Genomic DNA, 72,089 nt, shown 5'->3' with positions numbered 1-72,089 from the left:
TCTGTTGGGCCTGGAGGTCTGCATGTGGGGCAGGGCTGTGTGGTCTGCTTCTTTACTCCCTCCACCTCCACCTTATCTTTCGCTGACTACCGGCTGTTTCTTATGCCTCCAGGGTAGGATGCAGGAGGGTGGGGAGTGCCAGAGGAGAGGCAAAGCTTAGCTGGCTGGCACTGCTGCAGTTTGGTGTCTTGGGCCCTCTGGGGACAGAGGCCCAAATGCACACTCAACACTTTCTCTCCTGCAGTGGTTTGTGAGAATGCCCAAAGGGCCCTCTCTCGCTGCCTCGTTCTCTGGCTTTGAGTTCAAGACCTTCCAGTTACGAAGTAACTGGATGACTGCTTATGAGCTGTGCTTAGCTACCTCCTCTGATGGAGCTCCTCCCACAGCCTCTTCTACAAAGGTTTCTTTGCTCTGTCAAGCAGACTCCCTTCATAGGGTCCACGCAAGACGTCTCAAGATGGTTACCTTCCAGAATGACCATTTAACCCATAGAACACTCCTCACCTGGCTCCAGATGGAGTCTGAAGGTGTGGGCCCTCTCTTCACTTTGCTTAAGAGGGAGCCCTAGCCCAGCCTCTCATTAGATGTTGACAGGTGAGAGTCAGGCACCTGTATCCCTCCCCACAAATCCAGGAAATTCTAGTCCATTTTTCCCTGAGAAACTCCACTCAGGACCCATGCCATTGCGGGGTCCAGGAGTTCCTCCAACTTAGTTGGCACCAGCTGTCGGGGGGTGGGATTCAGTGGGGAGAGAGTAGTGGTGGTGAGATGTCATAATCCCTCCTGCAAGACACCCCAGTCTCTATAAGTGGTTCTTTTGTGTGCTATGGACTAAATGTGTCTTCCCCAAATTCATCATGTTGAAGCCCTAATCCTCATTGTGACGGCATTAGGAGGTGGGGCCCCTGGAAGGTGATTAAGTCATTAAGGTGGGGTCCTTGTGATGGGATTAATGCCTGAATAAGAAGAGACACAAATGAGTTTGGTTCCTGTCTCTTTGTCTGCCACATAACTAGGAGGAGAGCTCTCACCAGGAACTGAATTGCCTGGCACCTTAATCTAGGACTTCCCAGCCTCCAGAACTGTGAGAAATAAATATGTGCTATTTAAGCCACCCAGTCTACAGTATTTTTGTTATAGCAGCCAGAACTGACTTAGACAGCTTGAGAAAGAGAGAGAAGCACTCTTCCCGCTCTCCCATGGGGAGGTAGGACAAACATGCAAAGACGTCCTTATTAATCTCCTTACACCTCCTGTAGAGAAGCTGAAAGAATGTGGGGTAGATGAGTTTTGAGTCACTTCTCAGTGACTCATGCACAGATACTTTAACACTTCTCTTTAGGACTTGAGAAATGACACACTGTGATAACCCTCTCGAAATGGAGAGAGTTAAAGGGCATTTGGTGGAAGCAATCCCAAAATGATGGGGTACATGATTTATAAAGAGCAAGAACTATAAATGCATAAAAAAACTTTTCCTAACCCTTAGCGTATGATGTTCAAAATGGAAAAATACTAATATTCATCTCTTGTTAACCATGAATCACCTTCAAATAGTCCATGTTGTACACTAATATGTGGAAATACCTTCACTAGGCTTAGGATATATTTACCCACCTTCCTTCCCTCTGAAACCTCTACCCCTGCCAAACACAGGGACACAGAAGCACAAACACACAGACACATATTCACAGACACTCCATATGGAAAAACAAGTCCTCAGTCTTTATGCTTCCTATTTGTTCTCTGGTCCTTTTTCTATAATGTATAATCCATTTACGTCTTCCAATGCAGTATCTCAAGCTACAGATCTTTCTAGCCTCCTAAACCCTGGCAGGATTTGTGTGTCTTTTGTCTTAGGTTTTCCTTTTCATTTGCTAATCAGAAAAAAAAAGAAAATTCCCGCTAGTGTTTTTGCTGAAAGAAAAGACATTTGTGTGTGATACCTCTTGGGTACCAAATGTACACACCTGAACAGTAAATGGCCTTTGGAAATTTACTGTGTTAATCCACAGGAGTGCCTCTAATGACCAGAATTTAAGGCACTATGGTGGCTGGTGGAAGAGATACTTTTGGTGCTTAGGACCTTCTTTGTTCTCTCCAATTCATACCACATAGACAAGTTTACAAAGAATTTCTTCTAGAGGTTTTATGCCACCTATTGAATTGGTTTTGGGGGCTTGGGCAAAAATGAGGTATAAAAAGTTTTATTTTGTACTCTGTTACAATAGTGGATGTTGTCCAGACTTTTGCACATTAAAAAAATATGCTGTTTATACTTTTTGCAAGTAGAATTATTTATCAATAAGTTCTAAGTGGTTTTTAAAAATAAAATTAGAGTTTTGTGGAGACAAGAGCTTCTTTTTACACAAGTTTAATATTAAAGCTTTTCATTCTTTCTTTCCTCTTCATTAGTCTTTAAGTAGTCATTATGATGTCAGCTATGCAAACCATGAAATGTACAAGACACCTCCCACCCACTTCCAGCCTGAGGTATCTATTATCTCAGTAAAGATTGTTACAGCAGAAATGCAAAGAGACAAATTTTGGCTTTTGATGGTCACAATAGGCTCTTGTGCCATCTGTTTCCTTTTAGCCCTTTCATTGGCTAACTTCTACTCATCCTTTGTCATTTGGCTGAGGTCTGATGTCTCCAGAATTCCTTCTCTAGTTTCTGGTAAGTTCTCCTCCTTTTTTGCCTTCATAATATCAGCACATATTTCTATCTCAGTACTTAGCACACACTTTGAAATAACTCATGTTTCTCAGTCTTTAGAGTGTTCCTGGCTAGAACCTTCTCTTTTTCATCCTTGTACCCCTCTCCCTGCAGTGTCTATTTATTTCACTGCCTATTACAGAATAGGTGCTCAATAAATGTTTATTGGGGAGAGGAAAATAGGTAGGATCGGGATGTATTCCTAATCACATATTGCAATCAACAAATCTACGACTCACCAGGAGCTGGTAAACTCTTTGGTAAAGGGCCAGGTAGTAAATATTTTATTCTTTGCAGGCCATGCAGTCTCTTTCACAACTACTGGACTCTGCGATTGTAACAGGAAAGTATTTACAGACAATACATAAATGATTGGGCATGGTTGTGTTCCAATGTAACTTTATTTATAAAAACAGGTGGCACAAAGATTTGGCCTTAGGGATCTCAAGTTTGCCAGCTCCTGCACTAAACTAAGAGTGGTTTACTGACTTGACTTAATTCCACACCAAGAGTTTATTTGTATATGGCTGTTCTTCCCCAGAACTGAAAGTATTTTTACAGATTTAAATGATAGTATATTCTGGTGGAATATTAATTTTATCAATAGTTTGCTAGTGGTCTAGCAGATTTGATGTTCAATCAAAGATGTGTAATTTACAACAAAGAGGTAGCTTCCCCTCGAAGAGAGAGCAGTTTAAGTCCCACTAACTCTAATGTGCTTGTGAGTAGGAGGATACAATGAATATCAGCTGTTCAAAAAAATAGTACATTCTTAAGAACAATTTGTTCCCCTAGGGTCTCCCAGGTCATCAAGAGATTGGACTCTTTAATGGACAAGAATTATGTACTTAATAAAATTTTAACACTGGCTCTGTTTATCAAAGGAAATTCTCATTATTCACAGATTTATATTTCTCTGAGTCCTCCTGTTCTCCCACCATTTCCTGACATTAATGACATCTTTTGTTAGGTCGGCCTCTTCCCAGGGCTCCATTTGGTCCAAGCTGGATCTTTGCTTACGTGTCTCTTCCCACCAGGTCAAGATGCAAAGGTGACAGGAGGACAGACTCCCAAGATCTCTCAGGTCCCATCCAGTCCTCAGAGTTATAAGCTTCTTTCTCCTTTCCAAATGCTTCTTTTCCATCCCAGCCCAGCTCTGGTCTTGGCACATTTCCTAAGTTTAAATTAGCTGTTCCTTTTCTGATCTCCAATTTCCTCTGTAGGCTGCAACACAAATGAAGAGGTTATTTTGAATATTAACCTGATATCTGTGTATTTCCCTTTCCCTCTGTCTTTTACCTTCACTTCAACCCAGGGGCACTCCCAGACTCTAATCAAACACCCACGCAAGCAGTTTCATATGCTTGCTTGTAAACACCGTATAAGTCTGGGACTGAGACCTTGAGGAGAACATGGTAAAAGGGCAATTGGTACATGAGAGGAAGGTCTGGAGGCCGCAGAATCATCAGAGTGGAACCAGGGAGTAGAAGGAAGGACCAGGACGTGCAGGGTGTCAATGCCACACTCTTCTTGAGATCAACTCGCCCTCAGTAATCTGTTGTCCCTGGACAATCCACCATCCAAAAGTTCTGGATTTGTCCGCTGAACAGAGGTGGAGTACTTGCAGGGGAGGGGAATTTTTTTTTTCTGTGCTACTCTCCTCGGTTTTCTGGCTGGAGCTCTGTAAATTGGACAAACAAAAGACAGATTAACAAGGGAACAGCAAACAGATTTATTTGCATGTGTTTCACACTTACACATGGGAATACTCAGAGATGAGTAACTCAAAAGGTTGGTAGAATTTGGGCTTATATAGCACCTTAGCAAAGGAACATTAACTACATTTTTAGAAACATGACAAGACAAAGGAGAAGGACTTTGAGCTTCTAGGGCCGTAAATTGTAGGAAGGCAAATATATGGGGAACTAATGGTAGATAAAGGCTAATTAGTAAAGTTTGTTATGTGGATCTCTCTGGTGCCTTCTCCAGGCTGATAAGAACCTAACTTATCTCTGGTGATTAACTTTTGTCCTTCCTGGTAGAGAAGGGAGAGGGGTACCTTTGTAAATTTATGTCCTGCTTTTAGGCAAATAGGAGGATTACAGAGAACTTTTCTTATACCTGCTTCTTCTCAACTGCCTTCAGCTCAAAATAATCCTTATGCCAGAAGTGGCATATTTTGGGGTGGCGTATTCTGCCACCCTACAGTCACCTTGTCAGAGCAGGAAGAGTGAAAGAAAAACATGGTGTTCTGGCCTAGATTCACAACTGACCACAACAGTTGTGAATTTCTCTGTGAGCTGGAACTACTGTGGACCCACTACCATGATAACACACACTTGTTTTTAATTATTTTTCTGTTAATAAATTTCTTCATCTCAAAATGGGTAGAATAAGACCAACCTTGCAGAGTTATTGTGGGGATAAAATAAGAGAATGTGTGTAATGCTTGTAAAATGTTTATGGTTTACCAAAATAAAGAATTATTACCATATGATCCAGCAATCCCACTCCTGGGTATATATCCAGAAAATACAAAAACTCTAATTTGAAAAGGTATATGCATCCCAATGTTCAGAGCAACACTATTTGCAATAGCCAAGACATGGAAGCAACCTAAATGTCCATCAACAGATGAATGGGTAAAGAAAATGTAGTATATATATATACAATGGATTATTACTCAACCATAAAAAGAATGAAATAATGCCACTTACAACAACCGGGATAGACCTAGAGATTATCATACTAGTCAGACAGAGAAAGACAAATATTATATTATATCACTTATATGTGGTATCTAGAAAAAAAGTGATACAAATGAACTTATTTACAAAACAGAGAGACTCACAGATATAGAAAACAAACTTATGGTTACCAAAGGGGAAAGCGGGGGGAGGGGGAGGGGGAGGGATAAATTAGGAGGTTGGGATTAACATACACACACTACTATATATAAAATAGATAATCAACAAGGACCTACTGTATAACATAGGAAGCTATACTCAATATTTTGATAAGGGAAAAGAATTGGAAAAAATATATATATGCATAACTGAATCACTGTGCTGTATATCTGAAACTAACAAGATATTGTAAATTAACTATAATTAAAAATATAAAAAAAGTGAAAAAAAAGAATTATTATTACATTAGAAGCTCCCTGAAAGTAAAGCTTTATTCTTCACTTACACAGCATGATGACTCATATGACAGAATATCACCACTATATGAAGTTCCTTGGAAGTCTTCCTGAAACTACATCATATTGATGAGCCTTTGCAGTTACAAAATTCCTTCTACCTTGAATGTTCTTATTCTTCTTTCAAGGTGCAACTCAAACGTCTTCTGTAATGCCTTTGTCTACACCCCTCTGCCCCAGCCTCCATAGTGTTCTCTTCGTACCTCTCTTATATACATCACATTGTGTAATGATTATTTATGTTCATGTCTCATTCTCTTGTTAGTTTGTGAGAACTTGGAGGAGAGAAACACAGAGCTCATGTTTTATTTCTCTCTGTACCCCCGATATCTGGAAAGTTTGAAAGCATAAGTGCTCCATGTGTGTTAAAGCTGGGAGCAGTCCTGCAGCTTCTGGGGCTCTGCTGGTGCTTGCAGGGCAATCCAAGTTTGGAACTCTGGTTAGTGTATATGAATGTTCCTTGGGCCTGTAAATTCAGGTTGGAACTAAAGATATATGGTCTACTGTAAAAAATCCTCTGAGTAGTCTCCATTTTTTCATTCTTATCTCCCTTCAAGCATTCTCCAATTACTGCCGAGAACATTCTAAAAGAAATCTATTCATTACTTTCTTGATTAAAACTTTTCGAAGTCTTCCCTTTGCTAAGGGGTAAAGTTAAACTTTTTAGGATGCCATCCAAGACCCTGCATAACTTGATCCTGTCCACCTCTCAGGGGTTATCTCTTGATGCATCTTCTCCATTTTCCCCCATCTGCTCCCCCACCAGTACACACAATCACCCCACATCTCTCCACTCCCCACCCACCTACCCACTTTAGAGGTGCTGAGTTCCAAGTAATTATATAAAGGGACCATGCTGCATTAACCTCTGCTTTTTGTCTTTTTTCCTCATTATCCTCTTCTCTCATTGTTTCTATCCCTTCTTTTATCTCCTTGGTTATTTAAAACATACTTATTTTAAAGTCTTGCTCAGATCTATTATATCTAGTCTTTGTGATGTGAATTTTCCATTTGTTACGTTTACTGACTCTGTCTTGTGATGATGGATTGATTCCTAGTGTGTCTCTGTGTGATATTTTATTTTTAATTAATTAATTAATTAATTTGTTTTTGGTTGCGTTGGGTTTTTGTTGCTGCGCACGGGCTTTCTCTAGTTGTAACGAGCAGGGCTACTCTTCCTTGCAGTGTGCAGGCTTCTCACTGCAGTGGCTTCTCTTGTTGTGGAGCATGGGCTCTAGGTGCGCGGGCTTTGGTAGTTGTGGCACACAGGCTCAGTAGTTGTGGCTTGAGGGCTCTAGAGCGCAGGCTCAGTAGTTGTGGCGCACGGGCTTATTTGCTCCGCGGCATGTGGGATCTTCCTGGACCAGGGCTTGAACCTGTGTCGCCTGCATTGGTAGGCAGATTCTTAACCACTGCGCCGCCAGGGAAGTCCCTGTATGATATGTTTTATTTTTATTTTATTTTGAGATCACCTTCAGTAGGGGTTGATTTTTCCCCCATTGGAGTAGTGCTTTAGGCAGTGGAAGTACCAACTTGACTAGTTTTCTAGTGGTTTCTTGGGTCCTACACCAGCTTTATGCTAATGTCTTAGCTTGGGATTTTGATACCATGGGGAAAATATAAATTGGACCCTCACATACATGTGTAGCTTGGGTTTGGGGTTTTCAAATTTTTCCCCACTCTGACTTTCAGGCAGATGGCAAACGTACTTGCTACTTCTCTAGGCTTGTGGGTAGAGTATTTCTCGTTGCCTTTTCATAGATGGCCCTGGCTAAGTGCAGAGATCTCAGTTCAGCTCTCCACCTCACATGGGCTGTATCCTTTTCTTTTTCTTGCCTGGATATTAAAACGCAGCCTCCATTCCTCAGGAGGGCTGACAACCCCTTGGGAGGCTGCTAAGTCAGCTTGATTGACTTCTTTGCATTTGATTTCCCTCTCATGTCTTGAACCTACAGGTTTGTTCCCTTTTCCTTCTTTCAAGCTGGGCTATGTTTTTTTTTTAAGGCTACTGTATTGAGCATGTAGAAGAACCTGTTCTCAAACTGACCCAGACCCCAGGGAAACTTTGCTCATCTTCCAGTACTCAGCTCAACGGACCCTTCTTCAATGGAGTTTTCCTAACCCTTCTCCCGGGTAGAATTCTTCTTTCCCTCACTCATACCTCCGCTGTGCACTGTTCATTCTTCTATCATAAGACCTGTGACATTGATGTGCTTAGTAGCATACATGCCTTGCTCTTGTTCCCTGAAGATTATATTTTATTTGCCTTTGTGTCCTCAGGGTCCTACACTCTACAGGGTTCATAATAGATGTTCGATACACGCCAGATGAATAAATGAGTGAACACATAAAGTGAGTGAATAAATGAGGAATAATAGAATTTAATAATTCACCTCTCTTTGCCTTTATGCCAGGTTACCATAGTAGGCTACATCTATAAAGACATTAAGCAAATTAAATTTAAACAAAGTATTTTATCCTGATGAGAAGTGAAAGGTGAGATGTGCAATAAAAATATAGCAACCATCACAGGTAATGCTCACCATGCACCAGGCACATTAAATTAACACATTTAATTTTTACAACAGTCTTTTGAGGTGGATACTTTTACAGACAAGGAAACTGAGTCACCAAAAGATTAACTTGACCAAGCTCATAAATAACTTGACCAAGCTCATAAATGGCAGAGCTTGGATTTGAGCTCAAGTAGTTTGGCTCAGAAGCCATGCTTGTAACCATAGTATTAGACAGATTGTCAGTACTAGTGAGGGAGACATATTAAAGTTTTTGGACCCATGATTTTTTTTTTTGAAAGTGATTATTTGTAAGTCCAGAGTAAGTGGTTGTTTTCTAATGACTGTTCAGGATCTTAAAACCCTGACATGTGGGAAGTTTACAAACTCATCCAGTAAATCATTTCTACATTTAACTGATGGGTCTAAACATCCTTCCAGAATTGAATCTAGATCTCAGATGTTGCTGTTTAAATACCTGTGTTCTTTTTTATTTCCTTCTTTATTCATAATTGAAAAAAAAAAAAAAAAAAAAAAGAACAAATACAGCAACTTCTCCTTGTCTTCCTGGAACAAAAATTTGTTGAGGCGTGATTAGAAATTATTTAGTAGTTCATCCTTTTTCTTTGGAATCCAGAAAGCACCTACCAATATTTTGGATATATTAATACAAATTCACCATAGCCCTTACTCACTCCTCTCCTCATCACTGACTAAGATGTAAAAATCAAGACATCCTGCAGCAAAGCAACGGGCTTCATTGGCCCAGCCATTCTGACTCTCATATTGCCTTCGGGTGGTTACCACAATGCTACACTTGTGGATGCAGACACCGGTGATTCTTACATTGCTAATACAATCTCATATCTTATCTAAACTCCTTTAATGGAATTTTGTGGAGAAGTGATAAACTCCTCTGAGTCAGAGCATGGGTGAAAGAATATCAAACCAAAAGACTCATTGACTCTAAGCAAAATGGGCAAACAGTTTTAGAGTGGCAGGAGTTTCTTACTTAGGATTATTAAGGAATACGCTAAAGAAAGATAAGCAACTTGAACGGTTACTAAATATACCAGGCATGCATGGGGCTGAGATAGGTGGGGTTATGTGCAGCTGAACAAACACAATGACTATTTCTGTAGGGACCCTGAGTGTTTGGCACTTTGGGTTTGATGATGTACCTTACTATTTAAGGAGTGCAGGAGAATTATCCTATCTGAAGTCCGGAATAGATTTTTCTCTTCAAGAGTCAATTGTTTTTAAGTATTTGAATGATCTTTGAGTAAATATATCTATCATAAAAATTTACAATTCACAATACACATTGCCACCAAGACGACAAAGCCTAAGAACCATGATGAGATCAGAAGAAAATAGACATAATTGGGACAGTATGGGGAACTTCATTTTTCTTCTTCTACGATAAACTGGTTCTATCATAGTGAGGGCGATTTTCAGAAAATGGATGGTTATTGAGATGAGATTACTTGTGAGGGATTAGGGGGATTATTCAGGTTAAAAAGCTTTTCTTTTTTTCTTTTTAGGCCTGAACCATTATATTTGGATTAATGTTGAAATACATGGTAGAAGTTATTAAAAGCATTAACATTTAAATAGTCAGCATTTAATTAACGATTGGCAACCTTGCTCAAGTTGCTCTAGCCATGCATGGAATTGTAGTAAGATTTTTCAAGTATTAAAAAAAGAAATTATCCTGAAAGACAGTATCTGGTAAAGGGTTCAGGCAGTTTGAGTTCATGTTTGAACAAGTATCAGGCAAAAGATTTATCGTTTTGGAAATTAATCTCCCTTGTAAAAGATATCTGAGTTGTTTATGAGTTACTGGCACTTTCTTATGAAGCTCCAGTTGCTGTTTTTCTCAGAGAACTGGGAAGTCCCTTTTGATTTTAGTTGTGTTCTATGAACAGGACTCTACCTTCAGAGAATGGGCTTTTTTTTTTTTTTCCTAACTAAAGGACAAAAACTAGAGCAGAAATGGTGACTGGACACAATGGTCTTGATGAAAGGATTTTCTCCCCTCAGTGGTCTTCACGCCCTAAATTCCATTTGTTATAATTCTTTAGTTTAGGAATTGGATACCTGTCAAAATGACTTGAAGAGAAAAACACATTCTTTGACTTTGGAGGGATATATTTTTAGGGTCAGATGATATGAGAGGGGATCACAGAGTATCAGGATATTTGACCTGAGATGACCAATGAGCCTAAGCTGAAAAAACAAAAACAGTGGCTTATTTTAAAGTATAGCTAACGCTTTACAGAAAAACAGTATGGAGCTCAGAGAAAAAGCAGGGAGGGTTCTGATGGGTCAAATCTGGAGAATGTTAAACCCACATGGCAGATCGTAATTGTAACACAATTGCTTTTTTTATACTCTGAAGTTGTTCAGTTCCAAGTGAAATTGATGGGTAAAAATATTTTTCAATGACCATTTTAAAGAAATGTAATCATACTCATTTTTTGGGATGTGGTTATAAAAAAAGTTAAACAGCAACAGTGAAGGAATACATTAATCCTGTGACATAGAAAAGAATCTGTGAGTAATTTTCTTAAATAAGAAATTTTTTTCAATGTTATTTGAATTGAACTGATAGATAAAATCAAACTTAGGTGAAATGGAGGAAATAAATGAGTTTTAGACTGATTTCTTAATCTCCAAAGATATTATTTTCTGTGAAAAGTCTCTTTAAAGGAAATTATATAAAATTAAAAAATGGATTTTATGTGTTTAAAAAAACAATATATTTCAATTTTAGATGATAGTTTTTAAACACTCACTATGAAGATGGGGATTTTATTGTACCACATTTCTTTTCCCTTCCCTCTGTTATAAGGTTAGGAAACTACAACCACATCCGTCTTACTGCTTGTTTTTGTCAATAAAGTTTTATTGTAACTTGCTCAACTGTTATGCTCATTTTTTTATTGTCTTGTCTAGCCTAGCTTTTGGGTTACAGCAGTGAAACTGAGTAGTCTTGATGGGGACAAATGTCCCTGTTTTTGTAAGTAAAGTGTTAGTGTAACAGCCAAACCCATTTGTTTATGTATGATCCATTCCTGCTTTTGAGCTACAGCAGTGAAATTCAATAGTCTTAACAGAGACCATATGGCCCACAAAGCCTAAAATATTTACTATCTGGCCCTTTTCAGGAAGTTTGTTAACCCCTGTTATATTGTTACTTTTTATATTATCAAGATTTATAATACTTATAATCTGCTTTGTAACCATAATTCCTGTAATTTTTGGTATTATTACATTTAAATGGATACAGTGCTCATCACTAGCCCTCTTTACCATGACTTCTTCAATTTTGAGTACTTTATTTTGATTCTTTTCTGAATTTCATCAAGGAGTTTCTTCAGTAAAGTTTTATAAGATCTGAATTTCCTTTTTTTATATTAAAAAATGTATGCCTGTTAAAAATTACTTTAAAACACCTTGGGTGGTTATTTTTTTAAACATCTTATTGAAGTATAATTGCTTTACAATGGTGTGTTAGTTTCTGCTTTATAACAGAGTGAATCAGTTATACATATACATATGTTCCCATATCTCTTCCCTCTTGCATCTCCCTCCCTCCCACCCTCCCCATCCCACCCCTCTAGGTGGTCACAAAGCACCGAGCTGATCTCCCTGTGTTATGCGGCTGCTTCCCACTAGCTATCTATTTTACATTTGGTAGTGTATATATGTCCATGACACTCTCTCACCCTGTCACATCTCACCCCTCCCCCTCCCCATATCCTCAAGTCCATTCTCTAGTAGGTCTGTGTCTTTATTCCCGTCTTGCCACTAGGTTCTTCATGGCCTTTTTTTTTTTCTTTTTTCCTTAGATTCCATATATATGTGTTAGCATACTGTATTTGTTTTTCGCTTTATGACTTACTTCACTCTGTATGACAGACTCTAACTCCATCCACCTCATTACAAATACCTCCATTTCATTTCTTTTTATGGCTGAGTAATATTCCATTGTATGTATGTGCCACATCTTCTTTATCCATTCATCCGATGATGGACACTTAGGTTGCTTCTATGTCCTGGCTATTGTAAATAGAGCTGCAATGAACATTTTGGTACATGACTCTTTTTGAATTACGGTTTTCTCAGGGTATATGCCCAGTAGTGGGATTGCTGGGTCGTATGGTAGTTCTATTTGTAGTTTTTTAAGGAACCTCCATACTGTTCTCCATAGTGGCTGTATCAATTTACATTCCCACCAACAGTGCAAGAGTGTTCCCTTTCCTCCACACCCTCTCCAGCATTTATTGTTTCTAGATTTTTTGATGATGGCCAATCTGACCGGTGTGAGATGATATCTCATTGTAGTTTTGATTTGCATTTCTCTAATGATTAATGATGTTGAGCACTGTTTCATGTGTCTGTTGGCAATCTGTATATCTTCTTTGGAGAAATGTCTATTTAGGTCTTCTGCCCATTTTTGGATTGGGTTGTTCGTTTTTTTGTTATTGAGCTGCATGAGCTACTTGTAAATCTTGGAGATTAATCCTTTGTCAGTTGCTTCATTTGCAAATATTTTCTCCCATTCTGAGGGTTGTCTTTTGGTCTTGTTTATGGTTTCCTGTGCTGTGCAAAAGCTTTTAAGTTTCATTAGGTCCCATTTGTTTATTTGTGTTTTTATTTCCATTTCTCTAGGAGCTGGGTCAAAAAGAATCTTGCTGTGATTTATGTCATAGAGTGTTCTGCCTATGTTTTCCTGTAAGAGTTTGATAGTGTCTGGCCTTACATTTAGGTCTTTAATCCATTTTGAGTTTATTTTTGTGTATGGTGTCAGGGAGTGTTCTAATTTCATACTTTTACATGTATCTGTCCAATTTTCCCAGCACCACTTATTGAAGAGGCTGTATTTTCTCCACTGTATATGCTTGCCTACTTTATCAAAGATAAGGTGACCATATGTGCGTGGGTTTCTCTCTGGGCTTTCTATCCTGTTCCATTGATCTATATTTCTGTTTTTGTGCCAGTACCAAACTGTCTTGATTACTGTAGCTTTGTAATATAGTCTGAAGTCAGGGAGCCTGATTCCTCCAGCTCCATTTTTCGTTCTCAAGATTGCTTTGGCTATTCGGGGTCTTTTGTGTTTCCATACAAATTGTGAAATTTTTTGTTCTAGTTCTGTGAAAAATGCCATTGGTAGTTTGATAGGGATTGCATTGAATCTGTAGATTGCTTTGGGTAGTAGAGTCATTTTCACAATGTTGATTCTTCCAATCCAAGAACATGGTATATCTCTCCATCTATTTGTATCATCTTTAATTTCTTTAATCAGTGTCTTATAGTTTTCTGCATACAGGTCTTTTGTCTCCTTAGGTAGGTTTATTCCTAGATATTTTATTCTTTTTGTTGCAATGGTAAACGGGAGTGTTTTCTTAATTTCACTTTCAGATTTTTCGTCATTAGTGTATAGAAATGCAAGAGATTTCTGTGCATTAATTTTGTATCCTGCTACTTTACCAAATTCATTGATTAGCTCTAGTAGTTTTCTGGTAGCATCTTTAGGATTTTCTATGTATAGTATCATGTCATCTGCAAACAGTGACAGCTTTACTTCTTCTTTTCCGATTTGAATTCCTTTTATTTCTTTTTCTTCTCTGATTGCTGTGGCTAACACTTCCAAAACTATGTTGAATAATAGTGGTGAGAGTGGGCAACCTTGTCTTGTTACTGATATTAGTGGAAATGGTTTCAGTTTTTCACCATTGAGGACAATGTTGGCTGTGGGTTTGTCATATATGGCCTTTATTATGTTGAGGGAAGTTCCCTCTATGCCTACTTTCTGCAGGGCTTTTATCATACATGGGTGTTGAATTTTGTCGAAAGCTTTCTCTGCTCTATTGAGATGATCATATGGTTTTTCTCCTTCAATTTGTTAATATGATGTATCACGTTGATTGATTTGCATATATTGAAGAATCCTTGCATTCCTGGGATAAACCCCGCTTGATCATGGTGTATGATCCTTTTAATGTGCTGTTGGATTCTGTTTGCTAGTATTTTGTTGAGGATTTTTGCATCTATGTTCATCAGTGATATTGGCCTGTAGTTTTCTTTCTTTGTGACGTCTTTGTCTGGTTTTGGTATCAGGGTGATGGTGGCCTCGTAGAATGAGTTGGGGAGTGTTCCTCCCTCTGCAATATTTTGGAAGAGTTTGAGAAGGATAGGTGTTAGCTCTTCTCTAAATGTTTGATAGAATTCGCCTGTGAAGCCATCTGGTTCTGGGCTTTTGTTTGTTGGAAGATTTTTAATCACAGTTTCAATTTCAGTGCTTGTGATTGGTCTGTTCATATTTTCTATTTCTTCCTGGTTCAATCTCGGCAGGTTGTGCATTTCTAAGAATCTGTCCATTTCTTCCAGGTTGTCCATTTTATTGGCATAGAGTTGCTTGTAGTAATCTCTCATGATCGTTTGTATTTCTGCAGTGTCAGTGGTTACTTCTCCTTTTTCATTTCTAATTCTATTGATTTGAGTCTTCTCCCTTTTTCTCTTGATGAGTCTGGCTAATGGTTTATCAATTTTGTTTATCTTCTCAAAGAACCAGCTTTTAGTTTCATTGATTTTTGCTATTGTTTCCTTCATTTCTTTTTCATTTATTTCTGATGTGATCTTTATGATTTCTTTCCTTCTGCTAGCTTTGGGGTTTTTTGTTCTTCTTTCTCTAATTGCTTCAGGTGCAAGGTTAGGTTGTTTATTCGAGATGTTTCCTGTTTCTTGAGGTAGGCTTGTATTGCTATAAACTTCCCTCTTTGCACTGCTTTTGCTGCATCCCATAGGTTTTGGATCGTCGTGTCTCCATTGTCATTTGTTTCTAGGTATTTTTTGATTTCCCCTTTGATTTCTTCAGTGATCACTTCGTTATTAAGTAGTGTATTGTGTAGCCTCCATGTGTTTATATTTTTTACAGATCTTTTCCTGTAATTGATATCTAGTCTCATAGCGTTGTGGTCGGAAAAGATACTTGATACGATTTCAATTTTCTTAAATTTACTAAGGCTTGATTTGTGACCCAAGATATGATCTATCTTGGAGAATGTTCCATGAGCACTTGAGAAAAATGTGTATTCTGTTGATTTTGGGTGGAATGTCCTATAAATGTCAATTAAGTCCATCTTGTTTAATGTATCATTTAAAGCTTGTGTTTCCTTATTTATTTTCATTTTGGATGATCTGTCCATTGGTGAAAGTGGGGTGTTAAAGTCCCCTACTATGATTGTGTTGTTGTCGATTTCCCCTTTTATGGGTGTTAGTATTTGCCTTATGTATTGAGGTGCTCTTACGTTGGGTGCATAAATATTTACAATTGTTATACCTTCCTCTTGGATCGATCCCTTGATCATTATATAGTGTCCTTCTTTGTCTCTTGTAATAGTCTTTATTTTAAAGTCTACTTTGTCTGATATGAGAATTGCTACTCCAGCTTTCTTTTGATTTCCATTTGCATGGAATATCTTTTTCCATCCCCTCACTTTCAGTCTGTATGTGTCTCTCGGTCTGAAGTGGGTCTCTTGTAGACAGCATATATATGGGTCTTGTTTTTGTATCCATTCAGCCAGTCTGTGTCTTTTGGTGGGAGCATTTAATCCATTTACATTTAAGGTAATTATCAATATGTATGTTCCTATTCCCATTTTCTTAAATGTTTTGGGTTTGTTATTGTAGGTGTTTTCCTTCTCTTGTGTTTCTTGCCTAGAGAAGTTCCTTTAGCATTTGTTGTAAAGCTGGTTTGGTGGTGCTGAACTCTCTCAGCTTTTGCTTGTCTGTAAAGGTTTTAATTTCTCCATCAAATCTGAATGAGATCCTTGCTGGGTAGATTAATCTAGGTTGTAGGTTTTTCTCCTTCATCACTTTAAGTATATCCTGCCACTCCCTTCTGGCTTGCAGAGTTTCTGCTGAAAGATAAGCTGTTAACCTTATGGGGATTCCCTTGTGTCTTATTTGTTGTTTTTCCCTTGCTGCTTTTAATATGTTTTCTTTATATTTAATTTTTGACAGTTTGATTAAGATGTGTCTTGGCGTGTTTCTCCTTGGATTTATCCTGTATGGGACTCTCTGTGCTTCCAGGACTTGATTAACTATTTCCTTTCCCATATTAGGGAAGTTTTCAACTATAATCTCTTCAAATATTTTCTCAGTCCCTTTCTTTTTCTCTTCTTCTTCTGGGACCCCTATAATTCGAATGTTGGTGCCTTTAATGTTGTCCCAGAGGTCTCTGAGACTGTCCTCAGTTCTTTTCATTCTTTTTTCTTTATCCTGCTCTGCAGTAGTTATTTCCACCATTTTATCTTCCAGGTCACTTATCCGTTCTTCTGCTTCAGTTATTCTGCTATTGATTCCATCTAGAGTATTTTTAATTTCATTTATTTTGTTTTTCATCATTGCTTGGTTCCTCTTTAGTTCTTCTACGTCCTTGTTAAATGTTTCTTGCATTTTGTCTATTCTATTTCCAAGATTTTGGATCATCTTTACTATCATTATTCTGAATTCTTTTTCAGGTAGACTACCTATTTCCTCTTCATTTGTTAGGTCTGGTGTGTTTTGACCCTGCTCCTTCATCTGCTGTGTGTTTTTCTGTTGTCTCATTTTGCTTATCTTACTGTGTTTGGGGTCTCCTTTTCACAGGCTGCAGGTTCGTAGTTCCCGTTGTTTTTGGTATCTGTCCCCAGTGGCTAAGGTTGGTTCAGTGGGTTGTGTAGGCTTCCTGGTGGAGGGAACTAGTGCCTGTGTTCTGGTGGATGAGGCTGGATCTTGTCTTTCTGGTGGGCACGTCCACATCTGGTGGTGTGTTTTGGGGTGTCAGTGGCCTTATTATGATTTTAGGCAGCCTCTCTGCTAATGGATGGGGCTGTGTTCCTGTCTTACTAGTTGTTTGGCATAGGGTGTCCAGCACTGTAGCTTGCTGGTCGTTGAGTGAAGCTGGGTCTTGATGTTGAGATGGAGATCTGTGAGAGATTTTCGCCGTTTGGTATTACGTGGAGCTGGGAGGTCTCTTGTGGACCAGTGTCCTGAAGTTGGCTCTCCCACCTCAGAGGCACAGCCCTGATGCCTGGCTGGAGCACCAAGAGCCTTTCATCCACACGGCCAAGTATGTGGGGAGTTTCTTGCCTTTTGGGAGGTCTGACGTTTTCTGCCAGCGTTCAGTGGGTGTTCTGTAGGAGCAGTTCCACGTGTAGATGTATTTGTAATGTATCTGTGGGAAGGAAGGTGATCTCCGCGTCTTACTCTTCCGCCATCTTCCGGGAGTCCCTTTCAAGAATATTTCAGTGGATGATTTCGGATGTTTACTTCTTTATTTCCCCTTGGGTGGTTATTATATTCTTTCCTAAAGAACTGTGTAGGTCAATGTTATCTGATAGACATATAATGTTAACCACATATGTAATTTAAATTTTTCTAGTAGTCACATTAAAAATAATGTGTAGTCCCAGCTTACCCTTCCATTCTCTAAATCGGCATCTTTATTCCTGTCCTGCCCCTAGGTTCATAAGAACTATTTTTTTTTTTTAGATTCCATGTATATGTGTTAACATACGGTATTTGTTTTTCTCTTTCTGACTTATTTCACTCTGTATGACAGACTCTAGGTCCATCCACCTCACTACAAATAACCCAATTTCATTCCTTTTTATGGCTGAGTAATATTCCCTTGTATATATGTGCAACATCTTCCTTATCCATTCATCTGTTGATGGAAACTTAGGTTGCTTCCAGGTCCTGGCTATTGTAAATTGTGCTGCAATGAACATTGTGGTACATGACTCTTTTTGACTTATAGTTTTCTACTTTTAGTTTTTAGTTTTTTAAGGAACCTCCGTACTGTTCTCCGTGGTGGCTGGGACAAAGTCAGATAGTAGCATTGACATATATACACTACCAAATGTAAAATAGATAGCTAGTAGGAAGCAACTGCATAGCACAGGGAGATCAGCTCGGTGCTTTGTGACAACATAGAGGGGCGGGATATAGAGGGTGGGAGGGAGGGGATATGGGGATATATGTATACATATAGCTGGTTCACTTTGCTTTACAGCAGAAACTAACACAACATTGTAAAGCAATTACTCCAATAAAGATGTTAAAAAAAAAGAGAAAATTTAATGAGAATAAAATAAATTGCTATTAAAAAAACCCAACAAAACAAAACAAAAATAATGTGTAGAACAGGTAAAATTAGTTTTAATAATAAATTTTATTCAACCTAATATGTCAAAATGTCATTTTAACATGTAGTCTATATAAAACATTATTAATGAGATTTTTAAATTCTGTTTTGCATAGTAAGTCTTTAAAATCAAGCACGTATTTTACACTTACAGCACATCTCACTTTGAACTAGCCACATTTCAAGGCTCAAAGGCCATGTGCAGCTAGTAGCTCTCATATTGGACAGCACACTGCAGACAATTCTCATTTACAGTTGAGCATGAAATGTCGACATGTCTGAGGCTTGATTTTTTTTTCCCCTTGGAGGTGATTAGCTTTTTTCTGATGCCTCAGTAATTACTTTTTCATTCTTGACGTTCATTAACTTAAAGGGACATATACCAATGTAAAGAATGCTGTACCTAATTTTCATGTTCATTCATTGTGCAGATTTCATTCTCTGTTTCAGGGATACTGTCTTGTAATAATATCTTTGTAATTCTTTCCTTGTTCCACTTGTTATTATTCTTCTAGGACACCAATTATACATTTTTGGGGGGCCTATATAGAGAAACTATATTAACAGTTTCTCTGTGTTTCTTTAAGTACCCCATGCTCCTTTACATTACTGTGGTGATCATAACATTTTTCTAAAGATAAGTAAGTTGATTTTGTTTCTTGCTCTTTCAGTCTTAATTTGTTTCTTGTTCTTATCTTGCTTATATTTAATGACATTGTTTTTATCCTCATTTTATTTCCAAGAAAAGCATTTTCCCTTTTCATATTATAGTGTCCTTTATATTCTAATCTTTGTGCTCTTATATTGTCAAATTCATGTTGTTGTTGTTGACTTATTCTATTACTTAAAGCTCTTCTGAAAAATTTCCCTCTGTTTCTTATTTGCTTTGTTTTCTCTAGGTTAGATTCTTTAATATTTACATATTATATTTTCTTTCTTCTCCTATATGATACAGTTTCTTTCCACTGTTGTCATACCATTTCTTAATTTTTAAAAATATCATTCATTCTTTTTGTTGGCCATGAGTCTTGACTCCTCTAGCAAGAAGATGCTTTGCTTTTCTTTTTTTTAATTTTTTTAAAAATTTTAATTTTATTGGAGTTTAGTTGATTTATAATGTTGTGTTAGTTTCAGGTGTAGAGCAAAGTGATTCAATTATACATATACATATATTCATTCATTTTTAGATTCTTTTCTCATATAGGTTATCACAGAATATTGGGTAGAGTTCCCTATGCTATACAGTAGGTCCTTGTTGGTTATCTATCTTATATATAGTAGTATGCATGTGTTTATCCCAAGCTCCTGAATTATCCCTCCCACCTCCCACATTTCCCCTTTGGTAACCATAAGTTTATTTTCAGTATCTAAAAGTGTGCTTCTGTTTTGTAAATAAGTTCATTTGTATTTTTTTTAAACTTTTAATTTTATATTGGAGTATAGCCTATTGTATCTTTTTCTGCATATGAACGTCCAATGATCCCAATACCATTAGCTGAAATGACTACCTTTCTATACTGAATTGTCTTTGAAACTTTGTCAAAACTAACTGGCCATATTTGTGTAGGTTTAATTTTGCATCCTCAATGGAAATTGATCCTTCAATATGTCTAAACTTTCACTAGTACCACGTTGTCTTGATTACTGTAAATTCTTAGGAAATACTAGAATAAAGTAGCATGATTCTTCCAACTTTATTCTTCTTTTTCAAAATTGTTTTGACTATTCCATATAAATGTAAAAATTGGTTTGTATATATTTACAGAAATTTTGCTGGAATTTAGATTAATATTTCATTGAATCTATTGATCAATTAGGGAGAATTTACATCTTTACAGTGTTTAGTCTTCCAATCCATGGACATAGTAAGTCTTTCAACTTATTTAGGTCCTCTTTGATTACTTTCATTTCACTAGCGTTTTATAGTTTTTAGCAAACAGATCCTGCACATGTTTTGTTAGATTTATACCTATTTATATTTTGGAGCTATTGTAACTGGTGTTGTGATTTTAATGTTGGCTTGTGATTGTTTATTGCTAGATGATAGAAATTCAATTGATTTTTGGGTGGTGATCTTGTATCATGTGACAATGATAAATTTACTTATTACGAGGAGTTTTACTGTTGTTGCTGTTGCTGTAATTGTTGCTGTTGTTTTTGTAAACACCTTGGGATTTCCTATGTGGACAATCATATCATCTGCAAATAGGGAGAGTTTTATGTATTTGTTTCCAATACGTAGGCTTTTTTGGTTATTATCTTATTGTACAGGTTAGGCTTCTAGTATAATGTTGAATAAAAATGATAAGAGTTTATATCCTTGGCATATTTCTCATCTCAGGGGAAAAGCACTCATTCTTTTACCATTAAGTATGATGATATTTAAAGGTTTATTGAACATGGCCTTTATTAATTAATTAATTAATTAAACATCTTTATTGGAGTATAATTGCTTTACATTGTTGTGATAGTTTCTGCTGTATAACAAAGTGAATCACCTATATGTATAAGTATATCCCCATATCTCCTCCCTTTGGGTATCCCTCCCACCGTCCCTATCCCACCCCTCTAAGTGGTCACAAAGCATGGAGCTGATCTCCCTGTGCTATGTGGCTGCTTCCCACGAGCTATCTATTTTACATTTGGTAGTGTACATAGGTCAATTCCACTCTCTCACTTCGTCCCAGCTTACCCTTCCCTCTCCCTGTGTCCTCAAGTCCATTCTCTACATCTGCATATTTATTCCTGTTCTGCCCCTAGCTTCTTCAGAACCATTCTTTTCTTTTTTTAGATTCCATGTATATGTGTTAACATACGGTATTTGTTTTTCTCTTTCTGACTTATTTCACTCTGTATAACAGTCTCTAGGTCCATCCACCTCACTACAAATAACTCAATTTCATTTCTTTTAATGGCTGAGTAATATTCGATTGTATATATGTGCCACATCTTCTTTATCCATTCATCTGTCGATGGAGACTTAGGTTGCTTCCATGTCCTGGCTATCGTAAATAGTGCTGCAATGAATATTGTGGTACATGTCTCTTTTTGAATTATGGTTTTCTCAGGGTATATGCTCAGTAGTGGGATTGCTGGGTCATATGGTAATTCTATTTTTAGTGTTTTAAGGAACCTCCATACTGTTCTGCATAGTGGCTGCATGAATTTACATTCCCACCAACAGTGCAAGAGGGTTCCCTTTTCTCCACACCTTCTCCAGCATTTATTGTTTCTAGATTTTTTGATGTTGGCCATTCTGACTGGTGTGAGGTGATACCTCATTGTAGATTTGATTTGCATTTCTCTAATGATTAGTGATGTTGAGCATCCTTTCATGTGTTTGTTGGCAATCTGTATATCTTCTTTGGAGAAATGTCTATTTAGGTCTTCTGCCCATTTTTGGATTGGGTTGTTTGTTTTTTTGATATTGAGCTGCATGAGCTGCTTGTAAATTTTGTAGATTAATCCTTTGTCAGTTGCTTCATTTGCAAATATTTTCTCCCATTCTGAGGGTTGTCTTTTGGTCTTGTTTATGGTTTCCTTTGCTGTGCAAAAGCTTTTAAGTTTCATTAGGTTCCATTTGTTTACTTTTGTTTTTATTTCCATTTCTCTAGGAGCTGGGTCAAAAAGGATCTTGCTGTGATTTATGTCGTAGAGTGTTCTGCCTATGTTTTCCTCTAAGAGTTTGATAGTGTCTGGCCTTACATTTAGGTCTTTAATCCATTTTGAGTTTATTTTTGTGTATGCTGTTAGGGAGTGTTCTAATTTCATTTTTTTATATGTACCTGTCCAGTTTTCCCAGCTCCACTTATTGAAGAGGCTGTCTTTTCTCCACTGTATATTCTTGTCTCCTTTATCAAAGTTAAGGTGACCATATGTGCGTGGGTTTCTCTCTGGGCTTTCTATCCTGTTCCATTGATCTATATTTCTGTTTTTGTGCCAGTACCATACTGTCTTGATTACTGTAGCTTTGTAGTATAGTCTGAAGTCAGGGAGTCTGATTCCTCCAGCTCCGCTTTTTTCCCTCAAGACTGCTTTGGCTATTCGGGGTCTTTTGTGTTTCCATACAAATTGTCAATTTTTTTTCTAGCTCTGTGGGAAATGCCATTGGTAGTTTGATAGAGATTGCACTGAGTCTGTAGATTGCTTTCAGTAGTATAGTCATTTTCACAATGTTAATTCTTCCAATTCAAGAACATTGTATATCTCTCCATCTGTTTGTATCATCTTTAATTTCTTTCATCAGTGTCTTATAGTTTTCTGCATATAAGTCTTTTGTCTCCTTAGGTAGTTTTATTTCTAGGTATTCTATTCTTTTTGTTGCAATGGTAAATGGGAGTGTTTCCTGGATTTCTCTTTCAGATTTTTCATCATTAGTGTATAGGAATGCAAGAGATTTCTGTGCATTAATTTTGTATCTGGCTACTTTGCCAAATTCATTGATTAGCTCTGGTAGTTTTCTGGTAGCATCGTTAGGATTCTCTATGTATAGTACAGTATCATGTCATCTGCAAACAGTTACGGTTTTACTTCTTCTTTTCCAATTTGGATTCCTTTTATTTCTTTTTCTTCTCTGATTGCTGTCGCTAAAACTTCCAAAACTATGTTGAATAATAGCGATGAGAGTGGGCAACCTTCTCTTGTTCCTAATCTTAGTAGAAATGGTTTCAGTTTTCCACCATTGAGAATGATGTTGGCTGTGGGTTTATCATATATAGCCTTTATTATGTTGGGGTAGGTTCCCTCTATGCCTACCTTCTGGAGAGTTTTTATCATAAATGGGTGTTGAATTTTGTCAAAAGCTATTTTGGCATCTATTGATATGATCATATGGTTTTTATCCTTCAATTAGTTAATATGGTGTATCTCATTCACTGACTTGTGTATATTGAAAAATCCTTGCATTCCTGGGATAAACCCCGCTTCATCATAGTGTATGATCCTTTTAATGTGCTGTTGGGTTCTGTTTGCTAGTATTTTGTTGACGATTTTTGCATCTACGTTCATCAGTGATATTGGTCTGTAGTTTTCTTTTTTTGTGATATCTTTGACTGGTTTTGGTGTCAGGGTGATGGTGGCCTCATAGAATGAGTTTGGGAGTGTTCCTCCCTCTGCTACATTTTGGAAGAGTTTGAGAAGAATAGGTGTTAGCTCGTCTCTAAATGTTTGATAGAATTAGCCTGTGAAGCCATCTGGTCCTGGGCTTTTGTTTGTTGGAACGTTTTTATTCACAGTTTCAATTTCAGTGCTGGTGATTGGTCTGTTTATATTTTCTATTTCTTCCTGGTTCAGTCTCAGAAGGTTGTGCTTCTCTTAGAATTTGTCCATTTCTTCCAGGTTGTCCATTTTATTGGCATATAGTTTCTTGTAGTAATCTCTCATGATCCTTTGTATTTCTGAAGTGTCAGTTGTTACTTCTCCTTTTTCATATCTAATTCTGTTGATCTGAGTCTTTTCCCTTTTTTTCTTGATGAGTCTGGCTAATGGTTTATCAATTTTGTGTATCTTCTCAAAGAACCAGCTTTTAGTTTTATTGATCTTTGCTATTGTTTCCTTCATTTCTTTTTCATTTATTTCTGATCTGATTTTTATGATTTCTTTCCTTCTGCTAACTTTGGGTTATTTTTTTGTTCTTCCTTCTCTAATTGTTTTAGGTGTAAGGTTAGGTTGTTATTTGAGATTTTTCTTGTCTCTGGAGGTAGGATTGTATTGCCATAAACTTCCCTCTTAGAACTACTTTTGCTGCATCCCATAGGTTTTGGGTCATCGTGTTTTCATTGTCATTTGTTTCCAGGCATTTTTTGATTTCCTCTTTGATTTCTTCAGTTATCTCTTAGTTATTTATTAATGTATTGTTTAGCCTCCATGTGTTTGTATTTTTTACAGATTTTTCCCTATAATTGATATCTAGTCTCATAGCGTTGTGGTTGCAAAAGATACTTGATAGGATTTCAATTTTCTTAAATTTACCAAGGCTTGATTTGTGACCCAAGATATGATCTATCCTGGAGAATATTCCATGAGCACTTGAGAAGAAAGTGTATTCTGTTGTTTTTTGATGGAATGTCCTATAAATAACAATTAAGTCCATCTAGTTTAAGGTGTCATTGAAAGATTGTGTTTCCTTATTTATTTTCATTTTGGATGATCTGTCCACTGGTGAAACTGCAGTGTTAAGGTCCCTTACTATTACTGTGTTACTGTCGATTTCCCCTTTTACAGCTGTTAGCATTTGCCTTGTGTATTGAGGTGCTCCTATGTTGAGTGCATATTTACAACTGTTACATATTTTTCTTGGATTGATCCCTTGATCTTTATGTAGTGTCCTTCTTTTTCTCTTGTAATGATCTTTATTTTAAACTCTATTTGGTCTTATATGAGAATTGCTACTCCAGCTTTCTTTTGATTTCCATTTGCATGGAATATCTTTTTCCATCCCATCACTTTCAGTCTGTATGTGTCCCTAGGTCTGAAGTGGGTCCCTTGTAGACAGCATATATATGGGTTTTGTTTTTGTATCCATTCAGCCAATCTATGTCTTTTGGTTGGAGCATTTAATCCATTTATATTTAAGGTAATTATCAATATGTATGTTCATATTACCATTTTCTTAATTGTCTTGAGTTTGTTATTGTAGGTATTTTCCTTCTCTTGTGTTTCCCTGCCTAGAGAAGTTCCTTTAGCATTTGTTGTAAAGCTGGTTTGGTGGTGCTGAATTCTCTTAGCTTTTGCTTGTCTGCAAAGCTTTTAATTTCTCTATTGAATCTGAATGAGATACTTACTGGGTAGCGTAATCTTGGTTGTAGGTTTTTCCCTTTCATCTCTTTAAATATGTCCTGCCACTCCCTTCTGGCTTGCAGAGTTTCTGCTGAAAGATCAGCTGTTAACCTTATGGGGATTCCCTTGTATGTTATTTGTTGTTTTTCCCTTGCTGCTTTTAATATTTTTTCTTTGTATTTAATTTTTGATGGTTTGATTAATATGTGTCTTGGCGTGTTTCTCCTTGCTTTTATCCTGTATGGGACTCTCTGCACTTCCTGGACTTCATTGACTATTTCTTTTTCTTTTTTTAAAATTAATTAATTAATTTATTTTATTTTTGGCTGCTTTGTGTCTTTGTTGCTGCGCATGGGCTTTCTCTAGTTGCGGCGAGTGGGGGCTACTCTGTTGCGTGTGCAGGCTTCTCATTGCGGTGGCTTCTCTTGTTGTGGAGCACGGGTTCTAGGCACACAGGCTTCAGCAGTTGTGGCACAGGGGCTTCAGCAGTTGTGGCACACGGGCTTATTTGCTCCGTGGCATGTGGGATCTTCCCAGACCAGGGCTCGAACCCATGTCCCCTGCATTGTCAGGCGGATTCTTAACCACTGTGCCACCAGGGAAGTGCCCTTTATTGACTATTTCTTTTCCCATATTAGGGAAGTTTTCACCTATAATCTCTTCAAATATTTTCTCACACCCTTTCTTTTTCTCTTCCTCTTTGGGACCCCTATAATTCAAACATTGGTGTGTTTAATGTTGTCCCAGAAGTCTCTGAGACTGTCTTCCATTCTTTTCATTCTTTCTTTCTTTATTCTGCTCTGTGGTAGTGATTTCCACTATTTTATCGTCGAGGTCACTTATCCTTTCTTCTGCCTCTGTTATTCTGCTATTGATTCCTTCTAGAGAATTTTTAATTTCATTTATTGTGCTGTTCATCACTGTTTGTTTGCTCTTTAGTTCTTATAGGTCCTTGTTAAATGTTTCTTGTATTTTCTCCATTCTATTTCCAAGATTTAGAATCATCTTTACTATCATTACTCTAAATTCTTTTTCAGGTAGACTGCCTATTTCCTCTTCATTTGTTTGGTCTGGTGGGTTTTTACCTTGCTCCTTCATTGGCTGTGTATTTCTCTGTCTTCTCATTTTGCTTAACTTACTGTGTTTGGGGTCTCCTTTTCACAGGCTGCAGTTTCATAGTTCTCATTGTTTTTAGTGTCTGCCCCCAGTGGGTAAGGTTGGTTCAGTGCGTTGTGTAGGGTTCTTGGCAGAGGGGACTGGTGCCTGTGTTCTGGTGAACGAGGCTGGATCTTGTCTTTCTGATGGGCAGGACCACATCCAGTGGTGTGTTTTGGGGTGTCTGTGAACTTATTATGATTTTAGGCAGCCTCTTTGCTAATCGGTGGGGTTGTATTCCTGTCTTGCTAGTTGTTTGGCATGTGGTGTCCAGCACTGGATCTTGCTTGTTGTTGAGTGGACCTGGGTCTTAGCATTGAGACGGGGATCTGTGGGAGAGCTCTCACCAATTGATATTATGTGGGGTGGGGAGGTCTCTGGTGGTCCAATGTCCTGAACTCAGCTCTCCTACCTCAGAGGCTCAGGAGTGACACCTGGCCAGAGCACCAAGACCCTGTCAGACACACTGCTCAGAAGAAAAGGGAGAAAAAATAGAAAGAAAATAATAATAAAATAAAATAAAACAAAGTTATTAAATAAAAAATAAAAAATATTATTACAAAAAAAAATTAAATGTAATAAAAAAAAGAAGAGAGCAACCAAACCAATAAACAAATCCACCAATGATAACAAGTGGTAAAAACTATACTAAGATAGACATAAAAATCAGAAACTAGTCTGTCTTATACAGCAAACCCCAAGTCTACAGTTGCTCCCAAAGTCCACGGCTTCAATTTTGGGATGATTCATTGTCTATTCAGGTATTCCACAGATGCAGGGTACCTCAAGTTGATTGTGGATATTTAATCCGCTTCTCCTGAGGCTGCACGGAGAAATTTCCCTTTCTCTTCTTTGTTCGCACAGTTCCTGGGGTTCAGCTTTGGATTTGGCCCCGCCTCTGCGTGTAGGTCGCCCTCTGGTGTCTGTTCTTTGTCCAGACAGGAGGGGGTTAAAGGAGCGGCTGATTAGGGAGCTCTGGCTCACTCAGGCCCAGAGGGTGGGAGGGGTATAGAATGCGGGGCAAGCCTGCCATTCCAGAGGCCAGTGTGACGTTGCAACAGCCGGAGGCGCGCCGTGTGTTCTCCCAGGGAAGTTGTCCCTGGATCACGGGACCCTGGCAGTGGCGGGCTGCACAGGCTCCCAGGAGGGGCGGTGTGGAGAGTGACCTGTGCTTGCACACAGGCTTCTTGGTGGCAGCAGCAGCAGCCTTAGCATCCCATGCCCGTCTCTGGGGTCCGCGCTGATAGCCGCGGCTCGCGCCCGTCTCTGGAGCTCCTTTAGGCGGTGCTCTTAATCCCCTCTCCTCGCGTACCCCAAAACAATGGTCTCTTGCCTCTTAGGCGGCTCCAGACTTTTTCCCGGACTCCCTCCCGGCTAGCTGTGACGCACTAGCCCCCCTTCAGGCTGTGTTCATGCAGCCAACCCCAGTCCTCTCCCTGCGATCCGACAGAACGAAGCCCGAGCCTCAGCTCCCAGCCCCCGCCCGCCCCGGCGGGTGAGCAGACAAGCCTCTCGGGCTGGTGAGTGCTGGTCAGCACGGATCCTCTGTGCAGGAATCTCTCCACTTTGCCCTCCGCACCGCTGTTGCTGCGGTCTCCTCAGTGGCTCTGAAGCATCCCCCCGCCCACCCTCCACCCCCCTACCCCCCGTCTCCACCAGTGAAGGGGCTTCCTAATGTGTGGAAACTTTTCCTCCTTCACAGCTCGCTCCCAGAGGTGCAGGTCCCATCCCTATTCTTTTGTCTCTGTTTTTTCTTTTTTCTTTTGCCCCACCCAGGTACATGGGGAGTTTCTTGCCTTTTGGGAAGTCTGAGGTCTTCTGCCAGCGTTCAGTAGGTGTTCTGTAGGAGTTGTTCCACATGCAGATGTAGTTTTGATATATTTGTGGGGAGGAAGGTGATCTCCACCTCTTACTCCTCCGCCATCTTGAAGGTCCTCCAAAGACGCCCTTTATCAGGTTTAGGAAGTTTGATTCTATTCCTAGTTTGCAGAGAGGTTTTTGTTTTTGTCTTTTTAATCAAGAATGGATGTTGAATTTTGTCAAATCCTTTTCTGATCAGTTGATAAGATCATGTGGTTTTTCTTCTGTAGGCTCTCTATATGATGGATTGCATTGACTGACCCACATTTGCATTTCCAGGATAAACCCCACTTAGTCATATTATATAACTCTTTTTATATATATTGCTGGATTTTATTTGATTTTTTAAAAATTTATTTGGTTTGCTTGCATATTTTCATTTAATTCTTATAGTAACCCTGTGAATTATGAGGTATCTACAATTTACAGAGAAACATAATGAGGCTTGTTAGGGTTAGCAGTTTGCCCCAAATCACACAGCTAATAGGTGCAGAGCCAGGAGTTTGATATATGATTTTCTGAATCCAAAGTTGTTTTCTTTCCACTTTGTCACCAAGCCTGGGATTTAGAAAGAGAGAGTAAGAGAGCCTCAAGTGATCTTAAATGTGGTCATGCCTCCAGTATAGTTAAATTGCCTCTCAGAGTATAAAGGTCTTCAGGATGTATTGTCAGAGACATTAGGGAATTGGAGAAGGGAGAGAAACCTGGCAATGTGCAAATGTTTAAAAAATAGATTTGAGACGTCTAGAACCATTTATTAGATAGATGATTGATGAACTCTTGGAACAGAAGATGGTAATCAATAAAAGACTAACATATGTTTACTAAGAATAGGTCAAAGTAAACTCCCATTTTCTTTTATCCCAGATTTTATGATCATCATAAAAATAGCAGACAAAGTATATACTTATTAGCTCTGGGAACTCCAGTTGTCATCATTGGATCAAAATCCACATAGAAGAAGATAAAGTAAGAAACAACTTCAAATTAAAACTACCTTTGATAACCAAAAAGGACAAGTCTCAATACTGTCCAAAAAATGATCAGCTCTTGCCAGAGTCCATGAAGACTATCTTCCGTGACCCAGGCAGGTGTCCTCCATGTCTATAATTATTGCATCTACATCCTATAACATTTATACCGTGTGTCCCTTTCTCACACCCCAAATTATTTCACAATATTCCTGGGAGAGTGAAGAAGCATGTTTCCCAGAAACATGGACATTTTCTAATGGGATAAAGATTTCTGCATTCTCAAGACCATTTACACATGATTTGATGGTGTGCCCCACTATTGGAGCCCTGTGGTTTCTTTATGGACTGTTTCTGCTGTTGTTTGTGTGGTTGGTTCCTCCTTTGGCTTTCTTATCAGTTAGCTATCTGTACAGTTCTTCTTTTTCTTCTTCCCATAGAAGTAAATATAAATAGCACAAATAAACCCTTGGCAATCTTTATTATTGTACTGCATTGGATAAAGGCTATCTGAATAATCTTAAGAACATGATGGAGGCATGCAGGATGGCTGATGCTACAAACAGATGCCGTTTCAGGTAGTTGGACAATCACGTGCGAGGCTATAAGTCAAGGGAGTTTAACCTGGCAGTAAATTTCTCCAGGCATGCCACTGGTCTTTGTTCTTGGACTGTTCCTGTGAAAATTTTTATCGGTGACTTGGACATCAACATAAAAGCCTTATGTATAAAATTTACAAATGTGCAGTTTACAAAGCTGGGATGAGAGGCTTGAAATGATCTCAACAGGCTGGACAACTGGCTATAAAATGACATGAAATATGTTAGTTCCTATTATCAGCTTCAAAAGGTCACTTTTACAGTGATAAGATACACAAACCTTTTTTTTTTTTTTTTTAATAGATTTATTTATTTATTTATGGCTGTGTTGGGTCTTCGTTTCTGTGCGAGGGCTTTCTCTAGTTGTGGCAAGCGGGGGCCACTCTTCATCGCGGTGCGCGGGCCTCTCACTATTGCGGCCTCTCCTGTTGCGGAGCACAGGCTCCAGATACGCAGGCTCAGTAGTTGTGGCAAGCGGGCCCAGTTGCTCCACGGCATGTGGGATCTTCCCAGACCAGGGCTCGAACCCGTGTCCCCTGCATTGGCAGGCAGATTCTCAACCATTGCGCCACCAGGGAAGCCCCACAAACCTTTTTTGACAGCAGTTTTTGAGAAAACAAATAAAACATGGACAAATCAGTCAACTGTGAATTTTCTGTGAGACCAAAATACCATATGGCTGCCAAAAACTTAACCCAGTCTTATACTGCAGATATTCCCCAGAAGATCTGAGTTCTAAATGCTGTGTTTTATACCCCTTTATATTCCCAGTGTCTTGCATTTAATAGATTCTCAGTTATTTTTTGTTGAATAACAACTATAATGGTCAAGACATAGCTGTAGTATTGTGTTAAAATTTGACCATCACATTTTAAGGGTCAGTGGCTAAGCTGGAATGCACACAAATAATGATGGCCCAGCAGGGAGGGTCTGAAAACTATGTTCTAGTAGATCAAATAGAAGAATTAGGAATGTGCAGAAGAGGAAATTAATGAGAAACAGGCTAATTATTTTGGTCCAGACTTGTTTTATCTTGTCTCTAGGGAAGAATTTGATCGATGTTATAGGGAGGCAGCTTTAAACTCAATATTAAGGAGAACTTTCTATAATTAATGGAGGCAAAGATATGGACTATTGAATGACCATTTGTTAGGAATGTAGCAGAGGGAATTCCTGCTGATATATATGTTGGGCTGATTTAGCTTAAATGACCTTTCCAACTCAGAGTTTCTATGTTAAGTAGTAAGATTTAGTATAATTTTTTGAAAAATGACAATAAATGTGTGGAATATATGTATTTTTCTATTAACAATAATACTTCACTAAAAGATCTTTTCTTTTCATAGATTTAGCCAAGCCACAGGGTTTCTATATTTTTCTTAGTAAACTACAGCTTTATTTTCTCAATTAGGGATCACTAGATATTTCCATTACTAATATCCATTCTCTTGTCAAAATGTAATTATCTTTCCGTTGGTTTTTTGAGCCCTTAAATATTTTTCTGAACTTAAAAAGTGATTTTACAGCATTCTTTCATATTCAGATCATTGTGATTACTTGCAAGGCCAATAGTATGTTTCTGTTTCTATGTATTTTACATTTTTTCATACTTAAGAGAACACTGACAACTGTTTTAAAATATGCTAGTTTTTTAAATCATATAGCAACCCAAATAACTCAGTATTAGAAAGTTGAGTCCAATCTATTGCCTGCCGTCATAATAGTTTAACGTAACACATTTCAATTTGCTAACAACACAAATCATCGGTTTGCTATTTAATGTATTTACCACCGTATTCTTAACATTATTTTACCCTTGATCCCTGGTTCTGCTCTCCCTCTCTGGCTTCTTCCCAGATGCCTCTTTTTCATTCTCACCTTAACTGTGGCCCTACTCACATGAAGTCCTTGTCATTCTCCTGTCTCTTCATGATCTTCTTCGAGGTCTTATCTACTTGCACGCCTTCTGTGGAGGAACCCCATTATTATTTTTTTATTGAAGTATAGTTGATTTACAATTTCAAGTGTACAGCAAAGTGATTCAGTTTTATATATATATGTATATATATTTTCCTGATTCTTTTCCATTATAAGTTATTAAAATATATTGAATATTGGTCCCTGTGCTATACAGTAAATCCTTGTCATTTATCTATTTTATATATAGTCGTGTGTATCTGTTAATCCCATACTCCTAATTTATCCCTGTCCCCTTTTTCTCCTTTGATAACCACAAATTTGTTTTCTGTGTCTGTGAGTCTGTTTCTGTTTTGTATACAGATTCATTTGTATTCCCTTTTAGATGCCACATATAAATGACATCATATAATATTTGTCTTTCTCTGTCTGGCTTACTTCAATCAATATGATAACCTCTAGGTCCATCCATGCTGCTGCAAATGGCATTATTTTGTTCTTTTTTATGGCTGAATAATATTCCATTGTATATATGTACCACATCTTCTTTATCCATTCATCTGTTGATAGACATTTAGGTTGCTTCCATGTCTTGGCTATTGTAAATAGTGTTGCTATGAACATTGGGGTGCATATACATTTTCAAATTAGAGTTTTTATCTTTTCTGGATATATACCAAAGAGTGGGATTGCTGGATCATATGGTAGCTCTATTTTTAGTTTATTAAGGAACATCCATACTGTTCTCCGTAGTGGTTACACCAATTTACATTCCCACCAACAGTGTAGGAGGGTTCCATTTTCTCCACTTGGGAGAGTGGAGAAATAATGGGAGCCCCATTATTTTCCTCCCAGCTCTTTGTTCGGGGCCCCTGTGGGAGTTAGCAGAGCTAACATTCAACTCATTAGCTTTTTCCTCAAAACAAAACTTTGGGATATTCTCTGTTTCTGCCAGTGATACAGCCTTTTTGTCAGCCATTAAAGCTCAGAATTTCTCGCAGTCTCTTTTCTCCCTGCTTGGGGAGGTAGTGTCCCACATGGTTAAGAGCACAACTTCCTTTTTTTTTTTTAAATTAATTAATTTATTTTTGGCTGCATTGGGTCTTTTTTGCTGCGTGTGGGCTTTTTCTAGTTGTGGCGAGCGGGGCTACACTTCGTTTCGGTGTGCAGGCTTCTCATTGTGGTGGCTTCTCTTGTTGCAGAACACAGGCCCTAGGCACATGGGCTTCAGTAGTTGTGCCACGCAGGCTCAGTAGTTGTGGCTTGTGGGCTCTAGAGCTCAGGCTCAGTAGTTGTGGCGCATGGGCTTAGTTGCTCCGTGGCATGTGGGATCTTCCTGGACTAGAGCTTGAACGCATGTCCCCTGCATTGGCAGGCGGATTCTTAACCACTGTGCCACCAGGGAAGTCCCAAAAACACAACTTCTGACTCTGGCTACCTAGGTTCAAATACCAGCCCTTCCCTTTTCCAGTTGCACAACATGAACAGGTCGATTAGCCTTTTAAGGCTTCATTTTTCACATCTTTAAAATGGAGATGATAGTAACCTAGTTGGATAAAGTGTTAAGGATTTATAGCCTAAATTTCCAGGCTGACCTTGTCATAATTTCAGTTATTCAGACACGGTTCTGGTGAATTGTGCACATTAACAGAACAGTAAATGTGAGATACAGATTGTATTTAGTTTTTAAGTGACTTCTTAATGTTGAATTTTGGACTTACTAATGTATGCATTGGGGTATGTATGTAAACTGTGAAAGAGTTAATATACTGTATTAGTTTGCTAGGGCTGCCCTAACAAAGTGCAAAGACTAGCTAGCTTTTTTTTTTTTTGTCCACGCCTCACAGCTTGGGGGGATCTTAATTCCCCAACCAGGAATTGAACCCAGGCCCTTGGCAGTGAAGACGCTGAGTCCTAACCACTGAACTGCCAGGGAATTCCCAAGACTAGCTAGCTTAAACAATAGAAATTTATTTCCTCACAGTTCTGGAGGCTAAAAGTCTGAGATCAAGGTGTTGGCAGTGTGGGTTTTTCCTAGGGCCTTTCTCCTTGGCTTGTAGAAGGCTGTCTTCTTCCTGCGTCTTCATGTGGTCTTTCCTGTGTGTGGGTTTGTGTCCTAATCTCCTCTTGTTATAAGGACATCAGTCATATTGGATTAGGACCTACACTAACAAACTCATTTTACCTTAATCATCTCTTTACAGACTTTTTCTTCAAAAACAGTCACATTCTGAGGCGCTAGGGGAGAGGATTCCCACATACGGATTTCGAGGAGGACCCAATTCAACTCACATTGTATACTCTATCTGAGGTCTTAACTAGTGGGAAGAAAATGAATCTAGGATTAGTTTGGAGGTTATTTCTTAAAGCCCAGGTAATTAAGATATTTTCGATCACCTTTTTATTATTTACTTATAATTTTATTAATTAGGATCAGATAATGTAACCTATAAAAATCTGTACTTTAATGTTTGTTAAAGTTTTTTGTATGTGTATGAACAAGCACACACATATTTTGCTCTTTCCCATGAGGTAATCTAAAATAACCTGGGGAATCTAGGTGGTTTTTAAAGCAGTTACTTTTGTGGCATTTCATCATGACTTCTTGAATGGAGGGAAATGAAACTCCAACTGACCAATTTGGTTTCTCTCACACCAGCCTTGCTCACCCTTCTTGGGGAGGGTGATTTTGAAACTAGAAAAGGCTTTTGGATTGAGTGTGAGCCATGCTGTCTCTGTGACCCCATCATGCCTTGTGATCAAGAGTTGGCTATAAAGTTACTACTCTGGACAAAGACTAACTTTCTATTTTAATATCAATCCTAGCATCAGTATTGCTCTGAGATGTGATGCATTATTGTGTGGAGCTTAAAATCAATCCACTGAATATTTTCCCTTTTGTAGGTGGGTTTTAGTTCCTTTAAGGAACAGGTTCAGGGTGGTGGGTGGGGACCTGAGGTAAGGGGACTAGGAAAGTGGAGGGAATTACAAAGAATTTGCTTCTAAAATGAGTATGGGCTCAAGTGCCCTCTTGTGTCTGCTTTAGCTTTCTTTGCAGAGGAAACGCCCGAGTTACATGGTATCACATTGCCTATCTATTTTCTCATTCTCTCTTAATTTTCAAACAGGTTTTCGTCCCTATTAGGTAACCTGGTGATAGAATCACTTTCAGAAGGATTCAGATGCCTCAGTGATTCTTTGAAACCCTTTAACGTACACTGTTGTTTGAGTTTTGTCACAGCTCAGTACTCCCTGAAAGCTATTCTGAGGTTATGGTTATTGTGTGGTTTATGCAAAGAGAAACTCTGGTTACAGTCTGTCCCACATAGCAGAAACAGGCACCATGAGAGGCCATTCGATGAAGTGACTAAGCGAATCCAGCAAGTACCAGAGAAGTGTTTCCTCCTGTGAACTTCATCATTCAGTGCCGTCTGAAGGCAAGCAAGCGATACAGGGAAAAGCATCTTCCACTGAAGCCTGAAAATGACTGTAGAACGAAGTTAAGTTGCTCTTTTGAGAGCTGAAGTCGTCTGTTTCGGATGTCACGTATTATATTTTGCTGAATGGTTGTTTAGAATCTGATTTGGGAGGAAATGAAAGTATGACAACTGGCAAGGGTGAGGGAAATCTACAGAAATTTGCATTTTTCTGTATATTTCTAAGATCTTTCTGTCACTCCAGTGTATTTTTGTTTTTTTTGTTTTTTTAAATTTATTTATTTATGGCTGTGTTGGGTCTTCGTTTCTGTGCGAGGGCTTTCTCTAGTTGTGGCAAGCGGGGGCCACTCTTCATCATGGTGTGCGGACCTCTCACTATCGTGGCCTCTCTTGTTGCGGAGCACAGGCTCCAGACGCGCAGGCTCAGTAGTTGTGGCTCACGGGCCCAGTTGCTCCGCGGCATGTGGGATCTTCCCAGACCAGGGCTCGAACCCCTGTCCCCTGCATTGACAGGCAGATTCTCAACCACTGCGCCACCAGGGAAGTCCCACTCCAGTGTTTTAAAACAGCTCTCTTTTCTCCCTGCAAAGATTTCAGATGAGTCCTTTGCTTCGTTTCTCACGTGAAAACCTAATTTAACAGCACCCACCCCAGCCAAGTTCTTTGTTTTCATTATTTGTCAGTAAATGTTTTTGTTAAGCACTTCCCTCATCTTCCTTCCTCTTCTAGGCCCTTTCCTCTCCACCCACTTACCTTCCCTATCCCCCGCCCCAACGGAGGGTGATGTATCTTACTTATGCTTTATGGAATTCTCATTAGGGAGGCTCCTTATCCCTGACAACATGGATGACTTGGCAGAATTCTCAAATATGAAGTTTCAATGGTTTGGAGGTCACATGGTTTGATTTTCACCTCCACAATATGTAGATAATATCCATACAACAATATCTTATCCCCTTATCCTTTTTGGAAATTTAGAGTAGAAAGGTGATTGTCCTGGGCTGATCACTTGTCAATTGCAACAAGAGTCATAAGCTCTTCCTGTGGTGGTCACACCTTCTCACTGCTGACCTGGACTGGACATTAAGGGTTCCTGCAAAGCCCTTATATTTATTGCAGACAGGCCAGTGTGGGGACTAAGAAAGAGCTCTCAGCAGAAGATGGGAATGTTGGCCCTCAGCCCTGCCTCTGCCATGCTCTCACTGGCTATGGTGTTAGGTGGGTCATTTCACCTCTCTGGGCTCAGCTTCTTCATCTGTAAAAGAAGGGGACTGGCCTGATGGAGGAAACTGGATCTAACGTCCTTGCCGGCTGTGGCTGCTCCATGGTAGGGCTTCCGTGGAAAATACTTGTTTTGCTTCCGTCGAGCTTTGCCTTCCCTGAGTCTCTTCTACTCATCCTTTCCAGACTTTTATGTCCCGGAGGGTGAGTCATCCCCTCCAGTGGGTGGAGCCGAAGAATGAATCCTCTTTGCTACTAATCTTCCGAAGAATCACTCCAAAGAGAGTAGATAGCATCTCTGATTGCACCAGTCAGCTCATTGCTTGCTGCTCTCGGGAGGCCTGGGCCCCTCCACCAAGCTAAGCTTGCCAGGGATTGGGGAGCAGCTATGCTTGTGGTCAGCTTCCCAGCCCTGTCTGTCCTTCCTGGATTAGGCAGCGGCATTCTAGGAACAGATCCCCTCTGCCTAGCCCTGCTTTTCTGCCATCCAACTCATTTTCTGAATCACAGTTCTTCTCCCCTCCCGGCTGGTCCTGGCAGGATGGAGTTTGTCAGGCCCTGTCAGTCCCTGTAGGCCTGTCCACGTGGTTAGGACTTTGGTTGCTCTTGGCTTCTGCTCCAGATACTTTTAAATGCTTTTAATTGATCTGAAAAAAAACAACATGCTAACTTGGAGTTTTAAAGTATTTGGAATTGCACCCCAAGGCCACTGGCTTAGCAGTAGAGTTGTCAAACAGCCCATAAACAAACAAATTAAAAAGAAGAGGTGGGGCCATAAAGGCAGTTGCAGAACTGGGAGCCCAAACAAGTAGTTTCTGTTTAGTGGCCCTTTAATAGCCCTGACTGTGTGTGTTTATTCTCTGGATTCCAGGAATGGAGGACAAATTAACTTGCTGTGGATTCCAAGAAATGGGTTGTAGTGGAGCAAATATAAACCTGTGCTATGCCCCATTCCTTCAAGATTGATCTAGTTCATGGCCACTCCCAGAAATGTATAACAGTTAATTATGACTTGCCAGGATAACTATGACTTACCTTATAGCAACCCAGCTCTTCTAGCGTGGTATAACCATTGTTCTTTTATCCCTGGTACTTTCAGACTACAGATGATATAGGGCTTGAACCAATCCTATTTAATCTCCTTTGGCTCATCTTTAGAATAAAATCCAAGTCCCTTAAGGGATGGGATGCCCTCAGAGATGAGATGCTTATCCCAATGGAGTTGTACTACTACTCTGTGGTATCAGATATATTAGTCAGTTTAGCTGCAGTAACACACAGTCTCCAAATCCCAGGGGCTCACACTAACACATTTTCATTTCCAACTTGCATTACATGGTGATAGTGGTTCATCAGTGGCTACAGTTCCACTCCAGGTATCCCTTCTTTCCAGGAACCAGCAAAAGAGCAGTGCTTAGTTGGGACGTGCTATTTTAGTGGCAGAGAGAAAAACAGAATTGGCTGAAAAAATGTGATTCTTCAAAGTGCTTGCTTGGAACTGGCACACTCTCACCTCTGCTTACATTTCATTGGCTCAGACAAGTCATATGGTCAAACCTGGTAAGATGACGGAGAAGTATACTCCACCTATAGAGAGGCACTTTGAGTTACCTGGAAATGGGCTGGGACGTGTAATCACCCTACAAGGAAGAGAGCCAATATGGGGAAGAATAGCGTAATTCATCACATCAGGCTGATATGCCAGACATGTAAGTTCATGAGAAAGGCAAGGCTCTCTACAAAAGCTTCTGATCCCCAGATTTATCTTTCCTATCCTTGAGGGCTATCATATGAAAGAGACAGAGAAGGTTCTCTTTGGTTTTCCCATCAGGGAAGGCCTATACCAGCATTCCTTTTATAAGATGAAGTCTGACTCTGTTCTAACTAACTCCCTTGAGGTTCCCTGATTCCTGCCTTAAACCATGTCTCCTATACTGTGAGCTGCTTCTATATGTTTGACTTCATCTGTTTATTTCATTTGGTGGCTTTGGTGTTTATAGAAGTCCACTTTGTTCTTCTTTTGGCTGACTCTGTAGCAGTGCTCTTGCAGCTGCAAAATCACTGTGGTTTGGAGCCAGGCCAGAAGATGCAGGAATTGACATACCCAGAGACCTGGGCATCAAGATGAGTTCAAGAAGTAGAAGATGGAAGAAAAGTGAGATGTAAGAATAAATGCATCTATTTGTATGATTTTAATGAGTTACTTGATTGGTTGATTAATTAATTAAGAACTATTTTTCTTCACTTTTAGACTTTCTTGGAGGATGGGTGCTTCTGACCTGTGGCAATAATGAATTCTTTTTTTTTTTTAAATAACATCTTTATTGGAGTATAATTGCTTCACAATGGTGTGTTAGTTTCTGCTTTATAACAAAGTGAATCAGCTATACATATACATATATCCCCATATCTCTTCCCTCTGCATCTCCCTCCCACCCTCCCTATCCCACCCCTCTAGGTGGTCACAAACCACCGAGCTGATCTCCCTCTGCTATGTGGCTGCTTCCCACTAGCTATCTATTTTACATTTGGTGGTATATATAAGTCCATGCCACTCTCTCACTTCGTCCCAGCTTATCCTTCCCTCTCCCCGTGTCCTAAAGTCCATTCTCTACGTCTGTGTCTTTATTCCTGTCCTGCCCCTAGGTTCTTCATGATGATGATGATGATGAATTCTTATAATAAAACTTGAAATGGGAGAAGAATCTGATTTCAGTGTAGAATAATCAGAGAATTTCCCTCTCTTTCAAAAAATAAAATGGTTCCTGGATATGCAAACTATCTTTGCTTATAAAGTAGAATAAACCCTTCTGTAATTATTTCTTTTTATTGGTCTCTTTGAAAGACAATAAATATTGTAATACATAATATCAGTAAAATATTTTACCGTATCTACATGTGTTTTGGCACCAAAACTAGTGGTCTTTTATCAGAAATGGAATTGCATGGGAACATTTCCTGAAACCCTTTCCTTTCATCATCCAGCATTACATTTGTCAGTTTCCTTGTCTGTTCCGCTCCTGGATCTTGGGATTTGAAAGAATTCACTTGGGCTCCCAGCCATTATCTATCCCCTCCCCCACACTGAGTACAATGCCTGGCATTTGTGTTGAATGGAATGAGTAACTAAACACATAAATGAACAGAACACACAGTCTAGTGCCAGAAAAGAAAAGAATATCTAATGCAGACCAGTTAATAAGGAGAGGACTAGCTGTCCCAGATTCCCCAGCTTCTTTCCTTGGTGCCCCTGCCTTTCATGCTGAGATACCTCTTGGAACTGCAGCTCCTGTGCCAGGACTCCCTGCATTTGCCACTCTCTTTCAAATCCAAGCAATGACAATATCACCTTTTCTTACTCCACGTTGGCACTTTGGGTAGAGCCCAATATTTTTATTTTTTGTCCACCCGGCACAGCTTGCAAGATTCTAGTTCCCTGACCAGGGATTGAACCCACGCCCTCAGCAGTGAAAGCACAGAGTCCTAACCACTGGACTGCCAGGGAATTCCCATAGAGCTCAATATTTTCAAAAAGAACTTGATTAAAATACCAAGGGAAAATACAAAAAGGAATGAAAAACAATTTCCGTACCCCTTCATACAAAAGATGAAAAAGAGTAGCCACCACTGATTGATGGTTTCCTGTATGCCAGATGCTGTGCAAAGGCCCCTCCAGACATGAGAAGAGGAACTGTTCTCTCCGATTTGGAGATGCAGAACAGAGGACCAGAGAGAGACTTGCCCAGCGCCCCACCATTGGCCAGTGGTGAGACTCAGATGAGAACAATGGTTCTTTGATTCTACAACTCATGCTTGGGAAAAAAGATATTGTTAAGGAAAAAAAGATTCTATTTCATGTCCCAAAGAGATTGATTTAACATAAAATTCTCTTTCTTGAGATGCAGCCACTTGGGTTGGCATTTTCACAGTCAAGTTGCCTGGGTTTTCTGCCCACGCCTCCATCAGTAGCTCTTCTATGATCTACACACTGCTTTGTTTCAAAATGAACACAACTCTTCTTCATAATTCTTTTCTGGGGCCCCCGCCTACATACCTCACACCTCAACCTAGGCTTTTCCAGAAAGTATGTCAGGCAGGTGGAGGAGAGTCTCCACCTCCAACTGCAAAGTGGTAGTTACTGATACCATAGAAACTCAAAGCTTGGTTCGTCTGTCTTATTTTAATTCCCAATAGTTTCCACTTTCTCAGTTTCTTTATAAATCATTAGATTCCCTTAGTGCCTTTCTTTCATCCTACCAATGAAAGTAGCAGCCTCTCAGAATTAGGCTTCTATAATATAGATATATTTGACAATAACTTACTTACAATGAGGAAATTTTCCTTTAAAAAGAATGATGTGAACATACGTGGTATAATTATGATGTTTGTTCTTCACTGTTTATATCCTCTTCTAAAAATATACACTGTGCATTAGAGAATGGTAAGAGCTATCCAAAAGTAAGAAAAACTTATGTTAAGTGCTGCAATTATGTCAATTATATCATGAAACCATGAATTGTGGCTGTCTGTCAAAAGGGGCTGTATTTCCTTAGACATGCAGAAGATGAATTTGCAAGATAACTCACCATGGTGTCTTTGTTAAGCTGACATATTTGATTTAATTTCTAGATAACTTACAAGGTCAGAGAGATTCTCATTATGCAACTCATCCTTGAGCAAGAGTCGCTGGGGATTTTGCTCTACTGCTCCATGTTCAGATGAGTTGTTGTTTGTTTCACTAGCCAAATCGAAGTAATCCTTTTTCCATGTTATGGTAGCATTCATTTAAAAATATTTATTGAATGCTTTCTATGTGCCAAGACACATTTCCAACTGTTGGGAACTCACCGTGAATGAAACTGACATATACCCCTTTACCCTTGGGGAGCTTAAACTCTAGCATCAAAACAGCACATTCTAAAAAAAAATGAGCTTGGTATTTTTTAAGGCTTAAGTAGTTCAAAAGTATCAGAGCATAGTTTTACATATTCAGCATTTTTCAAAAGGTCTTAGGCACTTGTATAAGCCAGCTTACATTATTCATCTACTGCATCTCTTGACAAATAAATTTTTGCTGTTTGTCTTTTGGTCCCCATTCTATATTGTATTTACAAAGTCAGGAAATATAGGATACACTTTTAAAGAATATGTTAGTTATATTGTCAAATAATAGGCTCAAGATGCTTCCAAGTGAGGTGGATTTGCTCTAGATTTAAAGCAATGGGCCTATTTGCTAAAATGGAAAAAAAAAACTCTAATAGAATACTACTGACTGTCCAAAAATTCTGGAAGTACAGGGCATTAGTATAATCATTATACTTTTTAAGGGGTCTGAAAATTGAAGAAATACAGACTAAGCTGTTTGACAATATAACTGAGGCATTTTTGACAGTGAGTTTTTTATCCTATGTTTCCTGACTTTGTGGAACACCCTATATTTTATTTCTATACCCACTGCAATAAGGAAGTAACCATGTCTCACCAGTTGCAATATTTCCCTTGTTTTATCTCCCCTTTATTCATTCTACATTGTGAAACAAAGGACAAGATTGAATGCTATGGACAAAAAGGTGGAGTGGAATGCAGATTTTCTTCTAGAACACCATTGACTTACCCTGATTTAGGTAATGGAGGTCTGGTTTAATGGAAAGAAACAGGAAATCTATTTTCTGGTTCTACTTTGGTCACAAAGGGCTTTTTTGACGTGGGCCAAACTGCTTCCCTCAGTGTACTCCTCTATGAAATGGAAAGCTGGGTGGGGGGGGGGTGTAGATATTTTCTAAGTCCCTTTTTGTTCTAACACTATGTGTTTCCATTTCATATGGGTCCTTTTGAACTTTAGAAGGTGGAGGGGGTCCCATTTCTTCCCATATTTTTTATGTCTCTGCCCATATTTACCATCCCTTTAAGGGTTTGGATTCATCTTTTTTTTTTTTTTTAATTTATTATTTATTTATTTATTTATTTTGGATTCATCTTTAATGGCAACAATTCTTTCATGCTTTATTAATAAAAAATTAGAAAGTCAAGGGACTCCTCTCTCAATCAATCAGCAGTTGTATGAAAGAGCGAGAAACCCCCAAAATTGTGGAGGAAGACAAAAGTAGTATCCCATTATTTGATATTTAGGATTTCATGTCTTGTAATTATACTTGGATATTTTAAAGACTCAAAAAAAGTAAGTACTTTCAAGAAGGATGGTTTCCAGAACTCACAACCACAGTGAGTTCTTATATTTTCATGGTTGAAAAATGTAAATCAATTTTGTTAAAAGAGGTGTGTTAAAGATTAGGAAGATGAGGCCTAGGGTACTTCAAGTATTTTAACACATCGTTCCTCAGGAACCTCCACGTGATGTCTTGTAAATCGAAAGAAGCTAAACTAGGAGCTTCCAAAAGAAGTCTGTGGCCAGACTGTACACAAAGCAGGGCATACGGCAAAGGGTTCTGTGTTGATGCATACTCCATCCAGCAGAAGAGTTAAAATATTATTTTCATAGGCAAATGAATAAATAATAATGGTTTATTTACCCTCCCCAAGTGTGGTTGCGAAATACGCTAGACGAAAGCTCAGGCAACTGAGTTTCTGTTTCTGATCTGCCATCTACTAGGGTAAGTGGGTCTCTCCACGTGCTCGTCTTGGCAAGCATCTCCTCAGGACCCTTACCAGAGAGACAGGAAACAATGATGAGAGAGCTGGGCAAGACCAGACCTAGCATGAGCCTCCTCTAATTTGGGAGAGTTCTGAAAACTGGACCATCAGCCCTAATTACCTATATCAGGAATCCTGTACACAGTAGGCCACATTTCTCAACAGCTTGCCCGAGCCATGACCCTAAAAACAGCTCAGACCTGCTCCATGGGGGCATTCATCCTGGCAGCCGAAGAGGGTGAACTTGTTTTAGGCATATGTTTCTGTAAACATCCAAAAGATCCACTGTTGGAAGCATGGACCTGACCCAGGGTTGTCGGAGATGCAAATGATCTCACACTTGCAACTTCAGAGAAGCTTCACACTTTCACCTTATAGCAGAGCGTGGGCAGATAAATTTCGGTGACTTTTTGCTCTCTGCCCACTCTCTGCAAACTCAGCCACTGAAACCACAATGACCTCCACCACCTCCATTACAACAAAACACATTGTGGTGGTTTGATGCCATTCCCAAGCTGTTTCTCAGAGCCATCAAGCTAACTGTCACAAAAGAACCGAACTTCCTGTGCCATCAGCACAAAAATCTGAGTTAAATTGGGATTCCGTGTATTTTTTCTACTCTCCACACACCAAACTATGAGGACCATTATTAAGTGATGGCCACTGGTTAAAATCAATTGCCCAAAGTTACAGCTTACAGGGACAGAGCTGGCCTGGAAATCCTATATTCTTTCATTCCAAACGGTATCAGTCAAATGTTAAAAATATGCACACAAATTTATCTCTACTAATATTTTCTTTTAAACCTAGGATTTTGAGCTTTTTGGTAGATATTTAGTCAAATTTTATGATAAGAATACTACTCCTATTAAAGGTCATATTATGCTACTACAGCTGGGTAGTAACATAATATAGTAGTATGCTGCAAAGATATAATGTTGTGACTTGCCAATGATTTTGAGAAATGTTTCATGAATATACCTAAAATTTATTATTTCTACCCAATTCAAATTTTGTATTCATGAGAAATGGTTTAAGAAAATATAACCCACATTTTAATTTGATGCTTTTTAGTAATTATGAAGACAAACGGTTCAGATTATACTCTTTAATGCATTTTAGCAAATATTTATTAAGAACAAGCAGTGTGTAGGCTACACCGTTAGCTAAAAGGTATCTGTTTAGAATGCTTGGCTATAAGAGACATAATTATCTTATAGGTTTATCATAGGGCATTATCTTGAACAAGCTGAAATGTTTAAAAAAGTGATCTTGCGGGAAAAGATGTTAGGAGGAAACACAGAACCGGGCTACAGAACAATCTTCCCCTGAACTTGGATTTGTTAGAACAAGTATTTATGGGATGATGTCGGTGGGAGTTATGGGATGTGATAGTCATCTGGGACCTGTTGATTTAGAAATGAAGCAACTGAGGTCAAGTGAAGTTGTGTCTTGCTCAAAGCTTCTAAGAGTGAGCAGAGTCTGAAATCCAGGTTTTCATATTTCAAGCCATTTGCTGGCTTAGCAAACCCCAGATTTTCTTCTAAAGGAAAGAATTTCTTCACTTGAAAGCTTTGTGAAATTTATGCAGGGATATTAATTTGAGGTTGACCGACCACTCTTGAGGCTGTGCTTTTGCAGAAAGGGATTTGACTATGCTTCTGAGGAGTATTTTTCCCAAGAACTAACACTGGTTAACACAACACTGTAAATCAACTATATGTCAATTAAAAAAAAAAAAAGAACTAACACTGGACACCTCACCAAAGAAGATATGTAGATGGTAAATAAGCATAAGAAAAGATGCTCCACATTACATGTCATCAGGAAACTGAAATTAAAACAATAGTGAGATACTACTACATACCTTTGAAAGGGGCCAAAATCCAGAACACTGACAACACCAAATGCTGACAAGGATGTGGAGCAAAACGAACTTTCATTCTTTGCTGGTAGGAATGCAAAATGGTACAGTCACTTTGGAAGACAGTTTGGTGATTTCTTATAAAACTCAACATACTCTTACTATATAATCCAGGAATTGCACTCTTTGGTGTTTAACCAAAGAAACTGAAAACTTACATTCACACAAAAAACTGCAGATGTTTAAAGCAGTTTTATTCATAACCATTGAAACTGGAAGCAACTAAGATGTCCTTTGGTAGGTGAATGGATAAATAACTATGGTACATCCAGACAATGGAATATTATTCAGTGTTAAGAAAAGAAAATCTATCAAGCCATGAAAACACATGGAGGAAACTTACATGTATATTGCCGATTGAAAGAAGCCAGCCTGAAAAGGCTATGTACTGTATGATTCTACCTGTATGACATTCTGGAAAAGGCAAAACTGTGGAGACGACAAAAAGTTCATTGGTTGCTAGGGATCAGGGGAGGGAGGAATGAATAGGTGGAGCGCAGAGAATTTTTAGGACAAACTACTCTGTATGATACTAAAATGGGAAATACATGTCATTATGCATTTGTTCAAACCCATAGAATGTACAACACCAAGAGTGAACCCTAATGTAAACTACGAATTTCCGATGATTATGTGTTAAAGTAGGTTCATCAATTGTGACAAATGTACATTCTTGGTTGGGAGGGGGGATGTTGATAATGGAGAAGCTGGAAGACTATGCATGAGTGAGGGCGGGGGGTATGTGGGAAATATCTGCACCTTCTTCTTGATTTTGCTTTGAACCTAAAACTGCCCTAAAAAATAAAGCCTATTAAAATAATTTTTTAAAAATCAGAAATTATAGCTATATTCACACTTTACATTTAAAATTCATATTTTAATTGATTGTGCAAGGGGAAAAATGAAAAACATTTTTTCATCTTTCCTAAGAATGTCCACATGAAGCTTTCTCATACTTCAAAATCCTTATGATAAAGAAGGTGAGGAAATGCAGGCAGTGAACTTTATTTTGACCTCTGTTCAGAATGTGGGTTTTACAATCTCCCAATGGAAAAACTTAGGTTTATGCTGTACATCTCAATCCCTTATAACTCTACAGTTCTTGAGTTAATAAAAGATAAAAGTTATCCAATGCTATTTCATGCAGCACCCAGTTAGCCATTTCCCCTTTACGATGTAATGATTCTTGTTCACGTAAAGGAAATAGCAAATAGTAGAATGCATAGTACTGAATGATTATTATTTTTTTTTCCAATAGAATTTTTGTCTTTTGGTAACATGGACTTCTAATTTGGGTAGTAAATTTTATGTAAACTTATCTTTCTTGTATCGACAGACATTAAGCTCCCTGTTTAACAGTTTCTATTTTCAGCTTATTCACTACTAGATACAGTAACACTGAATCTTTATTCACAAGAGGAAGGGCTTATTTCCCCATTTTCATCATAGTTTCCAAAGTGCTTTTTTTGGATGATTTCATTTCTTCTTCCAAGAAGACTGGCTAACCTTCCCTTAAAAATTATATCTTACAGCAAGTGTTCTAATGTTTCATTTAGTCATAAATGAGAAAAAGAATTTTCACATGGCTTTCATTCTTTGTGGAGAGCTATGTGGGTGGGAGTGAGCATCACTAAAGAAAAAGACAAACATTCCTTTGTCTTTCTCCTTTTCCAGATTCTAGAAATCTGGGGTTCCATCCAAACTCTTGAAATAGTGCAATTTATAACCATCTTTTCTCTCCTGATAAGAAGACTATATGTAGAGATTTTTAGAACTAAACTACCTATTCAGCTTAAGCTAGGACTAAAAATTCTATTTATTCTCATGTTTAAACTTAACATTTCCAGCTTTCAAAATTTTCCTAGAATCTGTTTCTTTGTCCAATGAAGAACAAAACTGAGAAATCAGAACTTGGTTTAAAAAAGTACTAATAATGTGTTTGTACTTTTTTTTTAAACATTCAGTGATGACTGATAACAATACCCACTTTTCTGTATCTTTATGTAATGAGATTGAAGATGCTTTAATATCTTATTATATTTGATGTTCCCCAATATTTTTAACTTTGAACATTCAAAATTCATCTAGAAAATATTTAAATATTATTCTTATGATTGGGGTTCTGCATAAGAATTCATTTGAAAGTGATTTCCACTTCTTTAAAAGTTTAAAACCATGATTTTAGAATATTTCCTTTCTCCATTGTAAAAGTATCATATTCTCATTAAAAGCATTTAGGAAATACAAAGAGTTAAAACATGCCAGTAATCTCACCTACACACAACCACTGGTAATGTCTGGTGTTTCCTTTTTAAAGATGTTTTTTCCCCTGTATATTTTTAAAAAAATATTTTTATAATCATATTGTGTATGAAATTTTGCCAGGCCTTAATATTATATCATCTGTATTTTCACAGTATTATTACATCTCTGGTAAAGAATACTAAAAAGAGTTTTTGCCAAAGTAAACTTTTAAGTTTTGTTTTGTTATTATGAGTAATATAAAATGAAAATGTGAAGTCTCCTATTCTCTCCTCCTTCCAACAGTCCCTTCCGCCTTCCTGTCACTCCCTAGAGTGAACCACTTTTAAGAGTTTCAGGTATCCTTCTAGAAATTTCCAGGTGTATAAAAGTTTATTCTTATATAATGTAATATTTTCCACATTACATGTTATTAGAAGTGCACACATACATTGAGAGAATCATTCATACTTTATTTAACATATTAAAATGTCTTGGTTCCTTTTTCAGACCAGTCCATAAACATTTTCCTCATTTGTCTTTTTTGAAAAAGCTCAGAAGTTCATTTATATCATTTTTTTAGATTCCACATATAAGCAATATCATATGATATTTGTCTTCCTCTGTCTAACTTACTTCACTTAGTAGGTACATCCATGTTGCTGCAAATGGTATTATTTCATTCTTTTTTATGGCTGAGTAATATTCCATTGTATATATAACAAAAATAGACTCACAGACATAGAAAACAAACTTATGGTTATCAAAGGGGAAAAGTGGGGGGAAGGATAAATTAGGAGTTTGGGATAAAATATACACAGTACTGTATATAAAATAGATAACCAACAAGGACCTACTGTATAGCACAGAGAACTATATTCAATATCTTATAATTACCTATAATGGAGAAGAATCTAAAAAGATTTATATATATATATATATGAATCATTTGCTATACATCTGAAACTAACACAACATTGTAAAACAACTGTATTTCAATAAAAATTAAAAAATAAAGAAAATAAAATAAACTGTAATTTCTTTAAAGAAAGCTCAATAGCATTCTGTTGTATCATGTACATTAATTCAGTTATGAACATTTAAATTATTTCTGTTTTCTTGCAATTATAAAATGTGGGTACTAAGATAGCTGCCAACTCTGTGACACTTTTGTGTGGATTAGAAAATGACACTCTGCTATGAAGAATGTTTTCCATGGGCCCCTCCAGTTCCACTCTCTACCACTCTCCACCTTGCTTGTTCCCTGGGAGACTGATCTGCATGTGGATCATATCAATGTGCTTCTAGCTTTTTGTTGGGTTCAGCCAATGGGAGCAGCTGCAGGAAGCTAGAAAGAGGAAGCAGTAAGAGGTTGGGGTATTTACTCCCCAGGCTCTTTCTGGTCTGCTTGCTGGAGGCTGGCTTCTTCTCTCAAACTTTCTCTCTCTCTCCCAAGTTCCTACCTTCCTCCTCTGATATCTGCTCCCTTTCTTGCTATTTGAGTCCTAGGATACTGAACTAGCCTTGCTTGTTTCTCTACACTGTGCTCTACCTTTGTGAACAGCCTATTGAACTCTACTCAAACTACCCAATTTGAGTGCACCATCAATTTCCTATTAGGACTCAAAGTGATACACTTTTCCCTTGACACTTTTCCCCTGCTTCCCTTCCTCTCCCTTTTCTTTGCTTGCTTTGGTGAAGCCACCTGCCATGTTGTGAGCTGCCCTATGGAGAGGGCATATGGCAAGGAAATGAGGAAGATCTCTAGTCAACAGCCTGTGAGGAACTGAATCTTTCCAACAGCCAAATGAGTGAGCTTGGAAGCAGATCCTTCCCTAGTTGAGTCTTGAGATGACCATGTCCCTGGACAATACTTTGATTGTAGCCTTGTGAGACACCCAGAGTTAGAAAACCCAGCTAAACCATGCCTAGATTCCTGACTCACAAAAATGATGAGACAAAAACTTGTGTTGTGTAAGCTGATGTTTTGGGGACATTTGTTATGCAATAGATCACTAATATACTAGTCCTGCCACTAAATGTTGTAGCTCCTGGAATTTTATGTTTTAACCTTTGATAAAATAAGTCCTTTCTCATTTTATTTTCTCCAAAAAATTTTTTCCCCTGGTTATTCTGGTGTATTTAATCTTCTGGATGAATTTAATATAGTTTTGTCAAATACCTCCCAAAGTCTTGTTCCTTTTTGATTGATTTTCTTTGAAGATTGAGTTGATAATAATACAGGAACATTTATTCAACTTTCCTTTTATGTCTCCTCAGCAAAGTTGTAATATTTTCTTCGTATTTGTTCTGCACATTCACTCTTAAGATGATTCCTGATTATTTGTTTTGCTTTTGAGAGATTGTTTAATTATTTTTCCCTAAATATCACTTATATGTGGGAAAACTATTCATTTTTATAAATGACATTTTTAACCAGCCACTTTAGTTCAACCTTTTATGCAATCATATAATCTCTAATAATGACAATTATGTATATTCCTTTCCAGTATGTAGAGTCCTTATTTACTTTTCTTATTTGATTATATTGAATTTTGCTTCCAGAACAATGAATTGTAGTAGTGGTGATAGCACCTTTGTTTTGTTTGCGTAATTTGAATGGAAAACTTAAAGTCTTATTATTAAATTTGATGCTGGCTTTTGATGTGATTATAAAAACTGACCTATTTTGCTTTATATAAGGATTGGATGTTGGATTTTATGTCATTTATTTTCTGCATTTGTTGAGATGTTTACCTGATTTTTCTCATGTGAACTATTAACACCACAAGTTATACTAACAGGTTCTCTAATGTTCAGCAGTGCAGGTAATGACTCCAAAATACTCCATCAGGTGAAAGCATCATAGCTTCCACTTCTATGCAAGCCAGTTTTTACTTTTTAAAACCCCACTGTAACAAACATCCTTACGCCTATATAACTTTGTTCTTTGTTAACAACAATAATGGCTAACACATCTAGACAGTTCTATCTCTCAGGCACTCTGACATCTTCATATTTATTAACCCATTTCTTAACAATTACAACAACCTTATGCACTAGACACTACTATTATGATGCCCATTTTACAGGTGAAGGACCTGAGGCCCAGAAAGGTTAACTAACCTGCCTAGGTAAATGACAGAGCCCAGATGCACACCTGGAAGACTGAGCCTAGTCACAAATTAGTGGCCATCACCACGGTCAAGATCTACAACATTTCCATCACATCCAAAACTGTCTTCCAGCCTTCCAGTTTCCCAGGCAACTACTGATATTCTCTTATCACTGTAGATCAGTTTTCCTAGTGTTTCACTTAAATAGAATCACAGAGTATGTATTTTTTTAACATCCAGAGTTTTTTGTTCAACATAATGTTTTTCAGATTCATTCACATTGTCAGATATATCACTGGTTTGTTCCCTTTTATTGTTAAGTATATCCTACTGTACAGATTTACTACCATTTATTTATCTGTTCATCTCAAATGGTGAATTGTTAAGTGATTTATTAATTTCTAAAGTCACCAAGCCACCATCCTATTAAAAATATATAATGTATTACTGAAAAATTTTAAGTAACTCCTTAAGACTCTGTCATCTCGGTGTTTTCATCTACTGATTGTCATTTTTATTTGGTTGAAGGTCTTTTTGGTTCTTGGTATGACTCGTAATTTTTGATGAAAACCTGGACACTTAAAACACTTTTGTCAAACAATAAAAAGTTCACAGCTGCCCGTTTGCAGTAATTTCCCACTCCTACTCCTAGCCCCAGGCAACCATTTGTCTGTTTTCTGTCTCCAAATATTGCCCTCACTAAAAATTTCATGTACATTGAATCATAGACTATGTAGTCATTTGTGTCTAACTTTTTCTACTTAGTATAATATTTTTAAGGTTCCTTCATGTTTTTTCATGTATCAGTAGTTCATTCTTTTTATTGATGAGTAGTAGTCCATTGTATGAATGTACCAAATTTTGTTTATCCATTTACCACTTGGAGGACATTTAGGTTGTTTCCGGTTTTTGGCTCCTATGAGTAATTCTGTTGTGAACATTCACACATACGTTCATTTCTTTTGTGTAAGTCCTTACAGTGGAATTGCTGGCCTATGGTTTAAGAGACTGCAGGACTGTTTTTCCAAAATGGTTAAACCATTTTACATTCCCACCAGCACGTGTGAGGGTTCCATTTTCCCCACATCCTTCAGAAGTCTTTTAAGCTATGGATGGTGTGTCCCACAAAAAATGAATACTCTTCCTTCTCTCTCTCTCCCACCCTAGACTTCCATCCCACTGTGTGCACACACACTACACAGGGTGTAGTTTCAATTGTCTGCCTGATCCCTTATGGGGGTTTTGAGGTTTAAGGGGAACTCATGTCTCCTTACATATGGGTTGGAGTTCTTCACACATATTTGGCTGAAATTAGTGTGGCCTATCATCTCTTTGAGTGTTTTCTCATGTTCTTAATTCCCACCTTTGTTGTAGCACAGTGTTTTCTGCTACCACCGTAATTGAAAATCTTACAATCTCATTTGCAATGTTTACCTATTTGAAGAAAGGGTTCCTAATTTGTTTTGTAGGTAACATACAATTATGAAAACTGGCATGATTGTTGATACAGTGATTGGCTACCATCTTCTAATATGTGTAAACTACTTTACTTAAGTAGAGTCCAAAGACTGTCAGCTTTCTTTAAATATGTATAGCATGCTGCCATGAGTTGGCTGTCATGTTCATAATTGGCTAGTTCTTGAATTAGCAGTTGTGGCTTATTTAAGGGGGTACCTACTACTCACCTGTGGTGGACAGCAAAGGGCGGTTCTAGTGCCAAAAAGCCCATCTGCTCACAGCGTCTGTGGGCTGTGTTCAAAGCAGGAGCTGGTATGATTCACAGTTAGTATCTCTCTAGGAAAAAGAGTGCAGCAGATTGCAACTACCAGCTATAGGCGAAGGCATGCAATCACCTGCTTTCCCTATTTCAGTTTGTAAAGGACTGTTCAAAACATTTTTTTAACAAGATATACTATTTCAGGAAGTATCCATTGTTTTCCAAGTAGCACCTATCTTGGGTCATATGTTAAAATATGAGGCTTGTATACATTCATTTTGTGATCTTGAGAGAGACACTTATTTTCCTAAAATTTGAGACAAGGGGTAAATTATGCTAACGCATCGCAGTATATTTGGCAGGGTTATGTACAAATAAGATTTATAAAGAGGTTTATAACGGAAAATTCTAACTTTTATTTTAACTTTGAAAAGATACCTAATTCAGAATATTCTTAATTAGTCAATGTTTCAGAGGAAACTGACTCTTAAGCTGAGAGGCAAGCATGTGGCAACGGGTCATATCTAAATGATAGATTTCTTGGGTTTTGTCTTCACATAAGTGTATGGATTCTGGTTTCTTCTTGCATATGGAATATTGTTGTAAGTGGTTTATCGAGGATTCTCAAAGGGATATGGCATAAACATAAAACTTTTATTTTAATAACTTCTTCCTTCCCAAATGCACTGTATAACAATCTTACCTCCTGCTTGGTATGTTGTCTCTTACCAACATCTTGGCCAGAGTCTCTAACTTCCTGTCACTCTGGGCATTAGCTCAGACCTATTTAGGTATCGGAAAATTCTCCAAGACTCTCTTACCATTGACAGGTGTTGTTTCTGTTCCCTCTCCTTGAATCTGGGTGATCTTGGGACTGCTTTGACCATCAGAGAATCACAGAAGTAATTGCTATGTGATTTCTGAGGTTATAAAATACCAGCTGACATTTTTTCTTGGAGTCCTAGACCACATAATAAGTTTGACTAGCTGGAAGCTGCCATGCTGCAAGGAAGCTCAAGTATCAGGCAGAAGCCTTATTTAACTCTGGTCAAAATTTGAGCCATTAAATTATCCCTGGCTAGGTATCAGTTATGTTAGTGAAAATAACTGACTGAGACTTTCCAGCTGAGGCCCCAGACACTGTGGAACAGAGAAACATCCCCATTATGCTTTTCTGAAGTCTTGATCCACGTAGGCAAGCATAATAAAATAGTTGCTATTTTATGCCACTACATTTTAGAATGATATGGTACACAGTGATAGGTAATCAGAAATGTATGTAAAACTCAGTCTTATTCATTTTAAAATTTCAATTTTGGTGTAAAGATTATCTTCTCCCTGGTATGGATAAGCCTGTTTCTTTATGGCTTAGAGGAAGAAATGGGGAAATACTCTTCTCCCCAACAAAAATTTTAAAATTCCCACTGCCTTGTTCTTCCCTCTGGTATGGGCTAACAAGAAGGGAGAGTGGAGTCTCCCTACATGGGATGGGGGTAGGCTGCAGACCTCTTTTTGGCAGATTGCCACAGCATGTCTGGCCAGCACTGACCAATAAACAATGCCTCCTGTGTAACAGGTGTCCACATGCTACCTTCCCTATGATGTGTCAAAGCTATTAGGAGGGCTTGGAGTCTTCATTCCATCCCCTGCTGCCACCACGATTTACCACCACTACTGTTCTATCCCAGACAGCCTCAACTTTGCAGGACATTAGAATCACATGGTGGAGGTTTTCAAGATTTCAGGACCTAGGCCTCACCTAAGAGCAAATGAATCAACATTTCTTGGATGTGCACCAAGGCATCAGTATTTTTTTAAACCACTGAGCAGAGCTTCCACTTTTTACTGAAATTCTTTTTTCTTTTCTTTTTTTTTTAAAATTGAAGTATAGTTCATTTCAGTGTTGTGTTAATTTCTGCTGTACAGCAAAGTGACTCAGTTATACATATATAGACATTCCTTTTTATATTCCTTTCCATTATGGTTTATCCCAGGACATTGAATATAGTTCCCTGTGCTATACAGTAGGACCTTGTTATCCATCCATTCTATGTGTAATAGTTCAGACTGCCACTTTTTACACTTGGCTGCACAGTTGAATCACCCGCAGTTAAAAAATAATGATATTCAACTTATGCCTATAATTTATGAACACCTATAATATGCTGGGACTATGCTACGCTCCTTACTTCTATTATTTACTCTTCACAGCAAACACACAAAGAAGTTCTATTACCTACATCTTTCAGAGCTGGACACTAATGGTCCGGGAGGTTGAATAACTGGCCCAAAGCTATGTAGTTCATAAATTGCAAAGTCAGGATTGCAGGATTTCTGTCTGACTAAGGAACCTATTTTCATATTTCTATACCACTGCCTCTGTTCAAGAATACCAATATTTTTCCATATGGTTACAGTTTTTTAAAAATACCTTAATGAATTCTTAATTAAAGTTCAAAAAATACCTTTTTACTTAAATTGCAACATGAACAAAATGCAGAGTTCTTGGGATTTTTCAAAGGAAGTGACCTTTATAAAATATTTCCTATTTTGCCATTTTTCAGGGGACCAGTTTCTTTAAAATTTTTCTTTAATCCTATTGCTGTCCTTCCAAAGTACGAAGGAAGAAAATATTCTTTTTTCCTGAGGACTTTAGACTAAAGGACTTTAGAATGTGATGTAGCAGAAAAAATGTAGACTTTGGAATCAGACTGAGGTTCTAGACCTGACTTTGGTAGTAAAGATCTGAGTACTTTGGGGAAAGTTTCTAAATGGTAACCTTAACTGTAAAATGGAGATAATCCCACTTCCTTCATGGGATATGAGAACTAAAACAATAAGATACCATATGAAGAGCATCCATCTCAGAGCCTAGTGCATAGGAGATATTCAGTAAATGTTAGTCCTTCCACTGCCCTGCCTTTTGTAGCCATGCTTAGTTCATTAACACTGAGGCATTCCAGTGAGAATGAGGATGGACCACAAAGGAAAGATGCTAAGAGCTAGTCCTGCTTTTCGATCCCTGGTCAGGGAATTAAGATCCCACATGCCGCGCAGCATGGCTAAACAAACAAAGCAAAAACACAAATATCATATAATATCGTTTATATGTGGAATCTAGAAAAATGGTAGAGATGAACTTATTTGCAAAGCAGAAATAGAGTCACAGATGTAGAGAACAAATTTATGGTTACCAAGGGGGGAAGGGGGTGTGGGATGAATTGGGAGATTCGGATTGACATATATACGCTACTGATACTATGTATAAAATGGATAACTAACGAGAACCTACTGTATAGCACAGGGAACTCTACTCAGGGCTCTGTGGTGACCTAAATAGGAAGGAAATCCAAAAAATAGTGGACATATGTATACATATGACTGATTCACTTTGCTGTACAGCAAGAAACTAACACAACATTGTAAAGCAACTATACTCCAATAAAAATTAATAAAAAAGAAGATATTATTAAAGATAAAAAAAAGATCTAGTCCTGTTTTGACCATTTATACATAAAGTGATGCTGTGCAGTGGTATTCACAAATGAGAGACACCCTAAATCAATAAAATTTAGTAAGTATTTAAAATACAATTCCAAAAGTGTAGGAGGGAAGAGGCATGAAGAGACATGGATGTCAGAGGATGGGGCAAACTTAGGACTCATGACTGATTTCAGGAATCCTGTTTTCTGCTGGAATGAGCCAAGGGAAGGTGGAAGAAAATTTATGTAACAGGAGTAGTTGGAATTTGGGTGCAGCCTCCTGGCACGTGTTTATCCTGTGCTTCAATTTCTGGAAGCTGTGCCTACGTGATTTTGGCTGTTGCGTACCTCGAATCAATCATCTCTCTTTTTTTAATTGTACCAAATTGTGCAATCCTTTCTTGTTCGTTTTTGTTAGGATTTCCTTTACTTATCAGTGGCAGGAAAAACTGATCCCTTGAGATTTACTCTGGGACATGACTATTTGCAGTAACTACAATTTAATGAATTCTTAATGATTTCTTCCTAATTTATCCTCTCTTTTTTCATTCTTAAATATAATCCCTTTGTTCTTGGATGTTTTTCTCTTGGATGGTTTTGAGTAATTATTTAAAAATATATCTGTGGTGCGTGTATGTGTGTTATAAGTAGTGTTCATCATACATATAGTATTTGTGCTTCATTATTTTTGTGCGACCTAGCTTTACATCACAAGACAATAATCTGCCACTTCTTACTACCTCCATTGTCAGCTCAGTTCAGACAATCAAAATCTGTTGTTCCAATGACCAGATCAGTCTCCTGTCTAGTCTTCTTGGTCCTCACTTTCCAGTCTTTTAACACACTTAAGCCAGAGCAATCTTTTTCTCAAGAGAAAGCTACTCCTATTTGCTTAGTATCTTTCAAGGGCATCCTCAGACTCGGGGAGCATGATCTGGCCTCTGCCTGGCCCTCCAGCCGCTCTCATACACGTTCACCTCTACTCTATGTCCTGGTTACATTGCCCACTTAAGAGTTACCTATAGACCTTTTTTTCTCTCTCTCTCCTCCTGCCCCCTGCACCTGTAATTCTCTCTTCTTCGGGAAGCTCATCCTTACCCCACAGCTTCTTTTTTGCCTGCTTGTTTAAGACCCCACTTAGATATCACTTCTCACTGGGGACGTTCTCTCGTGTCCTCCAGACTGGGTTATGTATTTTTTCATTACTCCCATTGTCTGTGCCTGTCATGACACCATACTCCTTTCAAATTATTTGACTTCCCCAAAAGGGTAGGGGCCTTGTCTTATGAGGTAGGCACTAAATGAATATTTGTTACATGAATGAGTGAATGAATAAAGACAGTGCCTTGAGGCAGTGTGGCCCAGTGGGTAAAGAAGCTGGAGTTAGATGACCTGAGTCTGGCTCCTGGCTCCACACCTAACTAGATGTGTGATCTCTGGCAAGTTACCTCTCCTCAATTTCTTCATTTCTTCTTTTTTTTTTTTTAACATCTTTATTGGAGTATAATTGCTTTACAATGGTGTGTTAGTTTCTGCTGTATAACAAAGTGAATCAGCTATACGTATACATATATCCCCATATCCCCTCCCTCTTGCATCTCCCTCCCACCCTCCCTATCCCACCCCTCTAGGTGGACACAAAGCACCGAGCTGATCTCCCTGTGCTATGCAGCTGCTTCCCACTAGCTATCTATTTTACATTTCGTAGTATATATAAGTCCATGCCACTCTCTCACTTCGTCCCAGCTTAACCTTCCCCCTCCTCGTGTCCTCAAGTCCATTCTCTACATCTGGGTCTTTATTGCTGTCCTGCCCTTAGGCTCATCAGAACCATTTTCATTTTATTCCATATATATGTGTTAGCATACAGTATTTGTTTTTCTCTTTCTGACTGACTTCCCTCTGTATGACAGACTCTAGGTCCATCCACCTCATTACAAATAACTCAATTTCGTTTCTTTTTATGGCTGACTAATATTCCATTGTATATATGTGCCATATCTTCTTTATCCATTCATCTGTTGATGGACATTTAGGTTGTTTCCATGTTCTGGCTATTGTAAATAGAGCTGCAATGAACACTGTGGTACATGTCTCTTTTTGAATTATGGTTTTCTCAGGGTATATGTCCAGTAGTGGGATTGCTGGGTCATATGGTAGTTCTATTTTTAGTTTTTTAAGGAAATTCCATACTGTTCTCCATAGTGCCTGTATCAATTTACATTCCCACCAACAGCACAAGAGGATTCCCCTTTCTCCACACCCTCTCCAACATTTATTGTTTGAAGATTTTTTGATGATGGCCATTTTGACTGGTGTGAGGTGATACCCCATTGTAGATTTGATTGCATTTCTCTAATGATTAGTGATGTTGAGCATCCTTTCATGTGTTTGTTGGCAATCTGTATATCTTCTTTGGAGAAATGTCTATTTAGGTCTTCTGCCCATTTTTGGATTGGGTTGTTTGTTTCTTTGATATTGAGGTGCATGAGCTGCTTGTATATTTTGGAGATTAATCCTTTGTCGGTTGCTTCATTTGCAAATATTTTCTCCCATTCTGAGGGTTGTCTTTTTGTCTTATTGACGGTTTCCTTTGCTGTGCAAAAGCTTTTAAGTTTCATTAGGGCCCATTTGTTTATTTTTGTTTTTATTTCCATTTCTCTAGGAGCTGGGTCAAAAGGATCTTGCTGTGACTTATGTCATAGAGTGTTCTGCCTATGTTTTCCTCTAAGAGATGTATAGTGTCTGGCCTTATATTTAGGTCTTTAATCCATTTTGAGTTTATTTTTTGGTATGGTGGTAGGAAGTGTTCTAATTTCATTCTTTACATGTAGCTGTCCAGTTTTCCCAGCACCACTTATTGACGATGATGTCTTTTCTCCATTGTATATTCTTGCCTCCTTTATCAAAGATAAGGTGACCATCATATGTGCGTGGGTTTATCTCTGGGCTTTCTATCTTGTTCCATTGATCTATATTTCTGTTTTTGTGCCAGTACCATACTGTCTGGATTACTGTAGCTTTGTAGTATAGTCTGAAGTCAGGGAGCTTGATTCCTCCAGCTCTGTTTTTCTTTCTCAAGATTGCTTTGGCTAGTCGGGGTCTTTTGTGTTTCCATACAAATTGTGAAATTTTTTGTTCTAGTTCTGTGAAAAATGCCATTGGTAGTTTGATAGAGATTGCACTGAATCTGCAGATTGCTTTGTGTAGTATAGTCATTTTCATAATGTTGATTCTTCCAATCCAAGAACATGGTATATCTCTCCATCTGTTTGTATCATCTTTAATTTCTTTCATCAGTGTCTTATAGTTTTCTGCATACAGGCCTTTTGTCTCCTTAGATAGATTTATTCCTAGGTATTTTATTCTTTTTTATTGCAATGGTAAATGGGAGTGTTTCCTTAATTTCTCTTTAAGATTTTTTATCATTAGTGTATAGGAATGCAAGAGATTTCTGTGCATTAATTTTGTATCCCGCTACTTTACCAAATTCAGTGATTAGCTCTAGTAGTTTTCTGGTAGCATCTTTGGGATTCTCTATGTATAGTGTCATGTCATCTGCAAACAGTGACAGTTTTACTTCTTCTTTTCCAATTTGGATTCCTTTTATTTCTTTTTCTTCTCTAATTGCTGTGGCTAAAACTTCCCAAACTATGTTGAATAATAACGGTGAGAGTGGGCAACGTTTTCTTGTTCCTGAAATTATTGGAAATGCTTTCAGTTTTTCACCCATTGAGAATGATGTTGACTGTGGGTTTGTCATATATGGCTTTTATTATGTTGAGGTAGGTTCCCTCTATCAGCATAGGTTCCCTCTTCTACTTTCTGGAGAGTTTTTCAACATCATAACAGGGTGTTGAATTTTGTCAAAAACTTTTTCTGCATATACTGAGATTATCATATGGTTTTTATTCTTCAGTTTGTTAATAAGGTGTATCACATTGATTTATTTGCATATATTGAAGAATCCTTGCATTCCTGGGATAAATGCCACTTGATCATGGTGTATGATCCTTTTAATGTGCTGTTGGATTCTGTTTGCTAGTATTTTGTTGAGGATTTTTGCACCTATGTTCATCAGTGATATTGGCCTGTAGTTTTCTTCTTTTGTGACACCTTTGTCTGCTTTTGGTATCAGGGTGTGATGGTGGCCTTGTAGGATGAGTTTGGGAGTGTCCCTCCCTCTGCTATATTTTGGAACCGTTTGAGAAGAATAGGTGTTAGCTCGTCTCTAAATGTTTGATAGAATTCACCTGTGAAGCCATCTGGTCCTGGGCTTTTATTTCGTGGAAGATTTTAAATCATAGTTTCAATTTCAGTGCTTGTGATTGGTTTGTTTATATTTTCTATTTCTTCCTGTTTCGGTCTCAGAAGGTTGTGTTTTTCTAAGAATTTGTCCATTTCTTCCAGGCTGTCCATTTTATTGGCATATAGTTGCTTGTAGTAATCTCTCATGATCCTTTGTATTTCTGCAGTGCCAGTTGTTACTTCTCCTTTTACGTTTCTAATTCTATTGATTTGAGTCTTCTGCCTTTTTTTCTTGATGAGTCTGGCTAGTGGTTTATCAAATTTGTTTATCTTCTCAAAGAACCAGCTTTTAGTTTTATTGATCTTTGCTATTGTTTCCTTCATTTCTTTTTCATTTATTTCTGATCTGATCTTTATGATTTCTTTCCTTCTACTAACTTTGGGGGTTTTTTTTTGTTCTTTCTCTATATTGGTTTAGGTGTAAGGTTAGGTTGTTTATCTGAGACGTTTCTTGTTTCTTGAGGTAAGATTGTATTGCTATAAACTTCCCTCTTAGAACTACTTTTGCTGCATCCCATAGGTTTTGGGTTGTCGTGTTTTCATTGTCATTTTCTTCTAGGTATTTTTTCATTTCCTCTTTGATTTCTTCAGTGATCTCTTTGTTATTTAGTAGTGTATTGTTTAGCCTCCATGTGTTTGTATTTCTTAAAGATTTTTTCCTGTAATTGATATCTAGTCTCATAGTGTTGTGGTCGCAAAAGATACTTGATAGGATTTCAATTTTCTTAAATTTACCAAAGCTTGATTTGTGTCCCCAGATACGATCTATCCTGGAGAATGTTCTTTGAGCATTTGAGAAGAAAGTGTATTCTGTTGTTTTTGGATAGAATGTCCTATAAATATCAATTAAGTCCATCTTGTTTAATGTATCACTTAAAGCTTGTGTTTCCTTATTTATTTTCATTTTGGATGATCTGTCCATTGGTGAAAGTGGGGTGTTAAAGTCCCCTACTATTATTGTGTTACAGTTGATTTCCCCTTTTATGGCTGTTAGTATTTGCCTTATGTATTGAGGTGCTCTTATGTTGTGTGCATAAATATTTACAATGGTTATATCTTCTTCTTGGATTGTTCTCTTGATCATTATGTAGTGTCCTTCTTTGTCTCTTGTAATAGTCTTTATTTTAAAGTCTATTTTGTCTGATATGAGAATTGCTACTCCAGCTTTCTTTTGATTTCCATTTGCATGGAACATCTTTTTCCATCCCCTCACTTTCAGTCTGTATGTGTCTCTAGGTCTGAAGTGGGTCTCTTGTAGACAGCATATATATGGGTCTTGTTTTTGTATCCATTCAACCAGTGTATGTCTTTTGTTTGGAGCATTTAATCCATTTACATTTAAGGTAATTATTGATATGTATGTTCCTATTACCATTTTCCTTATTGTTTTGGGTTTGTTATTGTAGGTCTTTTCCTTCTTTTGTGTTTCCTGCCTAGAGAAGTTCATTTAGCATTTGTTGTAAAGCTGGTTTGGTGGTGCTGAATTCTCTTAGCTTTTGCTTGTCTGTAAAGCTTTTAATTTCTCTGTCGAATCTGAATGAGATCCTTGCTGGGTAGAGTAATCTTGGTTGTAGGTTTTTCCCTTTCATCACTTTAAATATGTCCTGCCACTCCCTTCTGGCTTGCAGAGTTTCTGGTGAAAGTTCAGCTCTTAACCTTATGGGAATTCCCTTGTATATTATTTGTTGTTTTTCCCTTGCTGCTTTTAATAATTTTTCTTTGTATTTAAGTTTTCATAGTTTGATTAGTATGTGTCTTGGCGTGTTTCTCCTTGGATTTATCCAAGGGACTCTCTGTGCTTCCTGGACTTGATTAACTATGTCCTTTCCCATATTAGGGCAGTTTTCAACTATAATCTCTTCAAATATTTTCTCAGTCCTTTTCTTTTTCTCTTCTTCTGGGACCCCTATAATTCGAATGTTGGTGCATTTAATGTTGTCTCAGAGGTCTCTGAGACTGTCCTCCATTCTTTTCATTCTTTTTTCTTTATTCTGCTCTGCGGTAATTAGTTCCATTATATTATCTTCCAGATCACTTATCCGTTCTTCTGCCTCAGTTATTCTGGTATTAATTCCTTCTAGAGAATTTTTAATTTCATTTATTGTGCTGTTCATCATTGTTTGTTTGCTCTTTCATTCTTTTAGGTCCTTGTTAAATGTTTCTTTTATTTTCTCCATTCTATTTCCAAGATTTTGTATCATCTTTACTATCATTCCTCTGAATTCTTTTTCAGGTAGACTGCCTATTTCCTCTTCATTTGTTTGGTCTGGTGCGTTTTTACCTTGCTCCTTCATCTGCTGCATATTTCTCTGTCTTCTCATTTTGTTTATCTTACTGTGTTTGGGGTCTTCTTTGTCAGCCTGCAGGTTCATCGTTCCTGTTGTCTTTGGTGTCTGCCCCCAGTGGGTGTGGTTGGTTTAGTGGCTTGTGTAGGCTTCCTTTTAGAAGTGACTGGTGTCTGTGTTCTGGTGGGTGGGGCTGGATCTTGTCTTTCTGGTGTGCAGGGCCATGTCCATTGTTGTGTTTTGGGATGACTGTTATCTTAGTATGATTTTAGGCAGCCTCTCTCCTAATGGGAGGGGTTGTGTTCCTGTCTTGCTAGTTTTTTGGCGTGGGGCCTCCAGCACTGGAGCTTGCTTGCCGTTGGGTGGAGCTGGGTCTTAGTGTTGAGACAGAGATCTCTGGGAGAACTCTCACCGATTGATATTACGTGGGGCCAGGAGGTGTGGTGGTCCAATGTCCTGAACTCAGCTTTCCCACCTCAGTGGCTCAGGCTTGACTGGAGCACCAAGGGTGGAGCACCAAGGGTGGAGCACCAAGGGTGGAGCTCCAAGACCGGAGCACCAAGACCTCGTCAGCCACGCGGCTGGGGTAGATGCCACTGGATGGACACTTGTGAGAAGAGCTCAGAATTTTCAAGAAAGTGGTCATTGGCAAGTGAAACCACAAGAGAAGAGGCCCGTGCTATGCCTGGTCCTGCTGAGCAATTTTCAGACTTCAGCTCATTCTGGCAACAGAGCGACTGGGTCAGCCATGCGAGGCAGAACGGGGTCTGTGAGGTGTGTGGGGCTCCGCCGTTACATGGCCTGAGGGGCCCGGTCGAAGTCTTGGGGAAGGCCGACAGCGGCCAGGTCTCCGGCCTCCTGCGGCTGCGGCCTCTTTGGGGTCTCCCTCCCCGTTCCAAGTTGCTCTCACGCCTGCTTTGGCGGCCGTGCCTTTACCCTGAGCTTCTTCACCAGGCTAGCACTCCCTGAGGCTCCTCAGCTTCTTAATGGTAAACAGGGATAAGAAGAGGAACCATCTGGTCAGATTATCATAACCATTAAATGTTAACATGTGTAAATAGAATGGTAACGCCCATGATACAGTTTCAGTTCATGTTAGCTTTACTTATTATTCCCTAACTTTCTTCTGGCAATTTAGTAGCCAAAGTAGAAGGCACAGCATCTGGCATGGTCTATTAGGAATTGTCTACTTAGCTCAGGAAGAGAATTCACAAGAATTGATTTATAAAATGTTGGATTTTTACAACAATGCTGCAAATGATTTTCACATATGATGTAGATATCCTATATTATGATGTAGATAACATATGATGTAGATATCCTATATTATAATTTAATATTATAATTATGGAGAAGGTATATCATATCTTTGCTTAAGTTTTTTTAAATTAATTAATTAATTTATATTTTATTTTTGGCTGCGTTGGGTCTTTGTTGCTGTGCGCGGGCTTTCTCTAGTTGCGGTGAGCGGGGGCTACTCTTTGTTGTGGTGCACGGGCTTCTCATTGCAGTGGCTTCTCTTGTTGTGGAGCATGGGCTCTAGGCACGTGGGCTTCAGTAGTTGTGGCACGCAGGCTCTAGAGCACAGGCTCAGTAGTTGTGGCTCACAGGCTCAGTTGCTCTGCAGCATGTGGGATCTTCCTGGACCAGGGCTTGAACCCGTGTCCCCTGCATTGGCAGGCGGATTCTTAACCACTGTGCCATCAGGGAAGCCCCTTAAGTTTTAATATGTACTGGTTAAATATGATTTAAGGAATTAAGATCTGTCATAAGCTAAACTACAGTAACACAGTCTTGATGGCAAAAAGAAGTACATATTAGAGGTCTTTCTCTAAAAACTGTATTTGAGATACTGATCAAAATTTGGCTAGAGGAAGGTATGGAATTTTTCAGATATGAAACATTAATGAAGACTTAGAGGAAAGCTGTCAGGGAGCTCATAAATTGGAGAAAGATCATGTTTCACTGAAGTCAACAGTGATGGTGTGACTATGTGACTAATATTTCTCATTTTACTGGGTGCAGAAATAAGAGACAAATGAAAGAGAGAGATAGCGAGAGAGACCTGGAAGGAATTTTATATTTTTCATCGTAAACTGTAGGATCTAGCTATAAATCACACTTTTTAAGGCGATCATATGTTGGCTGAAAGTGCTTGCCAGGTCTCTGAACACACAGGTGCAGAGAAGCCAGATAAACTCTGGGAAACTCATTTTCCAAATTAAGAGATTCGCCATGAATTTGAATTAGTTAAGCCAGAGGAAATAAACAGGATTTGACTCAGCAGTGATTCAGAAATGTTAGAGGTTAGTAACTGAGATAACTACACCTAGGTAATAATGTAGATGATACTGGATGTTTGAGTGTAATGTTCTTTAAAATTTGTATTTTTGTTATTTTGGGAAAAACATCAACTAAATGAAAATAATACTCTATTACATTTTCTTGGGTTTAGTTACGTCTGTCTATAGGAAACAGCTTTTTGGATAGGAAGGCTGTGTTCAATGGAATAAACAGCTCCATGAATAAACAAGTAAGAGATCTTGCACTTGCCTTGAAGCAGTGCTGGCCAATGGTTAAATGCACCTGAGTCGAATGGCCTGGGTCTACGTCCTACTGCAAGGCAATGAGTTAAAGGGACACTTCTAACTTCACTAATGATATATTTATAAAGCTAAGCGTAAGATATACACAATTTTGTACATGTCATAATTGTGATGATCTCTTCCTATTTAATAGAAGTTTGAAGCACATATGGCCATTTAGGTATGGGGCTTATTTTAAAATCATGTGATATGTTAAAAGTATTGTGTACTTTCACACCAGGCAGTAAGGTAGACCCCAGACATTGCCATGGCAAGGAGTCTGAAAGCTTTTCCTCACTTTATTATCTCATTCTTCTTTCCATCTCCTACTAAAAGACTAAGTTTTACAAGAGGGACCAAGCTGAATTCTAATTAAATGAGGTGGTATATAAAAAGCACATAACCCAGAGCCTGGCACACAGAAAATGATCATTTTTTTTGCTCTTACTGTTACCATCAGTGGTAGAGATATTTATGTTTGCAATATATTGGTTGCTTTGCTGGGTCATTTATAATTATTATCACATCTACACCTCAAAAGAACAATGAGAAATAGGTGACATTTCTCAGGGGGCTCAGAGAAGTTCAGGAATTTGTTCTTGAGGGTAGGGGGTAGAGCCAGCATTTAAGCCAGATTGGTTCAATACTGGAGTCCTTTTCTCCACACCTCTTAGTCACTCTCCTGCTGATTTCTGGAATTCCAAAGGAGGCTAAGTGGACTTTAGTATGAGGGAGCCATGGAAAACTATTCTTCTGTTCAACCTCTGGTTTCCAGGTTTTATATTTGAATAACTTGATTAATAAGCTGGAATTCACATTATATATATCAATACTTCTATTTGGCCCAAAGGCAAGTATATACTTTCATTAAAGTAAACTCTCATATATCAAATTATATCTTTCTTGGATTTTCATTATAAAATTGGTAATCTGTTCAGTAAATATTCTGACCACATGTTTTAATATACATCACATTGAAACAGTGACAAAACTGTAAACAGCAACTATTTAAGAGGCAAATTGAATACATTTTGATTAACAAGTTAAAAACTTATTGATGTAAATCCTAGACATTTTGATTTGAAACAAAGCTTAAAAGTCTAAAACAGTTTTCCAACAAAGGCTAAAACAATTCAAACGTTGGAATTGTCTTGGGGAGCTTTGACAGGACATCGCAACACAACCACGTGGGAGACCCTCCTCCATAGTGTATGTTTTCACTGTCAGAGAATAGGCATTGTTTGGAAGCTCCCCCAGGTAATTCTAATGGGCAGTCAGGGCTGACACTCTGGTCTAAAGGAAAAGCAGGAGCACATAATTGAACAGGACCATAAATATTTGATGAAATGAATTAAGTACATGGGGCTAAAAACCAAAATCAATGCCCACATCTGTCCAGCATCCATTAAAGAATCTTCCTTTGATCTTGAAACCTCTTCAGGTGCTATTGCCTTCCCTCAGATACTTGTCTCTAAAGAGCAGAGGCTGCTCCTGTCCTATTTCCTCACTTTTAAATGCATCTCAAGTCAGCAGCCACGATCTCCACCCTCCTGAACCTGAACTGAGCTTCCACCACTAATTGATTTAATATATATTATTATGTCATCAGTACATTATATATAATAATAAAATATAATACTAACATGATATAATCAAAACATAATACATAATAATATCAATATATATTGAACACCTACCTGAAAACTGCTATGGGTCAAAAGCTGTGCTATTTTAATGCCTTACTTTTCAGGGATTGATACGATTATAGAGCTGAATAAAGCTTTGGACACCACCTTATCCTTTGGTTCTCAAGTTAGTTGTTTGCTTCTTTTTTAAAGCAACACATCCCTTTATTTGGGAAGCTTATTTGAAATGTCAATAATGAAAGAGAGGGTGGAGTTGCTTTGTTTGAGTGGTGGTGGTGGCAGATGGGCAGCTGTGTCGGATTGCTGTGTCCTGCCCACCTTTTCAGCCGCCTTCCCCTCAGAGCTAGCCCTTGGAGATTTATACAGATCCTCTGTCTCTCTGAGAAGCACAGTTTAAAAATCACCCATCTAGTCTTGATCCTTTTCAGACAGAACACAGGGCATGCCTACTGCCTTCAGGAAGCTTCTAGGTTTTGTAAGTAAAAATATCTATCAGTGGTAAAACATTATAGCTCAAGAGCTCACATTTATATTATGTTTATTATGTGCCAGGCACATTTCTAAGTATGTCACAGGTTGCAACTTACTTAGTCTTCACAACAGTATTGTGATTGTGGTTATGACTACACTCACTTTATGGTTGAGGACATAGAAGCAGGAGACATTACGTCATTTACTGGTGTCACACAGCCAGGGAGTGCAGATAAGAGTCATGCTTTTAATCACCAGTCCCCTGCCTGATATATACATGGTGTGTATCCGGTAACCTACACGGCATATATACTATATCTTTGTGCAAATACATTATTTAACCAATAGATCTTTAGAAGTAATGGCTTATCATGTTGTAGACACTGGAGATACAGGACTGAATAAGAAAGAAAAGGTACCTGCCCTCATGGACCTCATGTAGAAAGACAGACAACACATCTGTAATAAATAAGGAAATAAGATGATTGGGGTAGGAATGATGCTATTAAGAATGTACTGCAGGGTAAAGCTGTAAGAGTGACTGGGGGGAGGGTACATTCTACCTCATATAGACTTACTAGACCTCGCTGCTCAAAGGGTGTCAGCAGCTGGGAGCATCAGTGTCACTTGAGAGTTGGTTGGAAAGACAGAATCTTGGCAACCACCCAGACCTACCCCAGAATCAGAATCTGCACTTCTACAAGCTCCCCAGGTGACTCATGTGAACAGTTAAGCTTGAGAGCACTGAGAAACAGAGAACAGGTTTCTGTTGCTTAGTGGTCAGGATTCATTTTCCCCCCACCCCTCCCATTCACACACATACACACACACACACACATACTCTCTGATTATGCGTATATAAGTGAATAATATAGATTTTGCATTTTGAAATATCATATTATAATATAAAAATATTCCTACTCTATTTGCAATGTATTCTCAGAAACTTCATCATCTAAAAACAATATTTTGTCATAGGACTAATGATATAATTGGGGGTTATATTGCTGATTCAACATGAAACGAGTCATAGGTCTGACTAAAAACATCATAAAAGAAAAGCTGTAAGTAAAATTTCTATATCCCCCTTTAAAATAGGCAATTTAATGCTTCAACTCCAATTAAATGAATAAAAACATAACATTAATTATATGAAGAACTTCAATTTGCTGCAAAAATATGCAGTATATAAAAATATGACTCCAATATAAATTTGCTCTAAATTAGTATGCCAATTTTAAGCATTATTTAAACATTTAATTAGATGACTGTGTTTGCATTTTGAAGGGAAGATTCATAATTTTCCAGATCACTTTAAAAAAAATCCAATTTTATTTATGCTCATACAACCTTTTTTTTCCTGAGGAAATTCCCTATAACAAGTAACATTCAGAATCATACCAATTACCTTAGGGTTTTAAGAAATGACTACTCAGAATATGGAAGCATTATTTCAGGAAAGGTTTGTGACATGTTTCTTATCAAAATCATTTAGAAAACTGAAAACTACCCAACATTCCTCTTCTTTGCACTGCCCAGCCCTCAGTTTCCTCCAAGCTTTCATATAGAAAAAGACAAAAGCCACTGGGCAAAAAGAAGTACAACGTACTCATGTCATTTGAAGGTCAGCTGAATGGTCATCAGTGAAGGGGAACCCCCTCATCCCAGTTTACCCAGGACTTTCCCTGGTTTAGCACTGACTGTCCCAAATGCCAGGAACCCTCTCAGTCCCTGGAAAACTGGAACGGTTGGTCACTCTAGGTCACTAAAGACCAATTAAAAAAAAAACTAAAAATGCATTTCAACACAACAATCACGGAATTGTGAGCACAATATTGTACTTTATTTTGCTACTTTCAGTGAAAACTCCAAAAGATAGTTAAAATTCAACAACATCACATAGTATCAAATGTCAATTTAATAGTATCAAATGAATAGAACAGATATCTGGGAAAAAATATAGAAATTGCTATCCCCTTCTTCTTCCCTTTCTCAATATTGTGGTGTAGCCTGTTTGAGAGAAAGAGAAGAAAAGAAAGTAGAAGAATGAGCATTACTTTCATTATTCACCAGAGCACTGGGCTCCAAAATAAAGGTAAATTAAGAAAATATTAGAGATTCCAGTTTTATTCATTTAATTTGCCTAAAACTGAAAAATATAAACTCAGCTTTACTCATATGTAATATACAGATTAATAACACAGAAGTTCCTGTCTTAATTTTTGCCAAAGTAATTAAAAGATGTATTAAAAGATGGCACGCATAATTCAAGCAATATAGTTTCATTGACTTTTCCTGTAAAGATAAATGGTAGTTAGAATAATGCTATACAGCACAGATTTTTGACAAATAAACACAGTTAATCTGTCCCTTCAAAGTAAATATGACATTTCAACATTAAGAAAGTATTTATTTTTCAAAAGAAACATGTGGTATGCAAAAAGTCTTTTGAAACAGTTTGAAAACATTTCCAATGTGAAATCCAAAAATGGATATTGAGATCATGCAAGAAAATCCAAGACATACCCACCACTTATAACTGTGCTTCTTAAACTGAGATATATATATATACTTACGAATATGCTAGTAAGAGCAGATTAACACAAGATAAATGTGTCACATAATTTTGGGTTATCAATTGTACTCAAAGATCAGTGATAAAAATATTACTTTATATTGTAACAAAATGATTATATTTTGGAGTAATGACAAAAAATTACAATGAAATATTAAACTTCAAATTAATTTTGAAGTTTGTAGCAAGTCCCCAGCCTTGATAAGGAGAGTTGGGAAGGAGGTGTAAGGGGAACTAACTGCAAGTTCCAGTTCTTGTAGCATCAGGGGTACATTCACAAAAAAGTCTGAGGTTTACTATCGCCCTATAAGGAGCTGTCATGACATTTACATAATATCTTGGAATTGCTTTCTAATTGTTTTAGATATGATTTTTTTCTCATTTAGATTGTGTTCTTCTCCAGGACAGTGCTATATTTCTCATTTGTATTTAAGGATAGTACTATGGTTATAGTAGCTTTTAACTAAAAAAAAGAAAGAAAAAGTCTTGAATAGCTGTTGAATGTTTTATGTGTTACTAGTAGGCATATAAATAGAAGTTATCACTTTGGAAAATGGACTGGCATTATCTCTTAATGCTGAATATTCATATATCAGGTGACCTGGCAAATCTACCCTTAGGAATATATCCAAGAGAAACTCTTGCCAATGTATGATGGGCAAGGTAAGAACACCCTGTAAGAATGTTCATAGCAGTATTGTTCACAATAGCAAAAACCTGGAAAGAACTCCAATGCTAAACAACAGGAGAGTGGATTAAAGAACTATTGTATAACCACACAGTAGAATATTATACAGCATTCTTAACTAATAAAATACTGTAACACTTACCACAGGATAAATGTTACAAATTCAATATCAAGTGGAAAATACCAAGTGCCAAGAGATTATCTACAGCTTGCTACCTATTTTTAATAAAGGTGAAAACAAAAGTACACATGTTTTAGAAATATATACAGATAAAAAATTTTTTAAATGCTTGTTGAATTTAACATAATTTTAAAACTGATGATTTTCTTATGTAGTACTTCATAAGCATTAGATTTTAATTAAGGTTCTGGTAAGCTAAAAATTCTTTCTTACAGTTTTCTACATAAAAAGCATATCAACTGTTAATATAACATTTTACTGCTATCCATTTTTTATTCCTTTTATTTATTTTTCTTACCTTATGGAACTGGCTATTACTTCCAGTATATTGTAAATGACAGAAACATTGCAGAGAAATAGTGAAATATATTTAAATAAATACAAAATATATCATGTTCAAGTATTAGAAGATTCAAGATTAAGATATAAATTATCCCCAGAAATGATCTATAGACAACACTATTCAGAATAAAATCTCAGAATGCTTTAAGAATTTTTTTAGTTTCTAAAATTTTTATGGACTGCAAAGGACCAAGAATAGCCAAAAAATTCTGAAAAAACAAGAAAAACATTGGATAATTTACATACCTCATTTTAAAACACACTTTAAAATTACCGTAATTGAGATAGTATAATATCTGTTTAAGGATAGACCAAAAGAGCCAAAGGAAAGATTAGCCCAGAAATTGTTCCACAGTTACATGGTAATCAACTTTTGACAAAATGTCAAGCCAAATCAATGGGGGAAATAATTTCAATAAATGGTGTGGAAAATTTGGATATCTATATGGGGAAAAAAATTAACCTTGATATCTACCTCATGCCATCCACAAAAATCTATTTAAGATGGAAAATAGACCTCAACGTAAAAGCTAAAATGATAAAACTTCCAGAAGAGACATAGGAGAGTAGCTTCAAGATTTTGCTATTGGCATAGATTTCTAGGATGGGACTAAAAAAACACTAATCATAAAAAGCAAAATTGATAGGGGGGACTTCAGAATAATATACAAATAAAAAAATTAAAAGGCAAGCCACAGAAAAGACTGGGATCAAATGTTCTGTCTGTCTTTCTCTCTCTCTCACTCTCACTTACACTATATGTGTATACGCCTCTTGTATCCAGAACACATAAAGAACTCTTAGACATCAGTAATAAAAGTACAAATAATCAATAGACAATGGGCAAAGACTTGAATAGATACTACACAAAAGAAAATATGGGGATGGCAAATAGACACTTGAAAAGGTGAAATGATTATTATTAGTTGTCACTGAAATAGAAATACATCTCAATGTTTAAAAGATTGACAGTATCAGGTATTGGAGAAGATGTGTGGAATGCTTACACATTGCTGATGGAAGTGTAAAATGTTACAAAATTTGAAAAACAGTTTGGCAATTTCTTATAAAGTTATTCATACACCTATACTACCCCCAGCAATTCCATTTCTAGGGAAATAAGGGAGCTAAAAATATATATCTACAAAAAACATGTACAAGAATATTTATAGTAGCTTTATCTACAACAGTCCAAAGCTGAAACAACCCAAATGTCTTTCAACAGGCAAATGGATAAACAAATTGTGTTTCAGCCATACAAATGTATACTCAGCAATAAAGTGAATGAACTACTCACACATGCAATAAATA

Source organism: Eubalaena glacialis, chromosome 6, assembly GCF_028564815.1.
Source record: "Eubalaena glacialis isolate mEubGla1 chromosome 6, mEubGla1.1.hap2.+ XY, whole genome shotgun sequence".
Lineage (NCBI taxonomy): Eukaryota > Metazoa > Chordata > Mammalia > Artiodactyla > Balaenidae > Eubalaena > Eubalaena glacialis.
Note: the sequence above shows the minus strand (reverse complement) of the source record.